General features: G+C 36.6%; 3 protein-coding genes across 4 annotated transcripts in view; 1 reads left to right on the top strand and 2 right to left on the bottom strand.

Annotated features, from left to right (window-relative positions):
- Nucleotides 1–3,089, bottom strand: part of LOC140161320 (uncharacterized) — a 12,415-nt gene extending 9,326 nt beyond the window's left edge. The window contains exons 1-3 of one of the 2 annotated variants that reach the window (XM_072184799.1): nt 3,044–3,089; nt 1,332–1,417; nt 371–438 (exon numbers count right to left, since the gene is read on the bottom strand). In XM_072184799.1, coding sequence (XP_072040900.1) covers nt 371–438; nt 1,332–1,417; nt 3,044–3,074 — 185 coding nt within the window. In that variant the 5' untranslated portion in view covers nt 3,075–3,089. Of the gene's footprint in view, nt 1–370; nt 439–1,331; nt 1,418–2,991; nt 3,011–3,043 lie in introns of those variants that run through there. The other variant, XM_072184800.1, reaches the window with a different exon arrangement.
- An 11,196-nt stretch (nt 3,090–14,285) lies between these two features.
- Nucleotides 14,286–38,784, bottom strand: LOC140161319 (single-stranded DNA-binding protein, mitochondrial-like). Its single transcript, XM_072184798.1, has 6 exons — nt 38,644–38,784; nt 27,009–27,117; nt 26,422–26,574; nt 19,303–19,387; nt 18,255–18,346; nt 14,286–14,588 (listed from the first exon to the last, which is right to left on the bottom strand). The coding sequence occupies exons 1-6, from the start codon at nt 38,659–38,661 to the stop codon at nt 14,542–14,544; spliced, it is 504 nt and encodes a 167-aa protein (XP_072040899.1). The 5' UTR covers nt 38,662–38,784; the 3' UTR covers nt 14,286–14,541.
- Nucleotides 38,785–39,160: 376 nt separating this feature from the next.
- LOC140161318 (ras-related protein Rab-30-like) lies at nt 39,161–59,732 on the top strand. The gene is made up of 5 exons (XM_072184797.1): nt 39,161–39,323; nt 51,202–51,447; nt 55,529–55,612; nt 57,583–57,766; nt 58,700–59,732. Exons 2-5 carry the CDS (start codon nt 51,361–51,363, stop codon nt 58,939–58,941), a joined length of 597 nt encoding a protein of 198 aa, XP_072040898.1. The 5' UTR covers nt 39,161–39,323; nt 51,202–51,360; the 3' UTR covers nt 58,942–59,732.
- The last annotated feature ends 12,357 nt before the right edge of the window (nt 59,733–72,089 follow it).

Genomic DNA, 72,089 nt, shown 5'->3' with positions numbered 1-72,089 from the left:
AACTTTGTTACCAGTGTGTTATTAGTTTTTGAGAAAAATACAAAAATAGTCACAAATTTACCACAGGGGTGTAGTACCCCCTTAATAAAGGTAGATTCTAAAATCAGAATTCTTCAGTATTGAAGTGCCATTATAATTATGCCATTATGATATGTTGCATTCAATAATATAAGCCTACGTATACTTTACTTTTACGGTCACTAATATAATTATAATAAACTTTTTAATAAACCATTTAATACTAGTATTTTGATGTAATGTAATAAATATCAGTATAATTTCCAGTTCAACTGAATGTGTTCATCATGATTAATAACATGTTTTTATTTATCAAAAATCGACTATGGCATAGTCTATTCAACACACCGACCTGGTGTGTACATTCTTGACTGCTGCTGGATTTGTGAGCAGCACTCTTGCACTCCATAGTGGATCATCCTGTGTTGGAAGAGAAAATAACATCGTTGAATAGATTCATCCGGTTTGCTTTAGAACAGTAACATTTTGGATTTTTGTTTGACAAAACCATGATAAGAAATAAAGTACCGCTAGGATGTACCTTATTTCCTATCATATATACAGAACTGCTTGTCTTCAGTCACTGAAATTTCATTGTAGTAATTGGATTCCTTGCCCCAATAATATACATAACTTTTGTTACCAGTGTGTTATTATTTTTTGAGAAAAATACAAAAATAGTCACAAATTTACCACAGGGGTGTAGTACCCCCTTAAGATGCAGTTGTCCAACTGCTTACTCAGGATAAATATTTTCTTCCTATCTGAGCTCCCTGATCAGGGCCGTCGCTAGAGGGGGGTATGGGGTGTGACACCCCCTCAATACACAATTTTGTCTGCAAAATTTGACTGCTGTCGTCAAAACCATGTGACTGTCGGCAAATGTAGTCAAAGGTATGTGTGATTGTCGGCAAATTGTGAGAGCCATATAAAAGATTAATGTGTTACGAAATTGTGTTGTTGTATAGACCTACTGTTAATGGTATAGTAGTTACTAGTTACAAAGAAAACAATTTTGACTCCTACCCACCCCCCCCCCCCACTTTTTAGATTTCTGAGCGCCGTCCTGGCTTTAAAAAAATTACAAAAAATTGCCATCTGCAAACCATACTCTACACCCCCCGAATCATATGGTCTAGTGACGCCCCTGTCCCTGACATGCCTTGGGACTTCAAAACAAAATAAAACACATCTTATTTGAGAAATCTGTAGGTTGCGTTGCTGGCAGAGCTATCTCTAATTGTGAAAATGAATAAGTGTCTTCTAGGAGCAAACTGCAATTATCTGATACGGTACAATGATATATCACTTACATTAATGGAAATTCCAGCTCTTTCAAGTTCAGTGGCCAAACCTCCATCTAAAACTTTCACATCCATATTTGTGCACAAAATATTACCTGGAGAAAGATATATTATAACACAAACAGTAACACAACATTACTTATTTTGGCATCTGAAAAAACTTCTTATTTCTCTCATAACTCCAGTCATATACTCTTTTCTTACCATGTTATGAACAAAAATCTGTGGATATTAAAGTGGTGGACGTAGTAAAAACTTCCGCACCCCTACTACCATGTGTCTCGACCCGCGCGTCGCCGTTCCCTCAGATTTAGCATTATGCTACAAAACAAATTCTGCAGATGCATTTATCGTGAAAATGCGTCTGCTGCAGTTATTTTGCCGAGATTACGATGGATAATAACACACATATTTGACATTTTATGAAACAAAATGTTATAAATGGAGTGTTAAAAAGAAAATTAGAATAATATAGGCCTAAATGTAGACTGATTGAACAGTATCCTCCAATAAAATCAGGTACCGGTAAGCAAAATATTAAGCTTATTTACCATGCCGGCCAGCACGCTAAAGTCTGGTACTGGTGTGTTTTGACTTTTGCTTTTACGTTTTACCGTGATAGTGAAAATATTTATGAGGTATAGTAAAACAAATTCAACATGTTCCATTTCGGGGAAGTATTCAAAACTAGTGGTCCCTCGGTATTGGATGATTTGACTACTTCCCCTCAAAACATGTTGTATTTGTATACCGGTACTGTTCTACATGTGCATATGAAATTATTTTTACGGGCAATTCTTCGAAAAATATGTCCAATAGCTTCTGAAGAAGATCATTTCAAAATCAAATTAACAAATGCTTATCATATTTACTAACATCCAAAATGATATTATGAGTGATTTAGTTTTTTAGCTGAAACAACACCCCCCTCCATAATTTTGGAGACAATTTACCCAAGTGAATTCAAGTTGCCTGTAAAATGTCAATCCAAAATTGGGAGCTAAATTCCTTCCTTCCTGCCTTCAAAAGTAGATAGATATAAAAATAGAAATTTTGAAAAAAGGACCCATCCATAGATCTACCAAAATTGGCCTACAAAAGGGGGTCTTTGATAGGCCGAAAATGCTACCCATGTTTGCAGCACGTCCCTGTATGGTCATTTGTACCGAGTACCCCCACCCCGACGCGACCTTATATTCGTATAGTACAGTGACATCAACATGCTTTTTCAAACCACCGTCCACCCTTGATGACCTATTAACCTATATAATGCTCTGCGATTCAATACTGGGACCAGTAAAAAACACACACTATATGTTTTGTACGTGATTCAAATCAGAATCTGAATTCCATTTACAAAATTTGCATCGTCCAGTCACAATATGCCATCAGCGCGCGCATATTAATTATTTTGAACAAGGTTGGATGGTATACGATCGATGTCGATGGGTACGATGCAAGAGCCTAAAACCTCAAGTAATTTAACATTCATAAATGTTTTAAATTAATAAACAGTCTGTGATTTTTAATAACCTTCTGCATTTTTTTAAGCTTACTGAAAAATAATAAGCTTACTCTTTAAATCATGATCATGAAATCCAAATCATATTCTAGAATTGCCCGCACGCAAGTAGAGATATTTATGTATGCAAGTTGCATATTTACTTACGGGTTAGTAAATTTTAACCTAATCGCATTTAAATAATAATTAAACTACATACATTCATCAACGCAAATCCAATCAGTCAACATCAATCAATCAGCTGATGAGGCACTAAACACAGCCCGTGGTAAAAAAAATTCCAACCAATCCGCATGTGGCACGCAAGATATTTATACTTACTTGTTAGCGATTGGTCAGTTTCCAGCAAACTTTTCTTAGCAAGAAAAGAAAGGAGTGCGGGCCCGGGGTGCGGGCCCGAGTGAGCCCCTGGGGTGAGCCCGGGGAGTGAGGGGTACTTCTCGATTTTGAATTGGGTACATGTAAGGATGTGCGGCTGGGACTATAGTCCAGGAGCAAGATCCCACAGGGGGGCCTAAATAAGGACTTGGTTCACCCTCCTCCACTACATAGGGCCTACAAGGTTTGACACCATAGGTAGTTAGTATGGACCCTCTAGATCACTGCTAGGTAGGTAGTGGACTCAAATTGTGGTATCACTTTTTTTTACAGGTCATTTTATGTATGGACGTATAATCGCATAAAATCACCAAAAATAGGACAAAATTAAGGGGTAGGGGAGATATAAATTCCAAGAACTCAACTTTTACTCGTGATTTTGAATTCATTTTGGTATCAATATGTAGCTAAATGATTTTCCTAACTTTCTAGTATTATTTTTAAACAAAAACAGGTTTCATTTGAGCATATTTGGAAGTATATAGTCCATAAATGAGTGGTAATCTGATTTTTTAAACCATATGTGTAAAGTTTGACATTGGCCTCAAATCTCACAACTATACCAGTTTATATTTTCAAAATTGATTCAGTTTCCATTTTTAATTTTTTAATTTAAATTTTAATGTTTTATTTTGTTTTTAATGTTAAGCATATCAAGGGAAACATTATTGTATAACAGTTCCAATCATTATAATATGTATGAGTTCGTTAGGGTGTCTGTGGGACGAGGTGTGTGTGTGTGTGGGGGGGGGGGGCTGCTGGGTGTACATAGGGTTTGTGTGGGGGTGAGGGGTGATTTTAAAGCAAAGCGACCATTATTTGTCAGGTAGATACACAGTATTTGTGAGGAAAAGGTAACTATTCTATGTCTAACAGCATAAATAAATATGACAATATTAAGGGGTAGGGGAAATATAAACTGCCACAACTCAACTTTTACTCATGAAAATGAATTCATCTTGGTATCAAAATGTATTTAAGTGATTGTTCTAACTTTCTAGTATTATTTCAAAGCAAAGCGATCATTAGTTGTCAGGTAGATACACAGTAACTGTGAGGAAAGGGTAAATATTCTATGTCTAACAGCGTAAATATGACAATATTATGGGGTAGGGGAAATGTAAACTGCCATAACTCAACTTTTACTCATGAAAATGAATTCATCTTGGTGTCAAAATATATCCAAGTGATTGGTCTAGCTTTCTAGTATTATTTTAAAGCAAAGCGACCATTATTTGTCAGGCAGTATATACAGAAACTGTGAGGAAAAGGTAATTTTTCTATGTCTAACAGCGTAAAATGACAATATTAAGGGGTAGGGAAATATATAACTGCCATAACTCAACTTTTACTCATGAAAATGAATTCATCTTGGTATCAAAATGTATCTGATTGGCTGTTCTAACTTTCTATAAACAACGCGATCATTAGTTGTCAGGTAGATACACAGAAACTGTCAGAAGAAGTCATTTTCTATATCTAGCAGCGTAATGGACCGTTCACAAACACTTGTAAGGGGGAGGGGCCTGATGCAAAAAAATTTCATCGCAAAATATTCTTTCGAGCCCCCCCTTTACAGACCTCAAAATTGTAGGGCCCCTTTTGACATGAAAATTATGGGTCAACCCCATAGAAAATCATATAAACTCAATTTTTCCAGGAAAATTTTTGATCATTTTTTTCCAGGCCCCCCCCTTAGGAGGGTCAAAAATGTTCAGACCCCCCTTTTGGCATCAGGCCCCCCTTACAAGTGTTTGTGAACGGTCCCTAAATATGACAATATCAAGGTAGGGGAAATATAAACTCCCATAACTCAACTTTTACTCTTGATAATGAATTCATCGAACGTTCTGGTATCATTAGTTGTTATGTAGATACAAAGGAAATGTGAGAAAAACTTCCATGTGTAACAGTGTCAAATATGATAATATTAAGGGTAGGGGAAATATTACCATAACTCAACTTTGGCTGCATTAACTGTGAAGGGGAACACAGGAATACAAATCGTTGCACCAAAATTTGAATGTAGTATACGATTGAGGTTTCTTACGTTAATTGGTGCAATTGGACCATTTTAAAAATTTGACCTTTATTTATGATATTGATATATTCGACGTTATAACCCCTGAACTAAGCTTTGTAGAACTATGACAATTGTCTTTTTTTTAATTCTAAGCGATGAGAGGAACAATTTGAGATTACAACATTACAACATGATAGGATAATTTTTTAGTATTGGCCCCATTATGACCTTCAACACCTCGTGGGAAACTTAATTGCTTTTAAAATAATGCCAGAAAATGAGAACAATCAAATAGCTACATATTGATACCAAAATGGAATTCATTTTCGTCAGTGAAACCTGTGTTTTGGTGATTTGTATGTCCCCTTACCCCTTAATATTGTCATATTTTACGCTGTTAGACATTGAATATTAACATTTTCATACATTTTATGTCTATCTACCGGACAACTAATGGCTTAATTGCTTTTAAAATAATACTAGAAGGTTAGAACTATCAAATAGCTACATATTGATACCAAAATGAATTCATTTTCATCAGTAAAACTTGAGTTTGGGTGATTTGTATGTCCCCTTACCCCTTAATATTGTCATATTTTACGCTGTTAGACATTGAATATTAACATTTTCATACATTTTATGTCTATCTACCGGACAACTAATGGCTTAATTGCTTTTAAAATAATACTAGAAGGTTAGAACTATCAAATAGCTACATATTGATACCAAAATGAATTCATTTTCATCAGTAAAACTTGAGTTTGGGTGATTTGTATGTCCCTTACCCCTTAATATTGTCATATTTTACGCTGTTAGACATTGAATATTAACATTTTCATACATTTTATGTCTATCTACCGGACAACTAATGGTTTAATTGCTTTTAAATAATACTAGAAAGTTAGAACTAACAATTAACTACATATTGTTACCAAAATGAATTCATTTTCATCAGTAAAACTTGAGTTTTGGTGATTTGAATGTCCCCTACACCTTAATATTGTCATATTTTACGGTACTACAAATGAAAAATTGACATTTTTTAACATTTTATGTCTTTCCAGCTAACAATTAATGGTTATTTTGCTTTAAAAGATTACAACAACCAAATAGCTATATATTAATGCCAAAATGAATGAATTATAATGAATAAATGTCGAGTTACGTTGAATATTAACATTTTCATACATTTTATGTCTATCTACCGGACAACTAATGGTTTAATTGCTTTTAAATAATACTAGAAAGTTAGAACTATCAATTAACTACATATTGTTACCAAAATGAATTCATTTTCATCAGTAAAACTTGAGTTTTGGTGATTTGAATGTCCCCTACACCTTAATATTGTCATATTTTACGGTACTACAAATGAAAAATTGACATTTTTTTAAACATTTTATGTCTTTCCAGCTAACAATTAATGGTTATTTTGCTTTAAAAGATTACAACAACCAAATAGCTATATATTAATGCCAAAATGAATGAATTATAATGAATAAATGTCGAGTTACGTTGGTTTGTACGTCCCCTAACCTTTAATATTGTCAAATTTTACGTTGTTACACATTGGAAAATTAACATTTTTATCATATTTTATGTCTATCTTATGGTTTTTCTGTTAAAAATAATACTGGAAAGTTCGAACAATCAATTAGCTTCATGTTGATACCAAAATGAATTCATTATTATGAGTAAAGGTTGAGTTATGGTGGTTTTTATTTCCCCTACCCCTTAATAATGCCATATTTGACATGGTTATACATAGAAAAGTAACCTTTTCTCACATTTTATGGCTATCTACCTGACAATTAATGTTTGCTTTGCTTTAAAATAATACTAATCCCCCCAATATTTTGCCAGGGGGTGCTCCACAGTGGCCGCTCCTACCCCAGGGGGCTGAAGAAAATTATATTTTGCTGCCCTTCCTCAACAGCCCGAAAAGGTTGACCCAATTTTTTTTCGGTGGTTTGAAAAAAAAGCAAAAAAAAGAAAAGGATAAGCAACACATTTTGAAGTACGCCCGGGATGTATGGTACCATTTTTTCAAATTTTTTAATACTTTTTCAAAGTTTCCGCCCTTTTTTCTTTAATTCTTTTTACTTCTTCCGCCGCCCCTCTTTTTGCCGCCCCTTCGTTTTGGCCGCCCCCTGCTTTTACCCGGGGCTCGCTCAAAGCCCCCCCAAAAAAAATACGCGCATGCTCCATACAATCATCCCCCACAATATTGACGCCTGAATATGGGTTTCTGACCAAATTAAAGCCATAATGTACGATCTTATAATATGAAATTGGTTAATTTTTTTCAAACCTGATTTTTTTGCATATATTTGTAATGTTTACACATGTCCCAACTTGCACCTAAATGGAATCGGTCAAATTTGTTGTCTTTGTAGGTCAACAGAGCAAAGTTCGACTATTATCATAATTTAAAAATTCTGATAATATATCCTCCCATAGAACTGCATGTTAAATGGCCAAAATAACCAGTAGGATTTCTTTCACTTTACCTTGTTATTTCAACTTAAAATGGACAGCAACCCTTCCCAGCAGTTATTACTAATATTATTGCAACATTTTGAATAAAGAATAACAAAATTAAAATTTGACGGAAATCGTACATTAAGGCTTTAATCTCATATTTGCCCATTTTAGCCCCAAAATTGCAAATTTTTGCGCGCTTTATTTATTCCAATTTTACACCATATGTCATCATCTTAGCTTCAAAATAGTAAAAAAATTCGTGCGCTTCGCTGGATTCACTATACTTTAAGATTTTTTTCCAACCCCATCCACCCAATGTCAAAAAGAAATTTACGCCACTGTTTCAATTAAAGCCATAATGCACGATTTCCGTCAAATTTTGATTTTGTAAACCCGGGGTGGGTACTCAGCATTAGAAGTGACGGGTATGTGCTGCCTAATGTACAGGCCAGTGTTAGAAATATGCCTCAAAAAGTTACAGGCGAGCCGGGTAGCCTTATTTGTTTTACACATATGGACCAAATTATAGCGTCACATGTCATTGCGTTCAGTTACAATGGTTCATTATGTAAAATAAGAGACCGTTTTAAACAGTGTTAAAAGTTGCAGCTGAGTCCATAGGAGTCAGCTCTCAAAAAATACAGTAGGCCAGGTCTATTCAGAAAACCTGACTGCTATGAACTCAGGTGCAACTTTTAAAACGGCCTCTTTTCTTACACAATTAACCATTGTGACTGAACGCAGTGATGTGTGACGCTATAATTTGATCCATATGTGTAAAACAAATAGGGATATACATATCTTTTTACATTTTTACATTTATCACGTAAAATATTTTTTGACTTATTCTAAAAAGTATTAGGGGAACATATAAGTTGTGGACCGTATACATGTAGGTGCAAATTGGGACATGTGTAAGTATTACAAATGAAAAAAAATCAGGTTTGAAAAAAATTAACCAATTTCATATTATAAGATCGTACAGTACTAGCGCGCTCCCCCTCCCTCAGACTGAAAAAACGAGGCAAAGAAAGAAAAAAGAAGGAAAGAGAAAAAAAGAAGGAAAGAAAACAAAGGAATGAGAAAAAAGAACAAAGAAAGAAAATCACCTATAATAGAGGGGAATAAAGGGCAACAAATTTAATTTATGGGGGTCGGTGATGAGCATATTGTTCCAGTTTTACTGGGACTTTTTTTGCGAAGTGCGAAAAATTTCAATTTCAGACTATTAGCCCTTAATGATGGTATGTTTTGCTATTTGATGGGCTAGTGCACAAGAAGCGCCCAAAATTTGCAATTTTGCCCTATTTGGGCTCAAAACACGGGTGTTTTTCGTGCTAAAAATGAAGTTACACTGGGCAATTGCTTGATTTTTTTCTTCCATCATGATTTTAGGAGGGGACGTCCCCCCTTTCAAACATTTAGGGGTGATGTCTTCAATTGGGTCTTCACTTTCACTGATATTTTTCTAACTTTTTCTAAAATTTTACTCAATATCGTCCATTATTTTATTTCCACTTGACCTTATTTGAGTCCTGCTTGTATAAATAATGCATACGCTTTTCCTAATTATTTTTCTTCAGTCGCGTCTCAAAAAGCGGAAACTGTAAGCCTACAAAATAGAAAAGAAAACCTGCAATTATCCTCAAAATTCCAGCAAAAATTAAGTTTCGCACTTCAAATAAAGCATTTGAATGTTTATCAACAAATGTTAACAATTATCAAATATCCGTAAACAAGTTCATCAGGATTGTCAGTAGATATCATTTATAAAATTTTGTGTAAACAAATCCATTTGATTATTTGGTAAAATGATGTTAAACATACCTAACAATGACGTTTCATGCTACATCGTAGCACTTTCTCAAATTATCAAATATGTGTAGATACATAACCCAGCGTTGTTGATCATGCTATCTGATAGTAGACCTACTGTTTATTGGTGGTTTATGAATTTAAGCATAAATTTAGATTCAGTTTTTAAGTAACTCCAAGTGATAATTAGAGAGCAAATGAAAGAGCAAAGATGCTGTATTTCTTTCCTGTACATGCTCTGGTGCAAAATTAGATGTGGTAAAGTTATCATCCCTGAGCCAATCACTAGATACCAAATTTGCTGCTTATGTTAATTGGGGGCAAACTGGTAGTGGTACCGTATATATGTATATTGGGTGAACTGGTCGTGGTATGTACCGGTATGGGGCGAAACGTCCCATTTCCGAAGGGACTAAGAAACTCAAGCATTGGTAATAAAGAACATGGATATAATAAATGTTCTTGGTTTTATTGACTAGTTTAAGATACAGAATACAGATATTTGAACAGTACATGTGAGTTACAAATACAAAACATAATGTAATACAAAAATAATGATAAAACATTTCCATTGATAAATGGAAAAAAAATTGTCAGTGCACCCTCAATCAGACCCATCTCCCATCCAGATGGCTGATTCATTTGTTCCATTTGTTTGATCTTTGGACTTACAATTTCATGTGACTATTTGGTGGTAAATTCAATAAAATTACATTTTTGAATACCACCTTTTGCTAATTTTAATGATATAAGTCTCCAAATGGCAAGATTGTCCGATAGGGTTATTAGATAACTCAATATAATTACGGAGACATATATCTGGTGCTCTATTTCAACCGGTGCTTAAGGGATCGGATAGCGACGTTTACAGGGCCGGATTTACCATAAGGCCAGATGGGCCCAGGCTCAGGGCCCCATTATGTCTCATTAATATGCTCAAAGAAACTGTTGTACGCTTCACTATCATTATACTGGTTAGATGAAATCAGGTCACTATGTCATGATTGATATAAACATTTGTCACTATTGATCAGCTCATGATTTTATATTTTTCTGTTAGCAGTAAAAGATTTACATGCTTTTTACTTCTGCTTAATATTGTAACATAATAGATCTTTATTCCACTGGTGTAATTATGATAAGGATAATGAACTGAGTGCAATGCATTAGTCAAGATAATCGCACGCGCCGTGGAGTTATTGCATTTAGCTCGAGAGCCGATAGGCCCGAGAGCTAAATGCAATAACTCCATGGCAAGTGCGATTATCTTGACGTAATGCATTTGCACTGCAGTACATTATCCGTCATATACTTTGAGTGTATTAAAACAATAGGCAATATTAATGACTGCATTCATTATATTAGTTTGAATATTAGGTAAAATATCTTACATTTTAAAAACACCGTCAGGTCATTGACCAGGTAGCATTTACTAGTAACTGGTCAAGGAAATCAATCACTGTAGAAGTTAGCTATCAATGGTATCGATTGCGCCATACGTCATTCTTTAGTAACTTATTCACGCATGGTTTGTAACCAATTGACTTTATGTTGTGATCATTTAATATCGTGGTTCCGAACACAGAGGGCACTTAGTTGACCTAGAAACAATCGATTTTGACGTCCCACTACATGTAGTACTACGGTGAATGGAGATGAGAGAATAAACTTATATATCAATATCAACTGGACTTCATAGTTCTAAAATTTGAACTTTGAAATCTACTAATATTGTTAAAACACACGACAGTGGAATTTTTCAATTTGTTCAGTATTATAAAGCATGATCATGATATTATGCGCTAGTGTGTGTTTCCTGGCCGTGTTTATGTTATCTTAGATATAGGCCTACATGTAATTCATTTGTAAAATGCTGAATATTTTGTAATGGTGTCATCTTGTATAATTATGGTCCACCTGTTTTTAGCCCCTTTTAATTAATAGAAGCTCGATTATTCTCATTTGATGTTTGATTTATTTGAGTTCATTAATCATAATTCATGGCAATGATAGTTGCAAAATAGAACAGTTTGTAACCTATGATATACAAAGTGCGCATGAAAAAATACCATAACCTATAACTATTTTAACACCACAGAATGTATATTCGTACTTTTTTGGTGGTATATATATCGAACATAGTTATATAAGTTATATAGTAATGTGAAAGTAGTTTTTCTAGTATTTGAGCGTGCACATATTATCTAAAATCTATTGTTTAGCGTGCGGGTTTTAGATAATGTATTGTTTAGCGTGCAGGTTTATATAAACCTGCACGCGAAGTAGTTCGCGAAAATAATGCACGGGAAAAGAATACATAACGATGAATAGAAACAGGCACTAGAAGTATATGAAAAGATAACACATAAGGCCCTATCCACAATCATGACAGTACCTTATTTTACTACATGATCGCTTTTTGAAAGAACGCACATGGATAATTAAAATAATATGCTGTGAATTTCATAAATACTGTAATTTACTTGCATTTTAGCTCATTTGTTCACCACACTTGATTTATGAGCCACAATATCACTGTATTTTTAAGAATTGCAATCTCTTTGCTCGAGTCGGTGTCTGATTTCTTGTTTTACAAAGGCTCTTTGTGGGAGTTCATTACCAATGGTGTCGGCTCCAGAGTTGCTAAGAAGTATGCTGATCTGAAATATTGAACTATTCAAGGTAGTGATTTTATCTCTCATTTTGAAAAATGAGCATAAACTTAATTATTTGAAACTTTTAAACTAATTCACACAAGCAAAATGAAAACTCACTCAGAAATTTTCGTGACTCATCCGAGTTCACTTCTTCAGCTGTTGTGACTGCTGGTAGGCGTTAGCGGTACTGGAGTCACATGATCGATCTTGTGATATCGATCTATGTGACTCCAGAAGCCTTCCGTGAGGTCTTGGGGAGGTGGTGGCGGCCTCTGTCTTGGTTGAGTCTGGTCTGGGTTGTTGGTAGCTATGTAAATAGACTCCTTCACCCCTCTTTGATACCATCTTTGTTCAGTGTCCAGAATATTGACCTCCTTGGGGTCAAATGAGTGTTTGTGAGATTTCATGTGTGCACCGGACGGGGAGGACTCACGCTTGTGCTCGGAAATGCGTTTACTTAGTGCTCTTTCAGATTCCCCAACGTGGGTGGAAGGACAGTCACCACACTTGATCTGATATATAGATCCTGTCCGCTCAAGTTTCTGGGGTTTGTCTTTCGGTGACACAAGCATGCTGCGGATGGTGTTTGCAGGTTTGGAATGCACTGTCACACCCGCTTGCCTAATTTTACGGTTGATGGCTTCCGACACCCCTTGCACATACGGGAGGGTGATATGTCCTTTGGGGGGATTGTCAGTGCGGCGTTTGGGTTTAGGTGAGACTTTCTTGCTGTGCGGTGTGTTCCAAGCCCATTTGGTGTATCCACAAATGGATAAGGATCGCTTCACATGTTGTAATTCCTTGCCCAGACTGGCTTGATCAGACGAAAGGGTTTCAGCCCTGTGAGTAAGAGTACGAATGACCCCGAGTTTGTGCTCAAGAGGTTGGTGGCTGGCAAAACTCAGGTACTGATCCGTGTGTGTACTTTTTCTGTACACACTAAAGCTCAACTTGCCATTCGGTGCTCGGGTGATGAGAGTGTCCAACATAGCGATGCGGTTGTTCAGTTCGTGTTCAATCGTGAATTTGATGGCATCGTGGATGGAATTCAAATGCGCAGTGAAGCTGTCGAGGTCCGATTTTTGGATGATAACCATGGTGTCATCCACATATCTTCCCCAGTAGCGGGGTGGATTGCTAAACGACGAAAGGGCTTTCTCCTCAAATGCTTCCATAAATAAACTTCTTTCAGGTTTTTTTTCCTATGACCATTGAGTGATCTGTAGATTTAGTGCTTGGGTGTGGCACACTAAATAAAAATAGCACCTGTCTTAATTTACATACACAAGAGAAATATACAGGGGTGTAGAGGCCCGGGGGCCATGACCAAGGAGTGGGCCCTTTTAACATCTCCTTTAATAAGCCTCATTTCATTTTCGCTTTTGTTCGGGGCAACTGAACCCTCAGGGCAACTGAACCCCTGGGACAATTGAACCCACAGGCCCCTGGTCTTTGTCCACCCTTTTGCTACACCCCTGGAAGTATACTCAGCTCTGGAACTCCGCCACATTTTTCTGTCAGAAGAGCAAATTAGTGAACCTCTGGATCATATGGGTACACATCCATCTAAATTTTACAACATTTGTCAATTAGGTTGTCATGGTCGTAGCATAGTTAGGCATGGCTTCAAAATCCAACTGCCGGTACCCTAGCAAAACTAGTGGTTTGACCTGGTTTCCATTGTTCCAAACAATAGAAAATGGTTAAACCGCCGGTTCTGTCAGCATGCCAGCAGTTGGGTTTTAAGCCATAATTTAATGTATTTAGCCTGTGTGAGAAAATGTGAGTCTAACCTTCGCTTAATCAATAGTGCCGCAGTAGCCTGTGATGTTATCAGCATAGTGCATCCAAATTCACATTGTAATTATTAAAGCACAATACTCATGTTTGACATTGCATGTGTGATGTGCTTCCTTTTGGTCTAAACAAATGAGACCAGTCTTTTAAAAAAAAAAAAAAATAATGGTTTGTCTCAAAGCTCACGAGTGGTTTGAAAATAAATGCGAAAATGCGATTTTTTTTTTTTTTAAATTTTTTATTCCTGAATTTTTTCATGGTATTTGGAGAAAAAAATCTGATTTTTTTCCAAATCTCACGATTTTACAAATGCGCGCGCGAGCTTTGAGACAAAGCTTTTTTTGTTTTGGCCTTATATGATGTAACTACCATTCAACCAAGGTTCCACAGGCACAATTGTTTAATCAGTATCTTTTTCATAGTACATTAATGCCATTTGCATCAATTATGGTAGATTTTCCACAGTGATACACAAAGGCAAGCATGGAGTCCATTCTGCCCAACACTCAATGGGACATCATCTGAATCTAGCTGCTGAGGTTCTCACTCTCCATCTATATCTTCTGTTCTAGATAAATACACAACATCATCTGCAATACACAGGAAGAAGAAAATAAAACATGTTAAAGAATGTAGCTATTACTGAATTATGAAGGTACAAGTGCGGATGTGTTTCTTGCTATCCCCATGGTTTAGTGTAGTCAAGTGGAGCGATGTGAGTTTGCTTTGTTCTCATGAAATAATTTGGTTAACTCGAATTCCCCTGACCAAGGAAATTTACTGCTTAATTGTCTAGGTTACCCATGAGAATTCAGGAGCTGAGGTTTATTGTAGTAGACATAGATTGTGCACTAGCTGTAAGTCCTTGGCTATTGCTTAATGGTTTATGGTGTATCTTGTGCAACAGTGATAAGCGATAGATGAAGTGTGGGTGTGTTTCTTGCTATCCCCAGGGTTTAGTGTAGTCAAGTGGAGCGATGTGATTTTTCTTTGTTCTCATGAAATAATTTGGTTAACTCGAATTCCCCTGACCAAGGAAATTTACTGCTTAATTGTCTAGGTTACCCATGAGAATTCAGGAGCTGAGGTTTATTGTAGTAGACATAGATTGTGCACTAGCTGTAAGTCCTTGGCTATTGCTTAATGGTTTATGGTGTATCTTGTGCAACAGTGATAAGCGATAGATGAAGTGTGGGTGTGTTTCTTGCTATCCCCAGGGTTTAGTGTAGTCAAGTGGAGCGATGTGATTTTTCTTTGTTCTCATGAAATAATTTGGTTAACTCGAATTCCCCTGACCAAGGAAATAACTGCTTAATTGTCTAGGTTACCCATGAGAATTCAGGAGCTGAGGTTTATTGTAGTAGACATAGATTGTGCACTAGCTGTAAGTCCTTGGCTATTGCTTAATGGTTTATGGTGTATCTTGTGCAACAGTGATAAGCGATAGATGAAGTGTGGGTGTGTTTCTTGCTATCCCCAGGGTTTAGTGTAGTCAAGTGGAGCGATGTGATTTTTCTTTGTTCTCATGAAATAATTTGGTTAACTCGGCGACCCCCGAGCAAGGAAATTTACTGCTTAATTGTCTAGGTTACCCATGAGAATTCAGGAGCTGAGGTTTATTGTAGTAGACATAGATTGTGCACTAGCTGTAAGTCCTTGGCTATTGCTTAATGGTTTATGGTGTATCTTGTGCAACAGTGATAAGCGATAGATGAAGTGTGGGTGTGTTTCTTGCTATCCCCAGGGTTTAGTGTAGTCAAGTGGAGCGATGTGATTTTTCTTTGTTCTCATGAAATAATTTGGTTAACTCGAATTCCCCTGACCAAGGAAATTTACTGCTTAATTGTCTAGGTTACCCATGAGAATTCAGGAGCTGAGGTTTATTGTAGTAGACATAGATTGTGCACTAGCTGTAAGTCCTTGGTTGTTGCTTAATGGTTTATGGTGTATCTTGTGCAACAATGATAAGCGATGGATGAAGTGTGGGTGTGTTTCTTGCTATCCCCAGGGTTTAGTGTAGTCAAGTGGAGCGATGTGATTTTTCTTTGTTCTCATGAAATAATTTGGTTAACTCGAATTCCCCTGACCAAGGAAATAACTGCTTAATTGTCTAGGTTACCCATGAGAATTCAGGAGCTGAGGTTTATTGTAGTAGACATAGATTGTGCACTAGCTGTAAGTCCTTGGCTATTGCTTAATGGTTTATGGTGTATCTTGTGCAACAGTGATAAGCGATAGATGAAGTGTGGGTGTGTTTCTTGCTATCCCCAGGGTTTAGTGTAGTCAAGTGGAGCGATGTGATTTTTCTTTGTTCTCATGAAATAATTTGGTTAACTCGAATTCCCCTGACCAAGGAAATAACTGCTTAATTGTCTAGGTTACCCATGAGAATTCAGGAGCTGAGGTTTATTGTAGTAGACATAGATTGTGCACTATCTGTAAGTCCTTGGCTGTTGCTTAATGGTTTATGGTGTATCTTGTGCAACAATGATAAGCGATGGATGAAGTGTGGATGTGTTTCTTGCTATCCCCATGGTTAAGTGTAGTCAAGTGGAGCGATGTGAGTTTGCTTTGTTCTCATGAAATAATTCGGTTAACTCGAATTCCCCTGACCAAGGAAATAACTGCTTAATTGTCTAGGTTACCCATGAGAATTCAGGAGCTGAGGTTTATTGTAGTAGACATAGATTGTGCACTAGCTGTAAGTCCTTGGCTGTTGCTTAATGGTTTATGGTGTATCTTGTGCAACAGTGATAAGCAATGGATGAAGTGCGGATGTGTTTCTTGCTATCCCCATGGTTTAGTGTAGTCAAGTGGAGCGATGTGAGTTTGCTTTGTTCTCATGAAATAATTCGGTTAACTCGAATTCCCCTGACCAAGGAAATAACTGCTTAATTGTCTAGGTTACCCATGAGAATTCAGGAGCTGAGGTTTATTGTAGTAGACATAGATTGTGCACTAGCAGTAAGTCCTTGGTTGTTGCTTAATGGTTTATGGTGTATCTTGTGCAACAGTGATAAGCGATGGATGAAGTGCGGATGTGTTTCTTGCTATCCCCAGGGTTTAGTGTAGTCAAGTGGAGCGATGTGAGTTTGCTTTGTTCTCATGAAATAATTTGGTTAACTCGAATTCCCCTGACCAAGGAAATAACTGCTTAATTGTCTAGGTTACCCATGAGAATTCAGGAGCTGAGGTTTATTGTAGTAGACATAGATTGTGCACTATCTGTAAGTCCTTGGCTGTTGCTTAATGGTTTATGGTGTATCTTGTGCAACAGTGATATGCGATTCTTGTAAAATGTGCTCTGAGGATTGTGGGTTTATGCCCATGCGTAAACCACAATAAATCGCTGGGTTTTTTTTTAAGTGTAATCAGTTAAGCATGCAATCTGTCTAGACCAATTTTACCAGTCGTAGCAAGCTGTGCTGGGATCCACTACTCAAAATATTGCACCTGCCTATCCTCTGTGACAGTACAGCAAAAATTCCTATATTTATTCTTTAATTACAGCGAATGTTCAAGTTTTAGTACCAAGTATTCCCAACTTTACAGCACCAGTGTCACCTGTCAGACATTTTATAATCTTAGTTAAAGGCCCATTCAGTGATTTGCTCATCCAGACGATCGTAAAAATCATCAAAATTCAGATTTTGATACCTTTGTCATTGTCATAGATTTTAACATAGCATGCTAGTGGTTCAGCTGAAAGCTGTGTATTTAAAACAAAACATTTACATGAATCTGTAATTTATATACTGACAGTATATAAATTAACTACATGTATTTGAATGGGGCTTCAACTGACATTTTTGCCCAATTTTTCATTTCAAAAATACCAAATGACAATTCAAATGACTTATCCTTCACTTTTTTTTAAACAATTTCAATTTTTTTTACACTTGCGCTGGAATCACTAAATGTTTTTTTAAAACAAAATAATGTAAATCATTGTTAATAAAATATCAAGGCTAATCATATCATTTACAGCAGATATCTATTCAGGCATTGCTGACAGATTTAACAATTAACCTCAATCCTGGTTCATTACTATACACGACTGACCAAGAGGACTGGTGATTGACTGTCAATCATGCAGTTGAGTTGAGGTCATCAACTTTTGGCAGAGATGCAGCAGTTGCACCAATTCATGTTAGTCTTACCGCACACAAGTCCATGCTGAATCAGCACATTGATATGCACACCACAATTGTTGTGTTGGGAAACAAACAGACAACACTACACAGCCATGATCTTACCTGCAACAATACTTGTTCTTTGTATCATTTTATTTGTTTCTGGATCCTCGTATCTCCTATATTCCAGTCTACCAGTTACTAGTACTCTTTTTCTGTTAAATGCAAAAAACACATATTTATATTAAAAGGAAATTGTATGTTTTTCAGTATGAAATAAATATAAACACCTAAGCCTGTATTTGAGGTATCAATATTTCAATCTTAGGGTGTGTTCACACTATGCCTGTTTAGCTTACATTTACTATCACTATCAACCATACCCTTAAATCACTCAGTGGACGAAACTTAAAAAGCGATAACATACTCGCTTCCAACTATCCAGGGAACTATTACATTACCACAAGGTTAAATTTATGTTTATGGTTGCTATTTCTAATTCGCTGACAAAACAGTATGTGCTGAGCATCGTGTCAAATGCGCATTCATACAAGTTTGCTGAAATTCCGACCTTAGCGACTGACTGCCTAATTACAACATTGCACAGCATGATTGGTTGATTTCCCCCCCCTAGTTATCTACAGTTTACAACATCATATGCATGTGGAGTGCTTGTGGATGCATTCTTTGCTTGCAAATTGTACATGTCGTGTCCGAGAATTAAATAAGAGTAACAGTAGACAATACCAATTAATCTGCTGCTGCTCCGTAGCCCCTGCATGGTACATCCCTTGAGGACTTTAATGCATAAAACCAGAACAGTAAAACTATAATTTGGTTCACCTCGAGTTCAGTAGTGATGTACATGCGTATATTATTCGCTGCAGTATCTAATCGTGCGTGTAAAGATAAATGCGCTGAGTGTACACGCACATGTACAGGGGCGGTTTGTCGGCACACTTGCGGCGCAATTGCGAAAAACTTTGCAGTTGTGCCCAAATTAACCTGTTGACTGCATTTGTTTATGATTGCACATTTTTTAAACACCAGAGTGCGGTTATGTTCCAACAGCGTGGTAGGAAACGGGCACCATCAGTCATCACTCACAAGCACTTCACAATATACATGCGCAGTTGGTAGACAACAAAGGACTGAGTCTAGAGCTACTTACCCGCGTGTAGCATATCTGGAAACACTATTTCTTAGTGATGGCCTAAACACAACAACTTGGTGCCAACTTGTTACCTGTCTCCAACCTGTTCATTAAAAATGTATGAGAAAATAAATATATGAGAAAATAAATTTAGATAAATGATTTAAGTACATGCAGAGTTGCAGACAAATTGGATGTGCTCTGCTCACATTGAGATTTATTTATTTATTGTATTTACTTATTTGTGATTCACCATCCTCATTTGCATCACCAGAATCTTCCTAGGACACCTGCATGCACTCTATAATACTCATTTGTGACTCATCTTTCTCATTTGTATCATAAGAATCTTCCTGTGGCGCATACACTGTATAGTACTCATTTGTGACTCACCTTCCTCCTTGGAATGTCAGACGACTCGACCTCCGGACTACTCGACTTCTGACAACTCGACCTCCGTGACAGCTCGACCACGGACAAGTCGACCTTCCCGAGAACTCGAGCTTTATATTCACCGTGCACTTGATGCATTCATCGCCGATGGATGACTTGCTGATCGTGCATTTCATTTTACATCATGTTTAAAGATTTGCTTGCTCCATGTTTTCCATAATATTTATGATGTGATGATTAGAGCTACTATGGGTTTATTTCCTACATGGTTTTATTGTCAATTATTTTAGTGATACTAGTATTATATCCAGACTTTTATTACAATATATCCCGGTACAAAATTCCAACGTAGTCGTAGGCCTACAAAAACATGTGAAAACACTCAATTTTGTGAAGTCTTGTTTGTTTGTTTTTTGGCTAATGGGGGCTGATGTTCTGTTTGCGCATATCAAGTGAATATTATTATTATGATCATGGAATGTACTTCAATACATGTCACTATTATTGTGGTTTTATTGTTAATTATTTTACTACAGTGATATTAGCCGGGACTATAATTAGAATGGTTAAGAAGTCACAATGAAGAACTTTATTAGTTTCTTTGCTTATTTTTCTCTTTCTTGCTGTTACCCCTTATGTATTTAATGCATTATGTATTTATTATGTCATATTTTATTATTATTATGTTTGTTTATTTATTATTGCAATTTTATTTATTTCATGTAGTTAATTAGCAATTAATTATTTTTTATTATTATTTACTTAGTTGTTTATCTAACATTTAGTATATTTCAACATTGCGTGAGGAATTATTTATGGTATATTGACGATAGGTTATAATAATAAATTATTATAAAAGATAATAGCTTGAAATAGCTCGGCGTAGGAAAGGGATGGGATATCTTGGAAATATTTTGGTATTGTCAACTTGATAAGGTGATTAGCGCAATGTCACATTGTACAATAGAACAATAGCCGAATGGCTAGGATATTGAATTCTTTGGTATTAATCATTGACTAGGCCTAGTGTGCTATTATTTATCAATGGAATCTTTAAGTATAATCAGATTCTAATCATCGATACCAAGTTGAAAAGTTATAACAGTAAGAAGAATAGTTTGGATTTCAGATTATTTCCAGCTTCAGGGCACAATAAGCAAATTAATATTAATTAAAAAAACTCACAAGCATGATAGCGCATGATAGGCATATCATAAAAAAGTCAAAAACAGAGGGAAACAGGACAATAATTAATTTATATTTCTGAAATTTAGGCCTTGATATTTATGATTATAATAGTTGTAAATGTAGAAATCTACGTTTCAGATACATTGATTACAGTATGTATTTATTATTATGTTAAATTCCTTCTGTACTTAAAGTTATGTCAAAATAATTAACTAATTTCTCCAAGACAAATGCGCTTTAGCGAAACAAACGCGAGCAGCAGCTTTGAGATATTATACTATTTTTTTTTCTTGTTTTTTGGGGTACATTCGGCACCCACGTTTTGCACCGCGGGTATTTCAGTGCTGCCGAAAGCGCCGGGTGAGACAGGGGTTGAATCAACGGCACTGCAACCGAAAGCACGCTGACAGAACGGACCCGGACGCACGATCGATTACTTGAGTCCCGGGCCCTCGGCTGCGTGTCTGCATAAACTGGTATGTTCTCATCACTATAATCGCCTGGGGAATTACTGAGTCTATTACGGGCCGTTTGCCCGTGTCTTGTGCCGTGTCTTTGTGCTTGACGTATCCAGATATGTTTGTTTAATTTAGGGCCTATTATTGCAATTTATTTATTTATTTCATTTATTTAATTAGCAATTAATTAATTTTTATTATTATTTACTTAATTGTTTATCTAACATTTGTTATATTTCAACATTGCGCGAGGAATTATATTGACGATAGGTTAAAATAATAAAATTATTATAAAAGATAATAGCTTGAAATAGCTCTCGTGAGGAAAGGGATGGGATATCTTGGAAATATTTTGGTATTGTCAACTTGATAAGGTGATTAGCGCAATGTCACATTGTATAATACTAGGAACAATAGCCGAATGGTTAGGATATTGAATTCTTTGGTATTAATCATTAACTAGTGTGCTATTATTTATCAATGGAATCTATAAATATAATCAGATTCTAATCATCGATACCAAGTTGAAGAAAAGTTATAACAAGAATAGTTTGGATTTCAGATTATTTCCAGCTTCAGAGCACAATAAGCAAATTAATATTAATTTTAAAAACTCACAGACACGATAGCGCATGATAGGCATATCATAAAAAATGCAAAACAGGGAAACAGGGCAATAATTAATTTATATTTCTGAAATTTAGGCCTTTGATATTTATGATTATAATAGTTGTAAATGTAGAAATCTACGTTTCAGTTACATTGATTACAGTATGTAGGCCTATTTATCATTATGTTCAATTCCTTCTGTACTTAATAAAGTTATGATAACATAATTAACTAATTTCTCCAAGCGCACAGCGAAACAAACGCGAGCAGCAGCTTGGAGATATTTATATTTTTTTTGCTCCGGGATTTTTGGGGTACATTCGGCACCCACGGCGGCACCGCGGGTATTTCAGTGCTGCCGAAAGCGCCGGGTGAGACAGGGGTTGAATCAACGGCACTGCAACCGAGTACGCTGACAGAACGGACCCGGACGTACGATCGATTACTTGAGTCCCGGGCCCTCGGCTGCGTGTCTGCATAAACTGGTATGTTCTCATCACTATAATCGCCTGGGGAATTACGAGTCTATTACGGGCCGTTTGCCCGTGTCTTGTGCCGTGTCTTTGTGCTTGCATGCATATCCAGATATGTTTGTTTAATTTAGGGCCTATTATTGCAATTTATTTATTTATTTCATTTATTTAATTAGCAATTAATTAATTTTTATTATTATTTACTTACTTGTTTATCTAACATTTGGTATATTTCAACATTGCGTGAGGAATTATATTGACGATAGGTTAAAATAATAAAATTATTATAAAAGATAATAGCTTGAAATAGCTCTCGTGAGGAAAGGGATGGGATATCTTGGAAATATTTTGGTATTGTCAACTTGATAAGGTGATTAGCGCAATGTCACATTGTATAATACTAGGAACAATAGCCGAATGGTTAGGATATTGAATTCTTTGGTATTAATCATTAACTAGTGTGCTATTATTTATCAATGGAATCTATAAATATAATCAGATTCTAATCATCGATACCAAGTTGAAGAAAAGTTATAACAAGAATAGTTTGGATTTCAGATTATTTCCAGCTTCAGAGCACAATAAGCAAATTAATATTGATTTTAAAAACTCGCAGACACGATAGCGCATGATAGGCATATCATAAAAAATGCAAAACAGGGAAACAGGGCAATAATTAATTTATATTTCTGAAATTTAGGCCTTGATATTTATGATTATGTAGATCATGATTCTGTATCTGAATTTTCTACTGATATTTACTCTCCACGAAAACTACTAGTTTCCTTTTTATCTGACTCTTTATTAAATTATAGATTCCATTGATCATGTTCATTGATAACAAGGCTGACATTCATTGATTTTATATAATACCATTCTGCTATTGTAGGTAAGTGACAATGCGTTAATCACCTTATCAAGTGGTCAATACAAAAATATTGCCATACCGTATCTCTCTATGCAGAGTTCTTATGATCTTGATAATCATGTCTTGTTATATGGAATATTAATTCATATTACGATATTATTTCACACAAAACATTTAAATGTAGGCCTACTAATTATGTTAGCTACTCAACAAAGTAATAATGATAAATAACAACAACAACTTCGTGCATGCATTTATCACTTTTCATGAATGCACCAAGTGCACGGCGATTCTGGAGGTCGACTTGTCAGGGAGGTCGACTTGTCACAGAGGTCGACTTGTCACGGAGGTCGAGTTGTCCGTGGTCGAGTAGTCCGTGGTCGAGTAGTCCGGAGGTCGAGTCGTCCTGATACCCCTCCTTGTATCATATCAGAATCTTCCTGTGGCACCTGCACTCTATAGTATTCATTTGTGACTCACCTTCCTCATTTGGGTCATCAGCATCTTCCTGTGGTACCTGCACTCTCTATAGTACTCATTTGTGACTTACCTTCCTCATTTGGGTCATTAGAATCTTCCTGTGGCACCTGCACTCTCTATAGTATTCATTTGTGACTCACCTTCCTCATTTGGGTCATCAGCATCTTCCTGTGGTACCTGCACTCTCTATAGTACTCATTTGTGACTTACCTTCCTCATTTGGGTCATTAGAATCTTCCTGTGGCACCTGCACTCTATAGTATTCATTTGTGACTCACCTTCCTCATTTGGGTCATCAGCATCTTCCTGTGGTACCTGCACTCTATAGTACTCATTTGTGACTTACCTTCCTCATTTGGGTCATTAGAATCTTCCTGTGGTACCTGCACTCTCTATAGTACTCATTTGTGACTTACCTTCCTCATTTGGGTCATTAGAATCTTCCTGTGGCACATGCACTCTATAGTATTCATTTGTGACTCACCTTCCTCATTTGGGTCATCAGCATCTTCCTGTGGTACCTGCACTCTATAGTACTCATTTGTGACTTACCTTCCTCATTTGGGTCATTAGAATCTTCCTGTGGTACCTGCACTCTCTATAGTACTCATTTGTGACTTACCTTCCTCATTTGGGTCATTAGAATCTTCCTGTGGTACCTGCACTCTCTATAGTACTCATTTGTGACTCACCATCCACATTTGGGTCATCATCATGATCTTCCTGTGGTACCTGCACTCTCTATAGTACTCATTTGTGACTTACCTTCCTCATTTGGGTCATTAGAATCTTCCTGAGGCACCTGCACTCTATAGTATTCATGTGTGACTTACATTCCTCATTTGGGTCATTAGAATCTTCCTGTGGTACCTGCACTCTCTATAGTACTCATTTGTGACTTACCTTCCTCATTTGGGTCATTAGAATCTTCCTGTGGTACCTGCACTCTCTATAGTACTCATTTGTGACTCACCATCCACATTTGGGTCATCATCATGATCTTCCTGTGGTACCTGCACTCTCTATAGTACTCATTTGTGACTTACCTTCCTCATTTGGGTCATTAGAATCTTCCTGAGGCACCTGCACTCTATAGTATTCATGTGTGACTTACATTCCTCATTTGGGTCATTAGAATCTTCCTGTGGTACCTGCACTCTCTATAGTACTCATTTGTGACTTACCTTCCTCATTTGGGTCATTAGAATCTTCCTGTGGTACCTGCACTCTCTATAGTACTCATTTGTGACTCACCATCCACATTTGGGTCATCATCAGGATCTTCCTGTGGTATCTGCACTCTCTATAGTACTCATTTGTGACTTACCTTCCTCATTTGGGTCATTAGAATCTTCCTGTGGTACCTGCACTCTCTATAGTACTCATTTGTGACTTACCTTCCTGATTTGGGTCATTAGAATCTTCCTGTGGCACCTGCACTCTCTATAGTACTCATTTGTGACTTACCTTCCTCATTTGGGTCATTAGAATCTTCCTGTGGTACCTGCACTCTCTATAGTACTCATTTGTGACTTACCTTCCTCATTTGGGTCATTAGAATCTTCCTGTGGCACCTGCACTCTCTATAGTACTCATTTGTGACTTACCTTCCTCATTTGGGTCATTAGAATCTTCCTGTGGTACCTGCACTCTCTATAGTACTCATTTGTGACTCACCTTCCTCATTTGTGTCATCAGAATCTTCCTGTGGTACCTGCACTCTCTATTATAGTACTCATTTGTGACTTACCTTCCTCATTTGGGTCATTAGAATCTTCCTGAGGCACCTGCACTCTATAGTATTCATTTGTGACTCATCTTCCTCATTTGTGTCATCAGAATCTTCCTGTGGCACCTCAATGCACTCTGTAGTACTCATTTGCGACACACCTTCCTCATTTGTATCATCAGAATCTTTGTGTGTTGTCTGTTTTTTATATGATACTCATTTCCAACTCGCCCTCTACATTTGTATCATCAGAATCTTGCTGTGACACCTGCACTCTAAAGTACTCATTTGTGACTCACCAGTCTCCTTCCTGATTTGCATCATCAGAATCGTCCTATGGTGCCATTACTTTATAGTACTCATTTATGACTCACTTTCCTCATTTGCAACACTGAAATCTTCCTGTGGCACCTACACTATATAATACTCATTTGTGACTCACCTTCCTCATTTGTATCATCAGAATCTTCATGCGGCACCTGCACTCTATAGTACTCATTTGTGACTCACCTTTCTTATTTGTATCATCAGAATCTTCCTGTGGCACCTGCACTAATATAGTACTCATTTGTGACTCACCTTCCTCATTTGGGTCATCATCAGGATCTTCCTGTGGCACCTGCACTAATATAGTACTCATTTGTGACTCATCTTCCTCATTTGGGTCATCATCAGGATCTTCCTGTGGCACCTGCACTCTCTATAGTACTCATTTGTGACTCACCTTCCTCATTTGGGTCATCATCAGGATCTTCCTGTGGCACCTGCACTCTCTATAGTACTCATTTGTGACTCACCTTCCTCATTTGGGTCATCATCAGAATATTCCTGTGGCACCTACACTCTATAGTACTCATTTGTGACTCACCTTCCTCATTTGGGTCATCATCAGGATCTTCCTGTGGCACCTGCACTCTATAGTAATCATTTGTGACTCACCTTCCTCATTTGGGTCATCATCAGGATCTTCCTGTGGCGCCTGCACTCTATAGTAATCATTTGTGGCCAAGTTGAATTTGACAATGTTATCATTGGCTCCTACTACTAAAGGATCGCCCCCAATTCGTCCTAACAGTGTCACTTGATTTAAACCTGAATGTAAAACAATACATTAAAGTTAATTAAAAACAAGATAGCCTAAATCTTGAGTGTACTGGTTCATCCTTTCAGCCTCCATATTGGTGTACCAGAATGTGGAATGCTTTGCCAGCTGCATTGGTCCCTGCTCCTCATCTCAGGCATTCAGGGGAGGTTTGGCTAATATTTACATTCTGCACGTGCAGTGCACGAATGCAAAATAGTGAAAATACTGTCCTGGAGTGTGATCATCACTGCTGCGCGACATGCGTATTCTTGTGCGTAGATGTCATATATAGTGCAAATCTATTGCAAGATATAACATGGCTCATACGAAGATATAAGCCAAACAGATTGCCAATTAAGTCTATAGCTGTTTACAGGTGAAGCATTAGACTGTGGTCTTCTTTAAAAAGTACGAGAGAAAATTATAAATTTATACTACTCACATCTTTCTCCTCTCCTGCTTCGAATAGACTGATCTTCAAATTTGTTTGTAATATCCGAAGAAGCTCGTACAGGAAGTCTGGTTAACTTCGATGAACTCTGTCGGAACAGCTGTTCAAAATATAAATCATTAACATTAACAATAACATGTACAGTTACAATGTAGCCTTGCCCTTGTCTTGTTCCCAGCTCGGGGGCTACTGGGCATTAATAAAGGGTATCAATCATGCATGACCATTAAATCTCAAAGAGCACTCTAAACAAGTATACTGCACCAAAAAGGTATCCTTACACTTGGAAAAATAATACAATTTCAAAACTGAACCATATTGGGGTAAATTTGTTTTTTAATAGATGCGCTATCTAATCCTGCACATTATGACACCACATTGAATCCAATGTGACCTCAAGAAGTAAAGTTACAAGCAATAGAATAGATGAAGGTCCAGTTTTAAAAGTGACAAACTGGCCTATACAAGGCACAAAAAGATTCCAACAAGCACAACAATAAGGCCCCTAATAGTCAATTTTGAGTTTCCCGTCACATAATTTCTGAAAACAAGTGAGGTAACTTTTTCATTATTCATTATTTTTCTGCCTTTCATTATATGACCAACACGTATTTAAAATGTGTTGTTATTTGCCGCTCACTCACTTGAAGATGGATGTTTAGCCCAAATGAGATTCAAAAGTATATTAAAATGAGTCTGCAAGGTTGACAGCAAAATGTATGTTTTGATTTTGATTTTTTCACAAAAAATAAAGGGATATTCATAATTTTTTTTGCAAATATAACCAGTTTTTATCGGTATTTTTTGGAAAATCACAATATTAAATGAATTCAAGTGAGGGTCAGAAAATGAAGTGAGGGCGGGTGATGGGAAACTCAAAATCGACTTTGATTGGCCTAACGGGTATTTTAGTAGGATTTCAATTTTTTATTAATGAAGTTACTTGTAGTACATGTAGGTATGCCAGGTGAATTCAAATTTGCCACCAAACTGCATCATTTTATAAATCAAATTAAAGCCCTTGAGTAAAGAAAGACAACACTGAAAACCTTTTTGTCATAGCACTTTCCGTAACAGAGTTACATCTAGTCAAAGATTGACTTTCATCAAAAAGATTCAGCCAGCAAAATTCCCAAAAAAAAGCATTTCGGGGGTGTTTCTAGATCTTAGTCTCATGACGATAGCAGCTTTTTTTAATGGAACTGCTATCAAAATCCTCTGAAATTCTATGTGTAGTCTCTCATCACCAAAAAAAATCATATATTTGGGTCAAGTGAAGTATAGACAACATATTTATGTAGGTTTCCTTGAGCAAGCGGTTCTTTTAAATTTCAATGTAAATTTGTATTGCCGGTTTAGGCCATTTTTGGCCGACTAGCAAATGTGTTAACTGACGTTTCCCTCTCATACCTACTTGTAGTTTTGAGGAATGACAAAGTTGTTTTTGTTAACTTAGATGTTTGTTTCAACTGATGATGTAGGATCGCAAGGTGAGTGAATTCGTGAAAAGATTTCCTTGTTTGAGACTGAGTGATACATGGATAGTAGGATATATGCCCAGCGAGGTCACGTCACACTCGGTGTGACGTGCCCTGAACTCCAAATAACTTTCGCAAGCGACAGACAAATTGCAGGAAAGCGTGCCAATTTAAGCTTCCTGTAATATCTATTGCACATAACATACAAAGTCACAAACTTACAAACTTCAATATGCCCTTCAAATACAGCAGACCAGCTGTTTTAAATTATTACCGATCCTGTAGAATAACTTACATAATCTTCAATTTCATGGAATCCCGTTGCTCAGAATTGCAAATCTCATTTTTATCTGTCAAATGTGCTGTGGATGTGCTCAGAGATTTAATGATAAGCTACATTAAATCACAGGTGTGAAACTGACTTTATACCACTCGCTCGCTTTCGCAGAAAAGCGAAGCCTCCACCTTGTGGCGCTGGGGCATGATGTCATCATGGACGTGTATAAAATTTCTGAGGGTCTGACGCCATACATGTATAACCCGTTTTGTGATTGGTTGCAAAAACTATTAATTGCAATCGTAAGCCAATCAATGAACGCGAAAACAAAACTACTTTGATAATTGCTAAGCCAGTCAGCGTGCTCGATGCTTAATAACCTCGTAGAGGTTTTCGAGAGGCAAATTCACGTGGTGATCCAGCATAGTATAAATTCAGTGTGACAACTGCACTCGCAGGTGCAATAACATTAACAATACATGGACACAATCACTGACTTTTACACAATGTAATAATGAATTATTTATGACATGCATGGGCTGGATTTTACGATCGAGGTAAGGTTTTCGGCCTGTCCCTGCGTGAATATCCTTAGTTTTCAGCATTAAAGATACTTGCGATGACCAGTTTTTTGCGGACACTTTGATAACAGGTAACTTTTATAGGTCATAGGGTAGAAACGATAGTTGTACAATTGTACAAAATATACATTTTGTTATAGGCCTTAAATGTTTACAAAAAATCAAAAATATATTGGTCCACACGTTGTGCATGTATTAGGTATCCCAGGCAAACCTTAGTTAACACATTTGCTAGTCAGCGAAATTTGCCGAGACCGGGGCCCAAACACAATGCATATTTACATAGAAATTTGAATTTTTTTCGAGAACAGGTCGGTGAAGGAAACCTACATAAATATGTTTTCTATACTTCACTTGACCCAAATATATGATTTTTATGGTGATAATCAAGTCGCACATGGAATTTTAGAGGTATTTTGATAGCAGTTCCATTAAAAAAAGCTGCTATCGCCATGAGACTAAGATCTTTCCTCATTGAAGATATTTTGAAGATGGTTTATAATTCAATTGTTCTGCCTCATCTAGAATATTGTAACATTGTTTGGGGAAATTGTAGTATTTCTGTAGCTAAAACGTCTACAAATTATCCAAAACAGGGCTGCACGTATAATTTGTAATGCTAAATGGGACACATCTAGTAATATAGTTCTTGATCAACTTGGTTGGAAACCAGTTTCAAATAGGCAGCAGTACAATTGTTCTGTTTTAACATATAAGATTTTGAATAACTTGTCACCTCCGTACTTAACTCACATATTTTCAATTCCAGAGAATCATTACAACTTTCGCCAGAGTAAATTTAATGTTAAGATCCCTCAACCGAGGACAGATTATAAGAAACGTAGTTTATCATATAGAGGTGGAATCATCTGGAACAATTTAGATGAAACTATTCAAAAATCCATGACCTTACATATTTTCAAAAATAATGCTAAAAGTGTATATTTTTAACTGTTGTTTAAATCTATCAATTTTATGATGATGTAAATTTAATTTGTACTTTGTTTATTTATATTTTGTATGTTATGTTATGTCCACGGCCCCAAGGAAGAACAACTTTGTTGATTTGGGCCTCCGTGGTGAAATAAAGCTTCCTATCCTATCCTATCCTATCCTATCTAGAAACACCCCTAAATGCCGTTTTGGGGAATTTTGCTAGCAGAATCTTTTTGATGAAAGTCAATCTTTGACAAGATGTAACTTTGTTACGGAAAGTGCTATGACAAAAATGTTTTCAGTTTTGGCTTTCTTTACTCAAGGGCTTTAATTTGATATGTAAAATGATGCAGTTTGATGGCAAATTTGAATTCACCTAGCATACCTACATGTATTCAGTTGTTCGACGTATGATAGAGGGCGCCAGCTGGACAGGACGGGGTTTTTTTCACGGCTTATTTTGTGACCTGTTTTTTCACCTTTTATGACTTTTTTAGCACTGTACTGGAATTTCCTATAAGCTGACAACGTCCAACGTGCTATCTACTACCTCCGTCGTCCTGTGAGTGATAAAAATAAAAAACAGCTGATTGTCTTTGAAACTGTACATGAAATTCATTGCACTGTCATAGGTGTCGAATTCTGCATCTTCACGAAACAGCACCAGTAGTATTATACTTAGGGTTGACATTGGAAACTGACATCGGAACTCCAACCTACATCGATCGTCGGTTGAAAAAATGTCAGCCTTGTGTAAAACGAATTAATTTTGTTTTGCTGGTCTATGTGTCTATTACCCTCTGAAAAAACTTTTGGCTGATTTTATACTGGCTTTTAAACTGTTTTTTAACTCTGTGAATAATATCAACTTTTGAAATCAGTGCCAACACCTGTTTTATAGTGGATTGTGTGAACTGAACTGAACTTATTACATGTGAATGTGATAGCCAGTTTGGTCAATATGCTACGTTACATGGTATCATCGAACTGGGTGTACCTTCTCCTAATTTCATGTGCAATAATATCCAGAACTCGAAGCGTAAATCAACCAAGCTTCAATTTCATCATGAACTATGGTCTCCCAAATGAAAGTGAACACTGGGCGTCCCCTATCTCATTGACTGACAATCTGAGCACAACATCAACAATGTGCCAGTACCAGAGTGCCTTTTTGAACACGGCATCCCATTACTCCCCCAATCAATCCAGAATTCTTCGTAAACTTGACAGAAGCTCACATGTAAGACTAGCACTTCTTATGATCCTGGCTGGAGATATTGCATCTAACCCAGTCCCTACTGCAAGGAAACCTAAACACCCATGTGTCCACTGCAGTAAAGGCGTCGTTAGCAGAAGTAGAGCCATTACATGTGATAATTGTGATAGATGGGTACATAGCCGAACTGAGTTACTTGTGCAATATTTGTTGCTTTGATGAGCTTCCGTTTACCAACATTGAAGAAGACCAAGATACTAGCGGTACCAATAACTCTAAATCGTCTAATTTCAATCCTTTTGACGAACAATTTAGCTCCTTTTTTGACTGTTTCAAACAAAAGGGACTCCATTTCATCCATATCAATATTAGGTCGCTAACATCAAAAATATCTGAGCTAAAAATTCTAGCCAATAACTCTTCCGCGTCTGTAATAGCAATATCAGAAACATGGCTCGACAGTGCTGTCTCTCACTCTGAAATAAACATCAATGGGTATACTGTGATCAGAGCTGATCGGAACAGAGAGGGTGGAGGTGTGTGTATGTACATTAAGAACAATTTGGCTTTTAATTGCAGACCAGATCTGCTTGATGCAAATGTTGAAGCCCTGTGGATTGATTTACTTTTGCCAAAAACAAAACCAATTGTTGTTGGGGTTTGTTATCGCCCTCCCAAGGACAGTGGGTTCCTTGATCGTTTAGAGCTTATTATTTCTAAAATTAGATCTGATTGTGAGGTAATGGTCCTTGGCGACTTCAACATTAACACATTAGCACCTAAATCATATGGTCTATTGAAAAGTATCTTGATATGTTGGGTTTGTTTCACCTCAAAATTTGATAAGTGAACCAACCAGGATCACCTCAACTAGTTCTAGTGCTATTGATCACATCATTTGTAATAACAGCAACAAAATATGCCAGTCAGGTACTATCAATATTGGCATGAGTGATCATTTGTTGATTTTTTGTACCCGGAAAGTTGTCAAAGGCCAGATGAAACATCACAACATTGTCAAGATACGATCAATGAAAAATTACACCGTTGATGCTTTGTTATCGGCCATTTCGGTGGCAGACTGGTCTGGGTTTTTTTGTAGTGATGTTAATAGATCATGGTGTGTTTTTAAAACAGTTTTATCAAATATTATTGAAACCTTGGCTCCTGTCAAAGAAATCAGACTAAAAAATCACACTGAACCTTGGATGTCTAGTGAAATCTTAAGCAATTAAATTGAGAGATAATCTTTTATACAGGTTCAAGAAAGAACAAAAGCCTGAATTGTATTCTGAGTATTCCAGATTAAGAAATAAAATTCAAAGGGATGTGAAAAAGGCCAAGAGTAGTTTCTTTAGGGATAAAATTGAAGAATTTAGATTCAACCCTAAAAAACTCTGGGAGCAACTGAAAACCCTGGGTTACAGTAATAAAAGCAAGGATCAATCTCGTGTTACTCTTAAAATTGATGGTGACCTTTGTTTTGATCCTAACACAGTTGCCAATCATATCAACCAGTTCTATACTACTGTTGCAAGCACATTAGTCAACAAATTGCCTGCCTCTCTCGGAAAGTTCAGCGTGAACTCCACAATTTTTTCGAGCCATTACGAAAAACTGGGCATGTCACCTAATGCCTTTAAATTATGCCCTGTGTCAAGTGATTTTATCTTGAAAGAGCTTCGCTCTCTTAATCCCAACAAAAGCACTGGCCTTGATGGAGTTCCTGCCAAATTTCTGAGAGATGGGGCAGCATTATTAAAAAATCAGTTGACCCATATAATTAATGTGTCAATAGCTACTAGCACTGTACCAACTGAATTTAAGCTTGCTCGTGTAAAACCCTTGTACAAAAAAAATAGTCGCTCTGAGGTTGGAAACTATAGGCCAGTGAGCATTTTATGTGTTACATCAAAATTATTGGAAAAAGCTGTGTATTCTCAGTTAGAGACCTATTTGAGAGAAAATAATATTTTGTATGGGTACCAATCTGGATTTCGGAGTTCATTTTCTACTGATACCTGCTTAATTCATCGGATTATTCCCACTTGGTCCAATCCCATTTGGTCCAATCCCACTTCGTCCAATCCCATTTGGTCCAATCCCACTTGGTCCATTCCCACTTGGTCCAGTTTCCACTTGGTCCAATCCCATTTGGTCCAATCCCACTTTGGCCAATCCCACTAGGGCCATGTCCCACTTGGTCCATGTCCCACTAGGGCCATGTCCCACTTGGTCCATGTCCCACTAGGGCCATGTCCCACTTAGTCCATGTCCCACTAGGTCCATGTCCCACTAGGGCCATGTCCCACTAGGTCCATGTCCCACTAGGGCCATGTCCCACTAGGTCCATGTCCCACTAGGGCCATGTCCCACTAGGTCCATGTCCCACTTAGGCCATGTCCCACTAGGGCCATGTCCCACTTAGGCCATGTCCCACTTAGGCCATATCCCATTTGGACCTGTACATAGGCCTAGATGTACATAAAAAGATGAAAAGGTTTAGAAGAACAGAAAGGAAAAAATGAGATGATGTAGAAGGAGCAGAATAAGGTGGATGAAAAGGGTGAAGAATAGACAGAGGAAGGAAAAGAGAAGGAATCAGTAGGACAAAGGAAGGAGATGGAGACTGAAGGAGAAGAAGGGAATGTTTGCCAACATAATGCCGGAGACTATGAACAGAAATGACCCATAAATGATGATCTTTGGCTTGTATAATAATTATGTGCATAATCATACGAAAGTGGCATGTTATCATAGGCTTATGTAATTTGCATAGTTCGCATTATATTATATAGACCATTTAAGGTTTGCAAATTGTGTGAACGCACATCGTCACACACCAATTTTGCAAGAAAAATGAGAGTATCTTCTATCATGCACGATAAGTTGACGAAAAAAAGATACCCTGTTCTACGTCGGTCGGCCTTTTTTTTCTTCTTTTTTTTTAAATGACCCAAAAAATCACCAAAATTTGTAAATAATTTGCAATTTGAGAAAATACAAATAAAAACTTTTGTTCCTGAAATTTCCGAAATTTGGGTCGGCATTCATTTGTACAGGTAATTTTTTTTTCCCAATTTGTTCAAACTCTGGGTCGGTCGGGCCCGTAGAACAGGGTTTTCTTTTTTCGTTGCCTAAAAACAAAAACAAAATTGCCCCTTTCAGACTCAAATCAAAATGGGTAGGCCCCCTACCATTAGACTCTGAAAACCAAAAATTAAATTTGTCATCTAAGATTCACATGACCACAACCAAATCTTGCAACAAAAGAAAGAAATGCTCTTTACAATAAACTCTATAACATCCACGATATAGTCATCCAAACCCCCCAAAAATGCATGATAAAGCTCAACATGTACATAACACACTCGTAGATATGTACAACTCCAAATATATCAAGGAAGATGGGCCTTTCTTGACCATTATAACAAACTACACATGCCTTTTACCAGAAGTCCATAAACCACCTCCAGATAACCTCTTCCATGCACATCCTATTAAATAAGCCTACTAATTATTAGTCATAATGGACCTACATCCAAAATATCCACATGTTATGACTATTTCTTAAAACTTATAACCTCAAAACAATCTATATAATTATGTGAACGATGCTTCTGACATCATAAACAAACTAGAGGCTAACAAACCAGTCCCACTCTAATATCTCACTAGAAATAATAGTTGGCACAGCTATGTATACGGTACTGAAACATTATTAATCTGAAGCAATAGGTATAGCATGCAAAGCCTTTGAAAACTCCAGGTTAATAGCATGTTTTAACAAACCACCAACTGAACAATTTGCACCTTTTTTAAAAAAATGGCATGGTCATGCATGGGACCCACTCTCAGTGCAACTTTATCCAATCTTACATTATATTCTCAATTACTGGATATACTTAGACGACTGTGATCCTATACCAAAGAACAGAAGAACTTAGACAGACATTGACTATCTTTCCGTTCACAAACACTTGTCAACCCCATAGAAAATATAGTGTAAACTCATGTTCTGCGAGAAAATATTTTGGTGATTTTTTAATGCGCCTCTACAGACGGATTAAAATATTTAGGACCCACTTTTTGCATCAGCTCCCACCCCCCTTAGGCCCTACTATGAAAACTAAAACAAGTACTGAAAATGACCAAAAACAAATATTATAACCATAGTGGGACATGGCCCTAGTGGGATATGGCCCTAGTGGGACATGGCCCAAGTGGGAAATGGACCTAGTGGGACATGGCCCTAGTGGGACATGGCCCAAGTGGGACATGGCCCTAGTGGGACATGGCCTAAGTGGGACATGGCCCTAGTGGGACATGGACCTAGTGGGACATGGACCTAGTGGGACATGGCCTAAGTGGGACATGGCCCTAGTGGGACATGGACCTAGTGGGACATGGCCCTAGTGGGAATGACCTAAGTGGGACATGGCTAAGTGGGACATAGACTAAGTGGGACATGGCCCAAGTGGGACATGGACTAAGTGAGATTGGACTAACTGGGTCTGGACAAAGTGGGATTTGGACCAAATGGGATTGGACTAAGTGGGATTGGACCAAATGGGATTGGACCAAGTGGGAATAGCCCAATTCATCTCAACGACTATATCAGGAGTCAAATGTCCATAGGTAATTACACCGGTTTAGTCTTAATTGATCTACAGAAGGCATTCAACACTGCTGACCATGTCATTCTCTGCCAAAAACTTAGAGCCATGGGTGTATCTTCTGTTGACTGGTTTTCATCATACCTTAGTGACAGGAAGCAGATTGTCAATGTAAACGATGTTGGGCCCCTTTTGTTTCTTTGCTACGTGAATGACATGGCCAGCAGTGTCGACTGCAAGCTTCTGCTCTACGCTGATGACAGCGCTCTTTTAGCGTCTGACAAAAATCCAGGGCACATTGCAGAGAGACTTGGTAAAGAGCTTGACTCATGTAGACAGTGGCTTATAGACAATAAACTTTCTTTACACCTTGGAAAGACGGAGTGCATGCTATTTGGTACAAAAAAAAGACTCGGGAAAGTTAATTCATTTTCTGTTTCTTGTGGTGGTCAGAAAATAACATCCTCCAAGGTTGCAAAATATTTGGGGGTGACCCTTGATGAAACACTGAATGGGGAGTCAATTGCTCAAGATATTATTAAAAAGGCTAGCGCACGGTTGAGGTTCTTGTATAGACAAGCTGGTAATTTAAATTTAACCACGCGTAAGATAGGGGAGATTGGGGTTAGTTGAAACATTTTTCACAAAATCGTCTTTTTAACGCAAAGCGGTTACTTTCAAGAAACACTAACCATATCAGTATAAACATATACATACATGCTACAAATACAGCCTTAAACTTTATTGGATCTGCTTATGATTATTCATATAATCCAATTTGAAAATTTGAAAAAAAGTGTTTCAACTAACCCCACCCCTGGGGTAAGTTGAAACATAGGGTGGGGTTAGTTGAAAAAGCCCTGGTCTATCTAAGTGCCAATTTTACCCGTACAAAATCTTTGCATAACTACGGTACCAGGGATAGCTCATACAATTTTGTTGTTCCAAGAAACCACGGTAATGTTAGTCACACCTTTTTCTATAGTGGCATCAAACATTGGAATTCTTTACCAAATTCCATCAAACAGATCACCAATTTGACCCAATTTAAAAAAAACCGTCAAAAAACATCTGATGGATCAAGCCATAAGAACTGAGCAGAGATCTTTCATCAGGTATTGATGGGGTTTGATCTTTTTTCCTTTTGGTCGTAATTTATGTGCAATATATGGGGTTTGGGTGTTATTTATTTGTTTTATGTGCAATATTTTGGGTTTGGGAGTTATTTATTTATTGGGAGTTATTTATTTATTTATTTATTTATTTATTTGGTTCTGTTGCCTGATCTGCTTGGTTCCCACCTTCTTTTTTCTTGAAGGACCCCAATGGAAATAAGCCTCAATTTTTATTGAGGCTTTTTGGGCTATCCTTGGTACTCGCCTGGTGTTTACTCCATAATCCATACATTTCGTTGCTATATCTGGTTTTTCATGCAATTGACCACATCTTGTATGTATTTATAATGTATCTTTTTATCATATGTGCTGTAATATTTTTATGTGAGTACTGAATAAATATGATGAATGAATGGATAGCTCAAAATAGTACTTTGACCTGCTCTGACGTCTGAATTACACAGGTTGTTTCGTACAGACAGCAATACTGCGTATTGCTTTATGGAACCAGACATAAAACTTAAAGGACCAGCTACCATGGCTACAGTACAGACCATTGGCATTGCATTGTTGACATCGACAAACTGCACAAATGACCGAGTACGGAGTAGCAAAATTTAGTCCACCGACTCCTTGATGCGCTAAATTCTGTGTGAGTCTCACACTGTGAGATAACCTCTACCAGGTGTTTACACAGTAATGAACAGATGAGATGCAGATGCAAATACATGTATACCGTGATTTTCGTCAAATAAACGGGCGTTACATTTTCCAAACGGGCGCGTTTATTCAAGGTCAATTTTAGAACGATAATTCCCGTTAAAATCATTAGGTAAACTTAAAACTCACGCTAAAATGACGAACTCTGAACTAGAAACACCCGACTTCTGGTTCACTTCCGAAAGTTCCGGGTTTCCAATCCAGATTTTCGCCAAAAAGTGACGCTATAATATCGACCATGTGTGCAACTTGGTAAGCTTACTACACAAGATAGCATGGAAATATATCAGCATTTTTGAAACATCTTGGTTGAAAAAAGTGGTGGGGCGTTTATTTGAGGGGGGGCGACTATTTGACGAAATACGGTATGCATATCATGTAAATGTAATTTATACTAAAATGCAGCAAACCTTTGACGAGCGCGACTACCGTGATGTTGCAAATTCGGCGCTAACAACGCGTACGGCGCACAGTTCATTCATAAATTTCCACTCGGCAACAACAGATCGCCTCAGCAGCCAATCGGAGACGAGTGCGTGCAACGCAGTAAATACGCGATGTATCCTTACAATACGCGCTCGTCAAAGGTTTACTGCATTTTTAAGCTTACAATAAAAAAAAAATTCAGGAATTATTTATAGGAGAACACTCAGTCTGACACTCGATCAAACTAGCGGACGGGCTTACCTGTAAAGTTCGAAACATTATGCCTGGATGTCAATATGGAAATCTAATTCTAAACATGTATATGTAGAGCTCAATCGAATCGGGATAGCGTAGACACACACGTACACATGCAATCACAGAGCACATGTCACTTGTCATGTGTTTATGTTTATTTATATTATAATTCAATGAGAGAACTTTTCAGCCACTACTATTGGTCAAATATTGTTCCAGGTTTTCGGGAATTTTTTGATTAAAATCCTCCAAAGCCTGAAATAATTCTAGTTAAAGTAAATTATAAAATATATCTTAAATTTTAATTATTCTATGTGCTCAATTTTCCTCAATATGGTTATATTTAGGGAATATATGATAAATAGTGCTAAAACTGTTCTGTACATTACCCAATCAAATATTGGGTTGTATTTAGAGTCTTCGTATGGTACCCTGTCATTTACATGTATACCACAATCCATTGCAAATTAATAAGACAGCAAATCACTTCCGGAGCAAGGTTCATTCAGAAGAAAAATATTGATGTTACAAGTTGTGTCCGGTGATAGATTACATGAAAATCGTATCTGTTTCATTAATAAGAGTCAGCAAATCTTTGACTATTTTGGCTTTATATTAAATTAGCTTCTTTTAAGAAGTAATCTGGACATTTATAGAGTTATCGGCCTTGAAATGGAATGAAAAACGTAAGTTAAATTGTAAGCTTACTTCAAGTTCAACATTCATTTCATGATTTTGCATTGACCATTGTGTTTGTTTGTCATTCAATTCATATTCATTGCATGCAAGATTTTAGGTTTGCATGTTTGTCAATGTCATGTTCATGATACTTGTTTCTTATTGAGTAGTTATGGTAGAAGTATGGTTATCTAGTATAAAGCCATGTAATTTTTCTGTGTTCTACTTTTGAAATAGACTGCCTAACTGGCCTGTATCTCGTTTCGGCCAAAGTACGTCTGTAATACATACCTGTTTTTAATGACTTTGCAACAATGTTTCTATTGTCAGCAATAACAGCTTGCATTCACACTTTTGAGTTTATATGGTGAATTTTCGTACACATCATAAATAAGGGGTGGTGCAATAATTATGTGTACTCGGGGGTGAATTCTCAAAATGGTCTGCCAAAATCGCTTGTTCCCCCTTTGGCCGTGCCAAAAACCTTTGCCCCCCTTTCGACATGCCAAAAACCTTTGCCCCCCCTTTGACGTGCAAAAATCTTTGCCCCCCCCTTACACATGCAAGATTTTGGGGAACCCAATTTAAAACCTTAAATTGTCTTAACATATATTGCGAGCGCAGCGAGCAGGAAATATTGCATATTTGAACGTGTTCATAACGTTTTCCTAGGCCTTTTTAGAGCGTAATATAGAAACGGTGCCCAAAATATCTGTGCCAAAAATTGCTTGCCCCCCCCCTTCGACCTGCCAAAAATCGCTGACCCCCCCCTTTCGACCTGCCAAAAATGCTTGCCCCCCTTTGGCCTGCCAAAAATCTTTGCCCCCCTATAATTCACCGGGGTACACATAATTATTGCACCACCCCTAAGTGAAATCAGAATATCCTGAAAGGAATTTAGGTAACGAATTCAACGACACTGACCTCGCAACAGCTAATGTTTTCATGTAAACATGGCGTCATCAGACATTTTAGCCTACGTTTCAGATCCTACTATCGGATCGTTGAAACAACGAAACCTCAATCCCGGCCTCATTCACTTAATTCACTCACCTTCCTACACCACCAGTTGAAATAAAACTCGAAACATCCCGTGTTATTCCTCAAAACTACATGCACCTTCATTAATAAAAAATTGAAATTCTAGTAGAAATCAGTTATAGAAAATTGTTTGATATAAAACGTCACCAAAAGTAATTTATCTGAAGAGTAGATACCGCGTGTCAAAATGGCGGCCGCAGTCGCATCCCCCAGCTTTGTATCGCGTGTACCCAGGTCACGGTATGTCTACGTGACGAACAGTCAAGGTCAGAGAACAGCGCAACCTGTCTGCTGTCATGACGTAATATAATGGCTCCGCCCAATGAACGGCGCTGTCAATCATCCTTATTGCCTTTGTCGAACAGACTTTTACGCAGGTAAGAGCTCACGCTGTCCTCACTTTTAGGATCGACGAAGCGCCAGGCCGACACAATCTGGTTGTGTAGGAGACTATCATCGTGATGCCCACGTTGGAACCATTGGATTACGGAAGAAATATTCATACCAGGACTGAAGCAAATGTGGCCATTTCTATGTTTGTACCGGAGAAGTACCGGACATTTTTCAACACGGAGCTAGCGGAAAATACTGCAAATTCGTCCAAGGTAAGCAAAGGGTTGGGGATCGCATTTTTAACTTTGACTAAACTGTTTCGGAGTTAAGGCACGCTAAAAGTAGACCATTTCGGGGCTGTATTTGGTGTACATGTGACGTTTTGAAAAGAGTAAAAACGACCACTTATTCGCTATTGCTGAAGTATACCGCTGATCATGTACCAATACACAAGGTATTGGTACATGAGATCAGGTATACTTTTGAAATTCTGTTAATGTCACTTTCCGTGTTTTTTCTGTGGCGTATCATAATTCAACGCTACTCTTAGTCCTGCCAGCAAGACTTCAGTCTTTATCATAAACATAATGACATCTAGGTATGACGAGTTACAGTTACTGGAACTACTGCTACTCTATGCATCCATATTAGCGAGGTTATCTGCGTACAACAGCTTACTACGCACAGCCACACAAAGAGTATGTTCCACGATGTACACAAATTTAATAATTTTTCTATAGCGTGAGTAAATTTGAAGCTAGAGTTCTTGAATAACTGTGTACCTTCCTCGAGTCAGTAAAGTAAAATCAAAGTTTGAGATTTTTCTCAAAAACTGTTTATTTTTGCAGGAATCTGGAATATATGCTAGTTGGACTCCTTGCATCATTTCCCTTCTGAAAATGTATAGGCCTACTAATGGGCCATTCTTCAGAAAATGAAACTAATTTGAAAACAATCAAATTGTAGGTATCATTTATTTTTAAACTTTTTTGTGACAAGTACAGTTCAAAGTTTTAAGAACTGTAATTTTCATGAAAAATTAATCGCCGAACACCCTAATTTGCATAAATTAACATAATTGTTAGTTTTGGGTAAATAAAAGTAAGGTTTTTGGGCCATTTTAACACTTACTGCAGTTTTAACTTTTTATATTTTGTGTTTTTTTAATTTCCTGAAAAATATGCTGTTATGACGCCACTAAAACAAATCAGAACTGTTGAAAATATTTTCAAACCACAACAATCATGTGATTAACGAAACAAATTAATTGGTTTTGTATGTCACATACGTGACCAAAAAAGATTTTATTCACTGAACTTCATATTTTATGTCAAAAGGTAGACTGAAATACATTGTAGGGCCAGAGCCAAAATGGTCATCACTCAACTTAAAATTTAGAAATTGTCACAGGAGTGAATTTCTCCTCTGGCTGAATAGACTACTAACTAAAGTTTATGAATCAGCGAAAAAAAAAGTAAAATTTGCCCGTCAATTTCGTAATGCAAGCAATAAAATACACTAGGTGTGGCGGGACGGAATGTTAAAATTTGATCTTATGACATATTTAAAAAAGATAGGATTTTTTTGTTTCTGGTTTTATAAATAGGTCTTGTGTAAGGGCAATTTCAGCACTAAAAAGAAATGTTGGTGGACTTTGCAAAAATAAAGAAATAAATAAAAATAAGTGTGAAATTCTGTCCCGCCACATTGTGACATGATTTTTTTAAGTTCCGGAAGGGACGACAAAAAATATTTCAGTAAAAACCTTCCAAACTATCAACTATTATGGTAATAAACACATCTGAATGCAGAAAAATTGAACTCAACAGTTTAGCTAGACTCGGAACCATTTTAACTTCTCTTTTTTTCATTCTTTTTGTGGCGGGATGGAAGCAATTTAATGAAAATAAGAGTAAAATTCCGTCCCGCCACATTCTGAGATGATTTTTTAAAGTTTCGAAAGTGACAAAATATTTTTTCTTCAGTCAAAATTTTGTAGTCTGTAACTTACTTGTTTCTATTAGAGCATGAACTATTCATAAAATCAACAGGCACAGACAGGCATGAGAATTTTCAGTTTAAAAACTGAATTCAGTTTTTTTTATAGTCAAAATTTCCGCAACTTTATTTAATTTCAGCCTGTTTTTGGTACTTTTTGCCCAATTTCACGCGCATTTCAGTTTTTTCAGTTTTTTTTAGGAAAGTGCAGTCTCATGCCTGCACAGAGCTACCAATCAAAATGTCTATCAAAATTCCGTCCCGCCACAAACGGGAATTTTGGCTCTGGCCCTATACCCTCCATTCCAGCTTCCTAAATGGAAATTATTATTCTTAGTTTTTACGTAATTCATGATAATTAACCAGTCACACGACGTGACCGGGGTCATGTGTGTGACAAGTTTGGTAACGTGTGTGACATACAAATAGCTCCATTAAGAGCACCCTATGATGTTGAATTTTGGTATCGTATCAATGTATTATAGCTATGGGTCTCCTCTATCCACTGACACCAAAATAAGTACCAACATTTTTGATACCTTGCTGCTATGGTATCATTTTGTGGTTGTGTCCTCACAAATGTGATAAAACCTTGATTGTACACACAAATAGGCTAAAAATGGACTTTCTGGAAGAAAACAAATCCAAACATGTAATTTTTACCTGATTTGTAGTTGCCATATAAAAGTAAATCACAAAATGAACCTAAACACAAAGTTTTAGCTCTAACATCACCTGAAATATTCTTAAAAGAGCAAAAACTGACCCATGTTTTACCCCTACCCCTAAGAATATGGATTTCTGTGTCACTATCCGGTTATTTCAGTTTTAATGGAAGGTTTGTATGAAGTGATTGTTGACATGACACCACTGTTTTTCCCCAAACAATATATTTAGTTGGTTATAGGGCATATAATAAATAAATTTAGAAACAAATTTGCTTTTATAAAATACTTTAATTGTTCACCCAAAAGTTTGGTAAAGTGTGTGACATTCAGATGAACAAAACCAAATGTTACACATGTTACCAAATGTTTAGTATCAAACCCTCAATTAACACAGCTAGGCATGAATGTTTCTTGTCAATGTTGGTGTCATTGTAATTGCAAAATATCAATGCTTTACTACATTTGGTATGAATATGTAGGTCCTTTAACATTCACAGAAATTTAGAAATGAATTTTAAAATCCAAAAACTTGCATCCGTCTGATGTCACACACAACACATGACCGACCCTTTGTTGACCCCTGACACGAAAATAACACAACATAAAAAAAAAATTAAAATATTTTTGAAAAGTATAGACATTAGTGTAACTATCATGCAAAAGATATGGTGTTATCTGTTTTATTTATAAAGCAGGCACAGGAGCATTAGTGTGAAATACCCCTAGTTATGTCACACACGTGACCGAAGAATGGCCCTAATACAAGTAACATACAATGTACTTCTCATCATTTAGTTTACAATAAAATACAATCTAAATTACTGACTCGAAAAAGGTATACACATGCAGTATGTATGTACAGACTATTTTAATATACAATGTAGTTCGCAACACAAACTTGAAAAACAAGGCAAAACAGATGTGTCATTTATCTGTGACATTTTTGTTACTGAAGCTGTTAATTAATTAGATTTGGTGTATCGTTACAAAGTGTGTTTTCTATAGTGGCTAGGGTGCATACATACTAGCCCCATTAAAAAAAATGTTAGCATTGAACTTCTACCTATCCCTAAAGTGTTCCACTTTAATAGAAGAATCCCTCATGTGAAATTTGGTTGAAATCGGTCATTAGGGGTCCCATGAGCCATTCAAAAATATTTTGCTACTGTAGCACTAAATGCAAAAGGCAGCCACTTGGAATGCAAAATATTTATGTAGAAAATGATAGCTGCTTTATGATTCATACTGCATTTCTGCCCTGTTCATAGTTTCCGAGAGTTCTAATTCACAAAATTAAAGACAAAGCAGCTTTGGGCAATATAAACCACATAGTTTAATATTACCGTACTTTTAAATGAGCCAGGCCTCGAATTCTAATTTTTTGGGGCACCCATTTTCAAGGCCACTGGGCAAAGACAAAGAAGGACACCAAGTCACAATGCCAACAAGTGATGAAGAATGCCTTGATCAGTTGATAAAAATCTGGGGCCCCAAGGTCAAAACTGAAAAAGGCACGCAATGGCCTCAGTGGCTTCCCCGAAATTTGAGCCCTGTTATGAGCAGATGCTTGGTATGCAGCAGAGTTAGGCGAGAAGAGTGAAACATGAATCTTGGTAGACTAAATCAGCAAGGGTTTTGGACTGGTTGGGCTTCCCAAACCAGGGACTGCCTTTTGAGGAGAGCGAGAGGAATCGTTCTCTAACTGCTCTCCTTAAATCTGATATAGGAGAGTGATTTTTAGCTCTCCTTAGTTGACCATCCTCACCTTACATTATATTGTAAATGTTCTCAACAGATCTCCTTGAAGATTCCAGAAGAGCTATTTAATGCTCTCCTGCAAATTTCAAAAGACAGTCAGCAGTCCCTGCCAAACCCAGTACCATTACTATCACTTGGTGCATGCATTACTTCTTGAGGCCTAACAGAGTCTGTCAGCTAGTGCTTGTGTCTCCTCTTTCGGTACAACTGAAAATTGCAAATGGTACCATCTCTGCATTGAGGTACCAGAGATGCCTTTAGAAAGCTCTGATTGCGCACTTCTTGAAAGCACTGACAGGGTCTACATTGTACATCCTTGTACATTAAAACAGACTGTGGTACAGTTTCAAGTCATTCTATGATGCATTGACAGCAGACTTGCATGTAAACTAGGGTACATCATGCCCCCCTTTTGTCAACCAGATTTTATGTAGCCAGTCTTAAAATGTGCCAAATGATGAAATAATAAGATTCCCAAAATTTGAATTCATTCCGAGTTCGTCTTATGGGTCCTCCGTGGCCAGAAAGTTTGAATGAATAACCCAAAGTTTAAGGGTACATGTACATATAATGGCTGCCATGTACTTAAAATTTATGATTAGGATTATATGTAATTGGGGTTTGTTTTCAACTAAACTTGAAGTTAAAGTTCAAATGAATATGGCATATATCACAAAAATGAATAGCTGCCATGTGCTTTGACACACTTACGTGTGTATTTAGCACAGTGTACTGCCATTTACAATTGTATACCTGAGTGGAAGAAGGGCCCAACTCCAATTTTTTACCAAATTGAGTTAGACCCAGCATTTTATTGCCAGCAGACTGTTCTTCCTTGTGTGTGAAAGATGAGCCAAAGTCCACTCTTTAAATAGTCTTCCACATACACTTAATCATGATTTTCATGGAAGAAAGGCCCAAATCCATGGAGTTGGGCCCTTCTTCCACAAATAGTGGGTTAAAGAGGAATTTTGTTAATCCATGAAATATGCTTTTCACTACAATAAACTTTCTTGCAAACATATTACATGAGTTATATTTGTGCAATTAATGGTGGTTACCTAATTTCTGTAGCCATTTCTAACACGGAACTGGCACTTCCAGTATATTAGTGGAAGAAGGGCCCAACTCCAGCTCAGTATTAAGACCTGCACCGTTGCCATGGAAACATCATATATAATTTTGAATGTACGTAATATTGTATGCTCATGTATTTAAGGTCCCCTGAAGATGAAAACATTCTGTCTATAAAACTTTTCCAAATATTAAGTTTTTTCTTGATATCTCAAAAACAGTTTTGATGGAGTTGGGCCCTTCTTCCACTCAGGTATTCAATTAATAGCTGAATATGAACTATATTTCAAAGCACACTTAAGCTAAAAACTTTAACCACAGTTCATGTGAGAAAGTTTACGTTTACGCAGATTTGGCCTGTTCTTCCTGTCCTGTTCAACAGCCTGTAGAACATTTTGATAATGGCGCTCAGATTTTGCAGTGCTGAGGAAATCCAAGCTCAATTTCACTGCTCACTCGGCTGCATCGTTGATGACATTGATGGCACTGATGTTGATTTTAGAAATATTTGATAGTAGCACACATAGCCCAGTTCTCGTGCTCTCTCTTCAAGAAATTGATGGTCGATCTGTGGTACCCTCATCATGAACCATGAGTTGGGTCCTATACCAAGTCTGCGAGTGAAGTAGACTGAGTGATGTTGTTTGGGAAGGTTGGTTTAAAACTCCATGCCAAACCGGTTACTTGGAGTTATAAACTTCTTCTGCTGGTTTTACCTCTAAAAATTTAACCGCAAAAGTCCGCAATTGCTTGCTTCTCTGGCGTTTTACTGCCTTGATTGCACGCTTTGATACTGAAGAATCCACAGAATCGTATGCTAATAGGTGCTTATAGAGGTCAAGATCGTTCTGGGGTGCATCAGCTGCAGTATGACTACAGGTTATCCACCAGGAACTATAGATGATGGTTGCAAATATATAACAAAGTCATGCTTCTTGGCAGGGTTTGCAAGTTTTTGCCGGAGGTGGAAAAAACCACGGTTTTAACCATGGTTTTAACCACTTGGCAAAAACAGTTTTTGCCAGTTTTTGCCGGCAAAAATGGCAAAAACTACAAAAGTGATCTAAAGTTCAGATTTTTTTTATTTTAAAACATATTATTAAATTAAAAAAATAATTTTCTGAGTGTAACAAGGCCAGATTTTGTAATTAACATATTTGTTTATTAAGAAATTAAAGGCATGCGTTTCCATTGCTTAGTAGTGCATTTAACTTTTTCATTTTAAGGACTTGATTAGATAAAAAAAATATGTTGAATGATTATTTAAAGTTGTATGTGTACTGTTTATGAGCTTTCTGTGTTACTTGTTAATATTTGAGTGACTATTTAGAGTTTTTGCCAGTTTTTGCCATTTTGCCGGTTTAAACCAGGCAAAAACTGGCAAAAACAAGTTTTTGCCAGTTATTGCCACTTTGCCGGCAAAAACAGGTTTTTGCCGGCAAAAACCGAACCCTGCTTCTTGGGTAGCTGATGCTTTGTTGTGACTGTTCCCTGTGGTAGCTGGGCGTTGTTATTTTCCAACATGGTGATCTCCGGGGGTGATTTTTGATTGAGTAACTTTGCCGTCCACCTTGCCTTGTACATTGCATAATTTGCATTGCTTAAATGTCAGCACCTTCAGATCACCCAAGAATACCTTACATATAGCTCAATGAATTCAAAGTAATCTTCTCTCTTCGTTTCTGCCTTTGACTTTCAGATCTCAAAAAGTATCAATTCGCATACCATCTACATGTAATAATTAATTCGACCTGCATCTGAATCTTTGCTGGGGGAAACCCAGCTTTCTAAGAATAGTGCCCAGGGATACAATGGAAGTCCATAAATGCACTATTTTATCTCATTGACTCCATATTATTAGGCCTAAGACTAATCATCAATTGCATTTTTAGCCAAAGTTGTTTTTAAATGACTTTTTCCCCACTAGAAATACACATATTTCAATGTGTTAAGTGTCAAATACAAGAAATGTATAATGGCAGCTATTTGTTTACATGATTAAATATGGGTTTGAAACAGCTGCTTCAAGTTAAAATGTAATGGTTTTTGATTGCCTGTATCATGTACACAGTTATATAATACCCCTAGTACTTGGTTACTTAGAGCAGCCAATTTTATGATTGAAAATCCATGTTATGTGAATAGCTGCCTGTGCCTATTGCGTAATCTTCATATGGGTTATTCGTTCAAACTTTCGGGCCACGGAGGACCCATAAGACGAACTCGGAATAAATTTGGGAATCTTATTATTTCATCATTTGGCACATTTTAAGACTGGCTACATAAAATCTGGTTGACAAAAGGGGGGCATGATGCACCCTAATGTAAACCACCACGAGCTGTAAAGGTACCAAATATCACAAAGTCCCTCACTCTTCGTAATATTGTTATCTTGTTGGAATTGGTCCTGGAGGAAGTTAGGAAATTGGAGTTTCCAGCAGAGATCTGTATGCCATATAGAAGCTTGGTCATCCAACATGCTTTGTGCAGTGCTACGGGTTGCCTAAAGTTAACTTTGTCCTTGCCACCTAAAATACATTGACACAGTTCCACAAGATGGAGGATGTGAACCTGTAATTTGTGCATCTGAATGATGACAGTTGATTTCACAATTACCGTACTGACGCGAGTATAGTCCCACCCCGTTTTTGGGTGAACATTTGTCAAAATTGGGGGGTGGTTAAAAAAAATATGAAAATTGATCATTTGTATTCATGTGAATACTCTATTAATGATTTCAAGATGCATTGAATTTGAATGCATTTTGATATTTTTTTTTTTTTTAATTTCTGTAATTTTTCAAAAATATAGGGGTGGGACTTTACTCGAAGGTGGGACTATACTCGCGTCAGTATGGTAATAATGATGAGGCTTGCATTATAACTTGCTTTCTACGGCTAACAGGGATGTAAGTTTGTAGGATTAATCCTGAATTCAGGATTTTTTTGTGTCCAAATTTCTACACTTTTATTTATTATCAGCCCAATTTGGGGCTTTTTAGCCCAAATTCACGCGCTTTTCCAGAATATAAACAGGGAATTTACCAGCTAATGAAGTTAAAACAATAGTCCCCCTTGAAGTAATCTTTGGAGATACTTCCCAGGACACTATTAATAGCCCAAAAAGCTGCTTTTAATGTAGAGTCCGAAGTTTTCTGTTTTACGGAAAACGGAAAAAAATCACGGAATCAGAGGTACAACACGGAAAATGACATTTTTGTATGATGTGACAAAAATTGTTAAAAGATATAGAGAGATAAATGTTAAAAACAATCATGAGTTGTGTGTGTTAATTTTTATGATAAAAATACTGTTTAATAATACCGAAAAAAGGTATATTACCAAGGCATGAACCCCTATATCCATCCATCCAAACATCGTAACAGTCGGCCTATTATCGTGAGATTTTCAATCAGAGCATATCACTTTAGTGTGACATTATATCGTTGTTTATACGTTTTAAGCTTTATTCATGAAACAATTTACAAATTTTACAATACGGATTACAACACGGAAAATGGATTTTAGAAAACGGTAAACTTCGAACTCTACTTTAATGTGTTTTCTTTTTATTTTATTTGAATGAGTGATAACTAATGAACACACAGCATTAATAATTAAAACACAGAAAAGGCAGCTATTACATTTGTAATAAAACAAAACATGTACAAATAGCTGCCTTATGTACATAGGCAAGGGAGAAGATTCCAAACTTTGGGGATTTTTTTCACCAGTGGAACATTTTAAGACTAGAACTTTTATAATTTTAAAATTGGTAACAATTGGTATGCACCCTAATACATGTTGTGGCGTATCAAGTATCGACCATATGCCACTTTGTATACAAATATTATAAACTAAGAAATATTGGCAAATATGAAAAACATTGCATTTCATTGTACCGATACACCACTATGGAGTGAAGCCAACAAAAAGAAACACCAGGCATGTAGCGATTACACAGCGACTGAGGTGGCGTTAGGTTAGTGTATATAGCATTTTCCATGTTTTCCAGAGTCCTTAGCGCCATATAGTTTTGTACTTATTGTTTTCAATTTACCAGTAATAATGTGTCTTTATTTCTTTTGAAAGTCATATAAAGATAAAATCTATTTAATTTTTACTACAGAAATTTCACATCAATTACAAAATATAATGAATGTTGATGTACACAACTTTTTCTTCAAAACCACATCTACATTGTATCCTACGAAATAATTAAATAAAGAACTTTTTGCTGCAAAGCCTCCCTTCTGTATTATTTTAATCACTTAAAAGTATTTTTCATTAAAAAAAAAAAGTTACCATTATGAATCCTTCCCAAGCCCAGGGTACTTTGTAAATGCGTGTCCTCTGAAGACTCATCGCTGATTGTAGTATGATGAGACTACATCAACTGTAAACAGTTTATTGCTAATTTGTCAGAGGCGTTTTTTGCCAAAGGACATGTTTTGCTCACGGAAGGCAAAACAGTGTACCTGTGGATTATTTTTACCATGCACCCGCTAAAGCTTTGATTTATAGTGAATGCTTGTTTGCGTTGCAAGTACGAGCAATGGATTATGCCATATTGTATTCTAAGTGCTACACACGCAAACCTAGAATGTAACCCTTATGTTTGTGGAAGCTTTGACGTGGAAGGGAAACAGAGGAAGTTTTGATTGGTTAGTTGATGAGGTCATCCATGTGTTGTACTGATCTATGGTTGACAGCATTGGAAATACACAATTTTATCAATTTGCTACACAATTTTTTATGCCATAGACTTACAGTCTTACACACTGAAGTATGTGAATGTACCAAGAGAAAAGTAAAGAAAGCAGATTTTGCTATGTATACATAAAAAATGCTTAATTCCAACACTGATGGCTGAAGAGCTCATAGCACTCTTATCTAATACATGTCATACATGATGATGTGCTAAAACAGCAATCAACCCATGAACAAGAATATGTGGACAATAAAATCATTTATAATTATATCACTGATTAGAATTATTGGTTTGCTGATTACAGATTCATGATTTGACCTAGCTGATACCTGTCCTGGCACTGCTGACTGCTATCACTCTTTTTCCACATCTTGGACCATCCACTCCAGTTGAAGAAAATCTTCTAGAAGGCTGTTCACATCACCTAGTACCTGTACAGAACTAATTCCTGATCAAGCTAACGATGGAAGACTATAAATACCTCTTCAAGGTGGTCCTAATAGGCAATGCTGGTGTGGGCAAAACTTGCCTTGTAAGGAGGTTTACACAGGTAAGCTATAACCCTAACTCTAAACTCTAATATAAAGGTGGTCCTATTAGGCAATGCTGATGTGGGTAAATTTTGCCTTACAGAGATGTTGTGACACTGTGCCTAACCCTGGACCATATCTTGTCAAGGTAGTCCTAATAGGCAATGCTGATGTGGGTAGGGATGTTGTGACACTGTGCCTAACCCTGGACCATATCTTGTCAAGGTAGTCCTAATAGGCAATGCTGGTGTGGGTAGGGATGTTGTGACACTGTGCCTAACCCTGGACCATATCTTGTCAAGGTAGTCCTAATAGGCAATGCTGATGTGGGTAGGGATCTTGTGACACTGTGCCTAACCCTGGACCATATCTTGTCAAGGTAGTCCTAATAGGCAATGCTGATGTGGGTAGAGATGTTGTGACACTGTGCCTAACCCTGGACCATATCTTGTCAAGGTAGTCCTAATAGGCAATGCTGATGTGGGTAGGGATGTTGTGACACTGTGCCTAACCCTGGACCATATCTTGTCAAGGTAGTCCTAATAGGCAATGCTGATGTGGGTAGGGATGTTGTGACACTGTGCCTAACCCTGGACCATATCTTGTCAAGGTAGTCCTAATAGGCAATGCTGATGTGGGTAGGGATGTTGTGACACTGCCTAACCCTGGACCATATCTTATCAAGGTAGTCCTAATACATGTAGGCAATGCTGATGTGGGTAGGGATGTTGTGACACTGCCTTACCCTGGACCATATATTGTCAAGGTAGTCCTAATAGGCAATGCTGATGTGGGTAAATTTTGCCTTGTAGAGATGTTGTGACATTGTGCCTAACCCTGGACCATATCTTGTCAAGGTAGTCCTAATAGGCAATGTTGGTGTGGGCAAAACTTGCCTTGTAAGGAGGTTGACACAGGGGAGCCGGGGTGAGCATATGTGTGTGATGATTTTATTGCAAATACATTTTGAAAATGTTCTGAATTTTTTTTCAAAAATGTTCAGTCAAAATCAATCAATTTTGGTTGATGGATGATTTTAGATGATTTTAGACTATGCCATATAGTCGATTTTTGATAAATGATGAACGAAATTATACTAATATTAATTACATCAAAATACAAGTAAATGGTTATGAAAAATTTATATAGGCCTGTGACAGTAACAATAATGCAACATATTCTAATGACACATCAATACTGACCAATTCTGATTTTAGAATCAACCAGTTCATTAATCATGAAAGCCTGAGTTAAAAATCGACTATGTACTTTGCATTCTTAACAGGACTTTGATCGGGGACTTAGTCCCTAACACACACTGAGAACACACACTGTCAATCTTACTTGTTTATCAATCCAATTTAACATGTTTAACCGCAAGCACAAGGCCTGGACATACAAGACGCCGCACAGTTGTGTACGATGTAGTTATCAATGGTAATGCCACGTGCCCGGAGGATTTAAACCATAACAAGATCTGGGCGACCAATCACAAGCCAGATCCATTTAAAGATGCATTACATCATAGCCAATTTTAGTAGGCCAGAAATCCGACAATCTCATCCATAGACAACAGTGTTAAACATGTTATCCACAATCTAAAGTAAGTAGTCTACTTGGGAAGCCAACAAACAGAGGGAGTTAGATGACTAAGAAGATCAGATCAGACGTGAAAGTCTATCAATTTTGCACAAATAAATTAAATCAGAGTTTTATTAAGAGTATGCACAATGGGCAAGTGGACTACAATATGGAGAAGTTTAAGATGATTTTAGCAAAATAATAATGAAAACAGGCTCCCAAAATTCAAAATCTGGCCAGTTGGGACAGTTTAAAACAGGTTGTTGTTTTGTTTTGTTGCCGCCTTATGGTTAATTTTGGTGTACAGTTTAAAAATTCAATGTGGTGTTTGCATAAAGAGAATATGTGATGTAATTTTACATTGTTTTTAGAATTCTTTTATTATGTGTAACTCTATCTAACAGCGAGCTTTGTCTCAGCATAAATTCATGCTAATACTAATTGATCTATAGTGCAAGAGTGTCATATTGATTTACACATGGTTATTCCATACTGTGAAACACATCTCTAAAAGCCTGTCTAGTCAATTAGAAAAAATGTATGCAGTCAATATGCCTGTACATTGTCTCTGCTACTGGTCTGTTAATTAATCAATGATGTAACTGTAACTGTAAGTTTACAGAATTAAAAGGTCCACAGTTGGGAAAGTTCAATGGACAATGTAAAGCATGCATGATTGATGTAAATTGATTTTCTAATGGAGAATTATTAGTAGCACAGCTTTTTAAAGGATGCAAAGTTCAATTTCTACACATTACAAAATGGAATGAAGTTAGCACTCATTATGTTGGTGTCTGCAATTTATTTACAGTATAGCAAGTTAGCTACAAATATGTTGCAAATTTTTATGGAAGCTGTTTCAATATCATATCAGTTTGTGGTGTTGAACTTTTTTCTTAATTTTCAACACACATGTACCCCGGGACGTGTACAATGTATTCGTCGGTCGCAACACATAGTGGCGTACGTGAAGGACAAAATACGTCTACGAGCAAAACGTTTTTGAAGGATATGCTACTAGTAACTGCGCCGATACTCGTCCATTATTATCTCTTAGTGGTCATATTCCATATGAAATTGAAGTTTAAGGTTCAAACTATTACACTTAATCTTTAATATTAAATATAAATAACTGTTATAAGATAATAGCTAGCTCTAAACCTGTACGCCACTATGTGAAACGGAAAGTTTGAAAAATCACTCTACGCCACTATGTGTTGCGACCGACGTATTATATGAATGCACACCCATACATCATGTTATACATAATGTTGGTGTACTATTTAGTTGTCAAGTCCCTCCCCCTCCCACTATAATTTTGGACAAATTTGACATACATACATGTACATTGTTTCTACTTTTAAAGTCCATTTTTATTCAATGTGTAATGCAGTTGACCAGTACTTAAATTATGTGTCTGCTTCACACAAAATGAGTGTCATTTAATAACGCTAGATGTGTTACATCAGATCACCCACAGCTTCTAGTCGTCTAATTGAATTAAGGTATTAACCAAATGCAAATCAATTTAATAGAGTGCACAGAAATGTAAATGGTACAACTTGTTTTCATGGGGCCATATTTGTGTGGTACCAATTAAGGAAAAATCTGTTATTGAGCAAAATATATTTTCACAGCCCTTATAATATATATTTAGCCGGTCGAGACCAAGACTAACAATTTTGATTACATTGTAGGATTGGGTCTCTATGATATAAAGGGTAGGGTTCTATGAATCATAGGATTACAGAAGACAAGACATGTGTCGCTATGTTTAAATTGACACATATATTGTGCAGTACAAGTAATGGTAATATACATTGTATATTCTATTACCCACACGACCCATTATTGAAAATCGCGCACTGTGATTTGTTGAAACTCGTCACGTGACAGACCATTAATTAGCGATAAAGTGTCAAGGGCAACGAACTTTATGTTCTCATCATAGCGCACAGCAAAGCGCACAGCACACCTGCTTATGTAGGGGGAGAATGGAATGCCAGGGGTGTGTTATTGTATGTGCATACCTGCTTATATGGGAGAATGGAATGTTAGGTTGTGTTATTGGAATGTGCATACGCTTTGGCTACGTGTAGGCGCTACACCTTGAGGTAAACAACTTGAAATATTTGGGCAAAAAATGTGATATTTTCTCTTTAAATCGCACTATTTTGTGGTAATAGAATAGAAATAAAGGGTGCAGCATTATCCTTTACGCAAATAATGTGTCCTCGGCAGTAAAATCGTTTAAATAATGGGTTCGCTGCGCCTCACCCATTATTTACGCTTTTTACTGCCTCGGACACATTATTTTCGTGTAAAGGATCATGCATTACCCTTTATTTCTTAAGTATAACATATAATAACCCTTGAAAATGTTGACCCTTAAAAAATTACTGCTGCACCATCTTTTCAGAATTTTGCTGGAATACCATGTAAGATAGAGCACATCACAAAAGTAATGGTAAAATACATAGTATAGTATTGTAACCCTTGAACATTTTGATTGTGTTGCAGGGTTTATTCCCTCCAGGTCAGGGTGCCACAATAGGAGTAGATTTCATGATCAAGACAGTAGAAGTAGGAGGAGAGAAGGCAAAGGTAAGGCTGCCATCACTAGTCAAATCTTTAAATCCCAATTTTAATAGTTTTGTACTGACTTCAAGAAATCGTGAAAGAAAAGTACTTGTTAGCATCCAGTGATGTGGTACATTGTAATAGCATGTTAGACCATTTCAAACTACAACAATAAATTTTGAAAGGCCATTTCTATTCCATTGGATTTGTGATTGCCAGCAATGATTACAGAATTCAGCAATGTTTTTACACAGGGCACAGCTGATTGCCAATTTGGAAAGATAATTTTGTGCCACAATAGGAGTAGATTTCATGATCAAGACAGTAGAAGTAGGAGGAGAGAAGGGCTGGTAAAGTGAATATAGATTTGTATTTCGATGCATCATGTTCTAATGTAGGCCCACTCATATAATATTTCTAGTACAATTCCTTTAACTATATTGTGTAAACACATGGAGGATGTATGAGGCACATATTGTGTTACTATACTGCGCCAATAAAGTATCCTTACATTTAGAAAAATAATCACAATTTCCGAACTGAACAATATTGGGGTAAATGTGTTTTTTTAATAGATGCACTATCTAATCCTGCACATCATGACACCACATTGAATCCAATGTGACTTCAAGAAGCAAAGTTACAAGCATTTGATTAGACGAAGGTCCCGTTTTAAAAGTGACAAACTGGCCTATACAAAACTCCACAGACTAGACATATGGTTTGAGAGTGGTGAATGACTAATTTATTTGTTTGGCTTTAATTTAGAACAAAAGGAACAAAAGAAAACTGAAACAAAAGAACTGACAAATAAAATGAAAGTTATGAAAAGTACAGAGAAATAAAACTGCTTTAAATAACGCTTCATTGAAGAAACTGTGTTGTCTCTTTGTTGCGCTTTGTTGGAATTTTTTTGCGCTTTGTATAGGCCAGTTTGTCACTTTTAAAACTGGACCTTCGTCTATTCAATTGCTTATAACTTTACTTCTTGATGTCACATTGATTCAATGTGGTGTCATAATGTGCAGGATTAGATAGTGCATCTATTAAAAAATAAATTTACCCCAATATGGTTCACTTTTGAAATTGTGATTATTTTGATTTTTTGATGATTTTTTGATGTGTTCTCAAAATTCGGCAAGTGGATGTAAGGGGTTTTGAAACTAAGCTCTTCATTTAATGAAATATTTCAGTGTAGGTAACAGGTTGGGCAACCCATAAACATTAGGCTTGTTCACATAGGCATACTTAATTTCAACATCAATGGACTAGAATAAATCATATGATCACTATGATGCATGCACACACAGTTCCTACCAATGCCCAGCTCATATGTGACCTGCTACCACGAAATCAGTGTAAAGTCGCAAGGTGTTAGTCAATCAAAAGGCCCTGGCTACTGTGTTGGTGTTCATTCACCTGTTAAAGCCACTAAGTATGTCTGTATGTCCTTTGTGAATGGGGGCACAATGGGCCATTCACGAAGGATAATACTACTGGCTTGTACAGGTGGCGGCAAACAAAGAACATCAACTTAGTCAGACCAAATGTCTCGTAACTACCAACTCGTAAAAATAAGTATAAAGTTGCGGCGACTTTATACTGATTTCGTGGTAGTAGGTCACGTATATGATTTATTTGGTTCTGCATAATACTGTATGTAAGATTTGGAAAAAGAACCTTGGCTGCTTAAAAATACAATTTTTCAAAAGAATTTGTGCAGCAGAAATTACTAACCCACAAAGTTTTAATTTGCAATTATAAATCTTATTATCTGCCACGAAAGGCTGTATTTTAACATTGTTTCCACAACTTCCACAAAACTGATCCATTTTTTTTCTAAAGGAATCAGCTTCAGTAATATACAAAACAACAGCTAACAAGTCATTCAGTACAGTTTAATAATGATTTAAAAAAATATCTTTGACAAAATTGACTTTTCTGTCATAGTTTGCTGTAATATTCACACAATCTTGTGTTTTTTGCCTCAACAGTTACAGATATGGGACACAGCAGGTCAAGAGAGATTCCGATCCATAACACAAAGTTACTACCACAGTGCTGATGCGTTGGTCCTTGTATTTGATGTCACATCTAAAGAGAGCTTTAATTCACTACCAAGTTGGCTAAAGGAAGTGGAGCAGTATGCTAGTCCTAAAGTTATTTCTGTATTAGTAGGTATGTGAGTAATTATGCAGATATGTAATATATTTACAGGTGCCATCAGCTGAGGGTAATTTTGTTTACCCAACAATGCCTTCATTCATGTAGGTGATGACCTTGTTTTATTCTTCACATAAGATGACATCACTTCCGTAGCAGCTCATACCTTGTCTATACTTTGTTTTACCACACAATTGGATGTGACGTACAGGAGCACTTTGTTGGCATGCTTGTGGAGCAACATCGTAAAAGCACCAGGGCAAAACAAAGTATAGTGCTTGGGAAACTCACTTTGTAATACAGAGGTCATGAGATAAACTTTTACTCTGACTATAGATGAGTTGACCTCAGTATTTATCAACAAAGGCAAGGGACTGGTATATTGATATGCTTGAGCAAACTGCATACAACCACTACACTGTTCAATAATCCTTATTGTGATGTGTTGTGAACACAAACTCACCATACCCACCATGTATTATTCTTTCATTCCTTGTCACACCTTGTGACTTATGATGGAGCCATTGAGGCTATGAATGGATCATGTAGGGTTCTGATGTTATGAACTGTGCTGTTTATGCATGGATAGATCACAATAGCTTCTGTGCATGTGTAGGAAAAAGATATATGTAACATTTACAAGAAACCACTTGGTTCTTGCACCAATTTATGCATCGCCTTAAAAAATTTCTAATTCTTTACGTATCAAATTGCCAATTAATTTCTTAAACAAAGCACTGTTTCAGATTCTTATCGCATTGTCATTTTTGGCTGAGTTTAGGTTACCCACCAGTGTTGCTTAATATTATTATTACTCGTGATGCTGTGTGATCTCACAGATCAAATATGTTGCCCAATGGCTATTACAATAGTTCAGCGTCAATGGTAAAAGGTTTTGTTTCATGCATTTTACTTAATAAGTTTATTAAATTTATTGTTTCTTCTCAGGTAACAAAATAGATTTGGCTTCAGACAGAGAAGTATCTCAAGATGAAGGAGAAGCATTTGCTGAAAGCCACACCATGCGGTTCTTACAGACGTCAGCCAAAGAGTCCGACAATGTTGACAAACTCTTTATGGATATAGCTGTAGAACTCACCAACAATGTACGCAACTCAGATATCAAGAACACGGGACATGAAGAGCCTATACGAGATAGCAGTAGCGTGTCAATTTGCTGCCGGATATAGCCATTATAGCTATTAAGGTAGTACAGCCTAGTTTGTTGTGGTACAAGGGTGTGTAAGTGTACTTTCATAAGTATCTACCTACTTTCTTTTGCTGTAGACCTGATGAAAGGAATGTACTTCAGATGTAACATAGAATCTATCACTTCTGATTAAAGGGTTACATGTATAATACTGTATTGGAAACCATAACAATATGTGCAGTTGACCTACAGCAAGTGTTTTGTTTAAGTATTATAATAGATCCTATGCAATACTACTTCATCAAAACACTGCCCTCAAAGATGGATTCCAGATAACAATATACCTATTTGATCCATTTACTATAAGCGCCCACCCAGCGACTTAACAACAAGCAAAATGTGATATACAATACTGTCAAAATAATTCCATTCAGCTTACCTTTCAAGTGACTACATGTGGAAAATGGAGCCTTAAAATATTGGAAAAAAATGACTTACCAATAACTTTCCTGCAAATTACCTTTAAAAGGCCAACTTTGAGGTGTTCTGACTTTTGTATTTTATAAGAATGTTTACCACAAGTACAAGTACATTTGATGGCACAGTAAATACTATCTGATGGTGATGGATGACTATTTTCGGCCAATTTTTACATATTCAATTATGTAAACAATGTAAAAAATAAGCACCCACCCAAAATGATTTTGCTAACAGATATGATAATTTTCAGTTGGGCCATATGGAAGAACAGGGGAATACTTAAATTTTCCCCTGAATATGGACCCAGTATAAAGAAGAAATAAACAAACGGTTTTAAAACTGAATTCTTTTTTTTTTTTTTTTTTTTTTTTGTAACTTTATTTAATTTCAGCCTGTTTTTGGTACTTTTTGCCCTATTTTACTCGCATTTTCAGATTGTTTTTTAGGAAAGTGCAATCTCATGCCTGTGATAAGCACCCTGGGCAGTTAATGGAACAAATATGGTGTACATGTGTTATCTGTATGATTTGGCCGTTTCAATTGTCATTCCAGAATACATGTACAAAGCAGCCTTTATCCCCATTAGTGGGAAACTATGAGTTATCTGTGATAGGCTGTTACCACAAGAATTGTTAAGGCAAAAAAATTGTTGTGTTGCCTTCAAGTGTGCAAAATGGGAAGGTTGGGTGATTTGGTTGGTCAATTTCTAAACAGTCGGTTTTTGAAAATTCCCACAAATATTAAATAATGCTTCTTCCACTTAGGGACATTCATCAATGTTGACTACTGGGTACTTGTTAGATAATCAATGTAAGACTAGTCTTTCAATAAAATTTAAGGTCGGTTGCTGAGGGCAACACAACCTTTTTTTTTGCCTAATAGTCAGCATTAGGGCTATGTGCTGCTGTAGGTGAGTCTATGTATGGATGATGGTACATTGTTATTTCCTCATCATTGTTCACAGATTTCACAGTATAAAATCTGATAATTATGAAAGTACACTCAGATACACTTTTATACCAATTAAATGATACAGCCAAGTAGAATGTAACACAGTGTAGATAGGACTCACATGTATAATATTAGTGTACCAAAACAAGAGGTTTGCCTGCGTGATGACTAAGGGTTGAAACATATTCTGGTTTGATGGGATTGCCAGTTTAAGGCAAGTCTCAACAAACTTAAGTTTGTAATTCAATTTATTTTATAGTATGTAAAATAAGTTGGGCATATGCATGTAAAGCTTTAAAAATGGAGAGACCAAGAATTAAATTCTGTCAGTTTGTTGAATCATGGACCGGAAATAGTCGTGAAACTTGCCCTGGCCTGCTTTAGTCAAATGGGTCTTAAGAAGTTATTGGTATTGCAATTTTGCCATACCTCCCATCATGCACTAGTCACATCCATCAGTAAGCTTGCATTCTCTTAGTTATGTACAATACTGTTCCATGTTCTGTTGTGTTTTCAAACACGTGGATGAGAATGATGCATGTAATATATCCTGATATAATTGATGGGAAGTATAGGTTCTTGGAATAATGAGATATGACTAAATACCACTAGTGTGTAAAAAGTAGTACAACGAGTTGGACCTGATTTCTTAGTTACCAGATTATAGCAGCTCAGACTATGATCGCTACCTCACATGGCGCAAGAAAGACAAATCGCGAAAGTTGTGGAATTTTGCGGTTAATCTTTCTTCAGCAATCAGAGTCTGAGTATAGTAGTTAACTAAGAAAAAAACAGGTCCTACTCGTTGACTTTGTAAAAGGGGATGTCCTGTGCCTCATTTAAGTTATGTATTAATTAGACAACAACTGGGCACCTTTTTTTAAAACATGGTCAACAAATGACCTGGTTGTCTAATTGACAATTGGAGCAATCAGACTTGCATTATTTGAAAGAAAATATTGAATTAGACCAAGTGGATTTTGTGTGCTTATATTTTTATTTTTAGGTACTTAAATACCTCAAGACAGTGCCCTGTAATTGTTGTGTGTATCAGAGAACAAGGTAGTTGCTAAATGTAGAAATAGTTATGTGCAATCCATTTTCATTTCGAAACTTGCCAATTTTATAGTCTTTGTGCATTGTAGATGTGTGCTTTTCATTTCAGTTTTTAATACTTGCTTTATTTTCTGCTTATTTATATAATTGTGTAATATAAAATTATATTATTTATTACATGTAGTATTTGCAGATTTATTTTTTAGTGTTGTATACATATTTTACAACCATTGTTATTAGATATTACCAATATATCCTAATCCTGATTATCCATTAAGTATATTTATGGTGCTCATGAATATTTATATATATTCAAATATCTATTGTTATGTGGTAATGTGTTACATAACAGATGTACTTCAATGTCATACTGTCTTGTAATAAATAAGCGGAGTCCTTTATTATTTTATTTTGTTTCTCAACGCAGCAAAAATAATTTCATTAACATTATTCTCAATTGGCCTATGTGAGTCACATAGTAAAATAAATTACCTTTTGAGGCCTGCATTTTGAAATAGTTTTCAATATGTAATCCAGTCATTGAAGTATTGACTTCACTGACTAGTAAAGAGATGTATTTATACATAACTTCATACTTCTTGTTTGCATTGGTTGCTGTTTATCTAAATTTTGATTTTGATTCTAACTTGTATAAACATAAATACAATCATGGCTGTAAAAGCACAGATACATTATTCCATTTTTGTCTCGCCTGATAAGGCAGGAGACTATATAATCACTTTTCCGTATGTGTGTGTGTGTGTGTGTGTGTGCGTTTGTAAATGCCTCCAACTGTGGAGGTGTGTGTGTCTTGTCACATTCACACTGTGGAGTCTGCTAACAACCGTGGAGCTCCACAGTTGAAGATAAGCTCAAAAATGGGGTTTTTGGGCCATAGAGGGGTATACCACCTGTCATTTTCTGATTAGAGCAACCTCCACAGTATGGCGGTTGCTGTGAGATTTGTGTAAAAAAATCTCCCCAGTTTGAATGTGGGTGTGTGAATCTCCCCAGTTGGAATATACACACACCTCCACACTTGGCGGCATTTACAAGAGGGGGTGTGTGTGTGTGTGGATGTGACAAATTTGGTTAAAGTTTTGGTTAAAGTTTGCCTTCCGCCTATTTTCTCGGAGACTAGGGGTTGCACGTTCCTCAAACTTGGTGGGTGGGTGCATCTTGACCCGAGACAGAACCGGTTTGTATTGGTTAGTGGGTCAAGGTCACTGAGGTCATCTAGGGTTCATCTGAGGTCAAATTAGTAAAAACTGTCGTATGGGCATGAAACTTGGTGGGTGCAGTCAACATTTAAAGCCAAATTTGTGGAAGGTCATTTCAAGGTCACCAGGGGTCATCTGAGGTCAAATTAGTAAAACTGTCGTATGGGCATGAAACTTGGTGGGTACAGTCAACATTTAAAGCCAAATTTTTGGAAGGTCATTTCGGGGTCACCAGGGGTCATCTGAGGTCAAATTAGTAGAAACTGTCATATGGGCATGAAATTTGGTGGGTGCAGTCAACATTTAAAGCCAAATTTTTGGAAGGTCATTTTGAGGTCACCAGGGGTCATCTGAGGTCAAATTAGTAAAAACTGTCGGATGGGCATGAAACTTGGTGGGTACAGTCAACATTTAAAGCCAAATCTTTGGAAGGTCATTTTGAGGTCACCAGGGGTCATCTGAGGTCAAATTAGTAAAAACTGTCGGATGGGCATGACACTTGGTGGGTACAGTCAACATTTAAAGCCAAATTTTTGGAAGGTCATTTCGGGGTCACCAGGGGTCATCTGAGGTCAAATTAGTAAAAACTGTTGGATGGGCATGAAACTTGGGGGGTACAGTCAACATTTAAAGCCAAATTTTTGGAAGGTCATTTCGAGGTCACCAGAGGTCATCTGAGGTCAAATTAGTAAAACCTGTCATATGGGCATGAAGCTTGGTGGGTACAGTCAACATTTAAAGCCAAATTTTTGGAAGGTCATTTCTGGGTCACCAGGGGTCATCTGAGGTCAAATGAGTAAATACTGTCGTATGGGCATGACACTTGGTGGGTACAGTCAACATTTAAAGCCAAATTTTGGGAAGGTCATTTCGAGTCCACCAGGGGTAATCAGAAGTCAAATTAGTAAAAACTGTTGCATGGGCATGAAACTTGGTGGGTACAGTCACCATCAGCCAGATAATCGTGCCCAGCCGATAACCGCCAAATTCATTTACCTCTACCAAAAGTAATCGCAAAAGCAGGCGGTCACGAAAGCAGGCGAGACTCGTGGTTCGAGAACCGCCTTGTATACACTAAAGATAGATAGTTGATTGAGTAATTACATAGTCCTACTCCATAACTTTTGAAAATAGTCTTTTAGAATATCCTACCAGTGTACCATGAAAGTCGTGATTTGAGTAACTACAAAAAGTGGTAATGAAGAATTGAAATGTTAAGGTAATCTGAAAGTCAAACTGCCGGAACGAAAAAAAAAGTTCAGGTAAATTTATTCTTGAAGTGAAGGGCGAACTTGTGCATTAATCATGTTTGTACATGTAATTTGGTGGCTTAAAATTTGCATCCATACAAATGCAAATTTTCAACTAAATCCATATTTTCTCTGAAAATTGGACAAATTGACATCAGTACACAATATAGTGAATGAAATGAACTACGTGTAAGTTGGCTTATTGTAGCAAATGAAGAACAATAGCCGTAAAGCTTACAAGTATAGTTTGCCAGTGTTGCACTCTCTTGTTAGAAAGTACACTTTTTGTAACACAATGAACTACAGTGGGTAACCATTATCATTCTAAATATCATTATTTCTTCAGCTAACAGCACAGTCTACAAAATCATCAAAATAGGGTGCATTTAAATTTGGATAAAAGAGTATACTTTGGAAAAATAACCATAACTCACTACAAGTATTCAGCTATATCGCATGGAACAAAGATTATTATAGGCCTACAGCATATTTTAGGTTGTAGTCCGTGAAAAATATAAGGATTTTTGAACAAAGATGGTCTTTGCATGAAAAGGAGGACAAATTAATGAAAAATCATTACAATGAGGTATTTGAAAAATTAAAGAACAATCATAGTTACCCACTATAGTTCTGAGTGAAGGAATCGCCAACAGGAGTATTTTTTTCTCAAAATGGTCAAATTGGAATTAACCCAACACAGAAATCTTCTCTTGAAGAATTATTCAGCTTTGTTCCGAAAGCTGCATAATACGTCAATGGAGTCTTTACACTAGTGTAACTTATGAATTACTTACACCAAGGGTACGCTTTTCTAGAGAATGGCAATTCTCATGCTCAAAATATCCCCTGGCAAGTGTCATTTTCAATACACTTAAATCATGCAAGAAACTTAATACAGGTTATACATGCAGTGTATAGTAATAATAGCTTTGTAGAGACATCCGTGTGCAGTGGTATTTCAGCAACTTTTTTTTTACAATGTAAATTTCTTCACAAATTTGTTGAACTGAACCTCAGAAATTGAGAAGTGGCGATAGTAAGAAATAAGTGTAATCGTGACTTTTTACAAATTTAATGTAATTGTATACTTCTACTGGAGAATGGATGAACAAAGGTGTTGTGAACATGTGTGTGATACAATGAAGGACCATTAGGCAGTTGGAACTGGGTTTTGTGTGCGCATTAAATGCGCAATGTTGAATATGGTGAACTTGTGCTTTGAAGCTTGTAAATCAAGGTAAGAAGGACCCATCTACAATAGTTGCCCATTGGTACTTAAGTTTTACCAAGTGTTCAGCATGCCAAGTCTAATAATATACAGGGGTGTGAAACCTCATCTTTTAAACTGAATTCCTCTTTTTTGGAAATTTCTTTGAGGCAAAATTTTAGCTTTTTCTTTCATTTTCAGCCCATTTTGAGCATATTTCAGTGCTTTTCCTCTTTTTTGAACAAAGTTCCTCTTTTTTCAATAGAGGTCACTCACACCCCTGAATATAACACCTGGCAGCTATTATAGATAGGACCTTCTTGCCAGAAAGCCTTTAAATAGAGGTCACTCACACCCCTGAATATAACACCTGGCAGCTATTATAGATAGGACCTTCTTGCCAGAAAGCCTTTAAATAGAGGTCACTCACACCCCTGAATATAACACCTGGCAGCTATTATAGATAGGACCTTCTTGCCAGAAAGCCTTTAAATAGAGGTCACTCACACCCCTGAATATAACACCTGGCAGCTATTATAGATAGGACCTTCTTGCCAGAAAGCCTTTAAATAGATGTCACTCACACCCCTGAATATAACACCTGGCAGCTATTATAGATAGGACCTTCTTGCCAGAAAGCCTTTAAATAGAGGTCACTCACACCCCTGAATATAACACCTGGCAGCTATTATAGATAGGACCTTCTTGCCAGAAAGCCTTTAAATAGATGTTGACTTGCCTATATGAAGCTCTGTCAATCAAAATGTATGAAATAATTTAAAAATGAAAATTTCACTGGAATTGGGCAACAGTGATCTCTCAGTAAGCCACTATCTTTGTTTGGTCCTGTCATCCTATAGTGCTATACCAGTGGCTCTTGGCATACCCTGGATAATTTGCATATTGCTATCGTTTTATGTTTTATTATGCTCAATATGATGTATTGCACCTCCATGGTACAATAGAAAGACCCATTGGTACCTATTGGGGCACAGATAGCTATAGGACCGCATTGAACTGGGTATGTAAATGCATTTTACAATATGATGAAATCAAGAAAGATGAATAGTTAAAAGGGCAAAGGAACTTAAATGTAGTATACCAACTTGGGCTATTCCACTTGAAATGCATACACCCCCTATGGAAGACATGACCGTAATCTTCCACACAGTGGGTGTGAATTTAAAATGGGGTTACCTGAATGGGTGACTCCATTTGAAATCAATGCCCTCTATGTTGGAGATAATGCTCATGTCTTTCATAGGGTGTATATGGATTTCAACAGGAATAGCATAATTTCAGGAACTGTGAGTTCACTTTCGATGGAGAATTTTTTGCTTTTAAAATGACAGACAATGCAAACTGAAAACATGGAATATGACAAGACTCATTTTGCTAATCACATCATAAATGATTTAAGTAATAGAAATACATGCATTTGCCTTTTTTTGGTCAACCTATTGACCTTTCAGTAAATCCATAAGCCTCTGCAAGTACACCGAGATTTCGTCATTTGCAAAGGCTTATGGGATTTACCGAAAAGGTCAATTAACAAATAATGAAACTATAAAGCAGTCTTTGAGAATGCTGGCACAATGTTAGTCTTCATGTTCAGAAGTACCATCCAGGTAATTTATTTAATGACATTGTCAGTATACGTCAACACAGTTGTGCTTTATAAACTGTGATTTTCATTAAAGTTCTTTCTTTCCCAGTGTTTAAATTGTTGACAGTTGGTATGTATAGCATCTCATTGAATGGTGTGCAGTATTCATACTTCCATATCAAAAATGTATCTAGCTTGGCGCAAACATTACCAACATCTTAGAGGTAGTAGAATAATTTCAGGAGAATTGTTTTTACTCTCTGGAAGATTGAGTTTTCTTTTGTGTATGGTACGGAGTGCTAGTGAAGTTGTGAGTGCATATGCTTTATACTTCATTTTCTTTTACTATCATACATATAAAACTCTGCACGTGTGACCCGTCACATTGAAACACGAGTTGTCGGTTGTGACATGAAATCAAGTACCAGGTCGGTATTCTGAGCAAATTGAGCTAATTGTTAATTCCTGTTAATCCCTTTTTCAATTACAGGATTATGATGTAGAATATAGTATTTTGAACAGGATCTCAAAAAAAAAGTATGTTACAATCGATAACTGCCGTTGCGTATCGGATGTGGCAGGTCACAAGTATTGTAAAACTGTCACATCGATATCAATACCATCCTGCACAGAAAAAAAGTTTGCGCTATTCGTAATATACATGTTATTTATAGTAGTTAGATAATCATTTTGATACTCTAACACACTGCCAACAACTCATTATTAAACTGGTAGGATACAACTGTAAAGAAACGGGTTCTAGTATCAATATGTAGCAGTAGCTAATGCAAAGCTTATGTGAAGCAACTCAGTTTTATAAGTATTTTAATTGAATTTCAGGATTTATAAACTTCAATTGCCTACTAAATTTTACAGAAAAACTACTCAATTTTGCAGATTCTCTTATTTCACAATTAACCAATGACCAGCATTTTGGGGCACTCAATTTTTTTAAATCCAGGTATTCAATGTTACTTAAAAGTAGTCACAATAAGAGAAAAAAATGACAGGTATCAAAGTTTGTGTGAATAGTGCTCCTCACTTAATTTGGGAAATCAAGTACCTGCAAAATGAAGTAGTTTGACAGTAGTATTGGTAGATAAGTGCAATGGCATAAACATAGATTTTAAATTTCTTGTTGCTAAACCTATCTACAGACCATATTCTGTACTTTATAGTGACAGTGATGATCATTTGTGTAATTCATACATTGTGCAATACACTCTCAACAGGGTATGTTTAGCTGCCTAGTAAAGCTTATGTTGACTACTTGGTGCACAAAAAGGTCAACTGCATGGGCTGCTTGGTGCACAAATCTATTAACTGCTAAGGTTAAATAAAGGTGGTCAACCATTCGGTGCCCCAGGCAGCCCATGTAGTTTGACTTTTTGTGCTCAAGCAGTAAAGCTATCACATAAAACAAGTTGGATGTGAAGCAGTAAAAGTTTCTGCTCTTCAACAGAATTAGTTTACCCATGGTAAACACTCAGTAAAACTTCTAAAATTGAATCAGTAGATTCTAATAGCCACTTTACACACTGCAATTTCCTATAAAGTAATTGCATGTTGCAAACCACCCCAGCTAGAGCACCTTAATTTGCAACAGCATTGTGCTGTGTGATGATTTGAAATTTGCAATAGAAATTGATATGGCCAGCAACCTTTTAGTTGTGCACTGCTGAAATATTAAGGATATCAACTCACTCACTAATGAATAATGTTCAGTTTCTTTGTATTTTGTTGGTTTTTTTATTATGGAAATAAAGATTCATTCATTCATTCATTCATTCAGAATGGTGTTGCAGTTTGCAGTTAAAATTGGTTTGTGTGAATTGGACGTACGTCAGACAAAAAACTATTAAAAACAAAACAAAGGATCTTGCTACTCATTTTGCTTGATTGCAACACATAAATACCCTCATAAGAAGGGGTCCCCACTTGTTGGAATGGTCATAACGTTTGACCAATATAATTGATGTGTGGATAAGTTTGTTAGCTGCAGTATGATACCTCACTTCTGCAAAATTAAATTGGATTTAACAAGAAATTAATGATTAATGAATTTGGCGCAATTCAAAAAGTTATACATGGGGTAAAAGGGTGTTTCATATGGTATTAACCATGCATAATGCTCTCCCCAAAATTCACAAGACTTCAGTCAGTTCTGGTTCTTACCACTTGATGACATATGCTGACTGCCACTCACTTCAGGTCAGTGGAACATGTTAGACAATTTCACAGTGTAATCTGTTGCATATTATGTGCAACTTTTCACATTGTGGTATCATGATGCAGCTGCCAAATTATCATCATGTGCACATTAATTTTATTGTTTTCAATTGTTTTCTGTGTTATGACCACTAAAAAGTGAGGACTTTTTTAAGGTCTTGCCATACATAAAGTAAATGATACAATGTGTGTAATCAATCAGTAAGAAGATATAGTGTAAATTTTAGTAGATAAATATCAGGTATTAGGAGCTCCAGGTAAATGAGGTAATTTTTGGCACTCTGAGCGCTAGTGGCTCCGTGATAAACATACACACATGGCGCGTTTGGCCAAGAATTACTTAATGTACATGTAGTAGAGAGGTTTGACACATTGTGAATGTGGATTGATAGCGTGCAGTCTGTTTTTCAGTGGGGATGTTCGGCCATGTGTGGCTGTGATTTATTTCCATGTACATAATATGCACAATGCTCCTCAGAACTAATAAGTGTACACATTGGGCAATCACCATTCACACACACACATACAAACCTCTCTATTGTGTTAGGACAGGATCATGTTAATTAGTCTAGTTTAATTCAATTATATTTGCTCTATGATTTTTACTCTGTACCTATCCTGAGTGCCTACTATATCTACTTAATTAACTACAAAACAAATATTACATGTAAAATTAATAGCTGTGTATAAAGTATTGTAGGTGTGTATGTTAGTGTTAAGTGCATTCTGTGCAATAGATCTGTGATGAGTCTGGCTCATTTTTTTTTATCTGCATGCTTTTGTATAATATTTTTGTTTTTAATAACCAAGCTTTTTGATTTAAAAAAAATCCAATTCATTGGTACATCAGATGTCATAACATGTTGATGATCAGTTGGGTTCTAAAAGGATGGGCCCATATTGCAAATTTGTGCAATATATCCACAGGATTCAGACAGGGAGAACATTTACTACATTTACATGTATGTATGTAGTCACATGTTGATGTGTAACACTATGGGAAATCCACCATACTGGATTGTCATTCATGGGCACCAAATTAGTGTACCTAGGGTATACATTTTACAAATGCCTGAAAGTGATGTATGCCAGCTTAAGCTTTCAATATTGTAAATGTTTGCGCATAGTACTTAAAGGAGATTCAACTCATCGTGGGACATTTTCCCAACAAGTCAAGGTTGACAGTCAATCATCTGCCAGTCATGCATAGCGTGATATGCATGATCGTCTGGTAGCCTGAATTTGTTTGAAAAATGGCCCACGATGGGTTGAATCTGCTATAGCACACCTTAGCGGTACAAGGTATTACAGCATATTGCCAAGGTATACACATACATGGAGGGCTCATCGCAATCCAGTTTTGCTAATCAGAATTTGGTACCAGAAATGTCCAAAAAACAACAATGCCCAACAGTGAATCCCAAGTTGCTAGTGTAACACAGACTCAAGTGGGTCATGAGGCCAAACTGGAAGCGAGGTAATGTTGTTGCATTGAGCCCTCAACATGTATTTTTAAGTTGAAATTTGCCAGATACATGACAAGGCAATCTAGAGTTACACTCTTTACCTCCATGTTACTTTAACAGGGAGAAGTCTTGTGTTTCCTTTCTGTGGATGCATCATATTATGAAAAAACTAGTTTCTGGTCTATCACCAAGATACAGGGTTTACATTACAACATGGAGTTGTAACTGGTTTCAAAGCAATTTACCATTTATTGTGATTTAAAAAGATCAAGGGAACTCCTTTGATTTATAATAAGACTTTGGTGAACCATTATGTAATGTAAATCTCTATATCATCAACCCAAATATTTTATTTTGATTGTAGCATCTGTATCAAAATCAGCTTGCCATTGCAGTGTCTATTTTTGGTGGCTTATAAATGTTCTATGCAAATTAAAGTGTAAAAATAGGTTATCACCAGGATATCTTGGTTGGTATAACTTTTAAAACAAATCATGTTTTTGTAAGGGTAAGTCTACTGATCATACATTATGTGTTATCAGAGATGGCACATTTCAGGGCTCTTGCTGTAAAATCATGCCAATGAAGCATGTTAACCATATGAAGGTAATGTTTAAAATGGGAGGGGTTGTTTAAACATGCATGGATGTGAAATATATCTCAAAATTAGTGCATGATACTTAGGCAATTTGGAAGTTTGCATGAATCATCATATGAAATATGGACTTACGCCATAATGTTGCAATGAGTTACCACAAGGAAATTCCACTGCAAGAAACAATTCACATGTTGCTTTGTTTTGATTGTTTTTAACCCTCTACTTGTATCCAAAACAATTCTTGTTCATTGTTTATGATTTTTCATTACATGCAAGATTTCAGGCATGAGATCAACTGTTAATTCTTTAAACTTTTAAAGGATTTAAGAGTTATTGTTTTGGCATCTCTTAAGGGATCTAAAATGAGCGTTTATTGCGTTTCGACAGTATTTTTTGTGGGACATGAGAGCACCTCAGACCTATCGAATTGCATTCTGAATACTGAAACATGTCTTTCTGATATCAAATAATTTTCATTTTTGAAAATCACAATATAATACAAATTTTATGACAAATTATAAAAATTTGTTATTTTTCAAATTTTGATATATAACAGTCCTCGAAGTAAATTATATAAATCTAATGATATATTTTAAAGTGTATGTAGCAGGGAGGAAAAGTCGACGGTCAATTGAAAATTTTGACCTTTCAGTATTAAAGATATGGATTTCTTTCCCAAAAAGACCTAATTTGTTTTTGGTGTTTTGGGAAAAAAATCCATATCTTCAATATTAAAGGTCAAAATTTTCAATTTATCGTCTGCTTTTCATCCCACCTACATACACTTTAAGTATAAATCATCAGATTTACAAAGTTTACTTCAAGTACTGTTAAATATCAAAAATATCAATTTTAATGATTTGCCATAAAATGTGTATTAAATTGCGAATTTCAAAAAATCAAAATTATTTGATATCAGAATGATATTCTTCAGTATTCAGAATGCAATTCGATATGTCTGATGTGCTCTAATGTCCCAAAATAAATACTGTCCAAACGTTTCATACCCCAGCCCTTAATTGGGCTGAAAATGAAAATAATTGATTTTATGTAAATTTGGGAAACAGTATCACTTTATAGATTTAATCCTGAAAACTATCACCTATACATTTGTAAGTTTCATGT

Source organism: Amphiura filiformis, chromosome 9 (assembly GCF_039555335.1).
Source record: "Amphiura filiformis chromosome 9, Afil_fr2py, whole genome shotgun sequence".
In the NCBI taxonomy this organism is placed as follows: domain Eukaryota; kingdom Metazoa; phylum Echinodermata; class Ophiuroidea; order Amphilepidida; family Amphiuridae; genus Amphiura; species Amphiura filiformis.
The sequence above is the reverse complement of the archived record's forward strand: the minus strand, read 5'-3'. Positions and strand labels throughout refer to the sequence as shown.

Excerpts from the sequence above, each read along its gene's own strand:
- LOC140161319 (XM_072184798.1), bottom strand. Across the intron at positions 26,575-27,008 it reads AAGCAGGAGAGGAGAAAGAT|GTTTAAATCAAGTGACACTG; the intron begins GTGAGTAGTATA and ends TTTTACATTCAG. Across the intron at positions 18,347-19,302 it reads TCCAGATATGCTACACGCGG|AAAAAGAGTACTAGTAACTG; the intron begins GTAAGTAGCTCT and ends TGCATTTAACAG.
- LOC140161318 (XM_072184797.1), top strand. The coding sequence starts at position 51,361 with ATGGAAGACTATAAATACCTCTTCAAGGTGGTCCTAATAGGCAATGCT. Across the intron at positions 51,448-55,528 it reads TTGTAAGGAGGTTTACACAG|GGTTTATTCCCTCCAGGTCA; the intron begins GTAAGCTATAAC and ends ATTGTGTTGCAG. Across the intron at positions 55,613-57,582 it reads TAGGAGGAGAGAAGGCAAAG|TTACAGATATGGGACACAGC; the intron begins GTAAGGCTGCCA and ends TTGCCTCAACAG.